Genomic DNA, 69046 nt, shown 5'->3' with positions numbered 1-69046 from the left:
GGAGCGTCCAGGCACAGGACTTCTGCTGCTGCTGACTAAATGGCCTCCTTAATTGGATCATTTGAGTAGCCAGCACACCTGTGCAGGTAGGGCATGACATGATAGGCAGCTGCCTTGATAGCGGGTGGGTGCTGAATGTTCCTAATTGACAAAATAAGATTAATGCTTATGAAGAAATATAAAATCTCATCCCTTCCCCAATATCGCGCCACACCCCTACCCCTTAATTCCCTGGTTGAACGTGATGGACATATGTCTTTTTTCGACCGTACTAACTATGTAACTATGTAACATAACATGGGGGGGGGGGTCTCCTGGCTGTTCACACAGGTGTGTCATTGCTGTACATTGACCATGCATTGCTTCTGTGGTATTGCAAAGGCAAAGACAAATGCTTCCAGCCATCCATTGCACTAATGGATTGGTCATCAGCTGGCTGTCTATGTCCCGCATCAATATAGACCAAAGTACAGAGGGTTAGGCTATGCTATTGTGCACCTACCTGATGCATCAGAAGGTGCGAGGCCCTTGCTAAATTCTGTGCACAGACTTTGAGATCTATGCTTTAGACTGTATCTAAACCTGCTCCAACATGGACTGACATTCTGGCCTACTTTCAGCCGATGCGACTTGTCTGTCGCTGAACAGTCGCTTTTTATGTATTCAGCACCTATGTATAATGTTGTAAAAATGCTCTAGAAGCTAAAGTCGCAGAAATGTCACACATATTTGGCCTGCAACTTTCTGTGCGACAAATTCAGACAGGAAAAATCAGTATAAATCCTTAGAAAATTATCCCCCAGTGTCTCCATCTGCTGGCGGTATTGAATAAGCATTGCTGCACTGATGGGGTATGCATTAGACGAAAAAAAAGAAGAAAAAGAAGAATAATACGCCCAGAAAAGAGGCGAAAAGGAGAAAAACGTAAAAAAACGTGAAAAAAAAGTAAGAGGAAGAGAAGGGAAAAAAAGGTGGAAATGGGTTTAAAAGTGATTTCGGCGGAGAAATATATATATATATATATATATGCGCACACACACACATAGATATAAACGTATTCTCCGTTGAGATATTGCAGCCGCTGCTGTGTCCAGGCCCAGGAGCCTTAGCACTGTGCTGTGATGTCACTCAATACCACTGACATCACTAGGTGTAAACAACATCTCTCCTTTGCTGTGTATGTGACTATGGAGCTGTTTGGTGATGTCGTCTATTACGGCCTTCATAGAAGCAACAGGAGATTGTTGCATCCATCTTGAACCCTCAGAACTACAGTGCTATGATGTCACTCACTTCCACAGGCCTTGCAGAGTGTAAACAACAACAACCCAGCTTTGTTGTGTATGTAACCAAAGGGATTTGTGATGTCACCTAGAACCTTCACAGCAGCGACAGCTTTATGAGGAGCATCAGCACTGCTCTGCCTGAGCAGAACCATCACCGCCATAGGTTGTCAAATAACCCGGATTTAACCCACACAGGTAAGTCCAATGGGGTGCAGGCATGTCCTCTATGCTTACAGCTTCCCGTGGGTGTTGGTTTGATACCGTTTGGGGACAGCCAAGGAGGCATCTGCAGGCAACAAAGGTAGGTGTGTGCTTGTGTGTGTGTTTCCTATGCAGATCCTAAGCCCAGTGTCACATGCAAGTAGGAGGAGTAAGAAGGGTTCCTGGCAAATCCGGGTTATGGATTGCATTTAAAAAGGCCCCGTGGGAGTGCAATGGGCCCCTGTCTTGCTGCTTAGCAATAATGGTATGGGTTTAGGTTCTGCTGTGTGTACTGGTGGTTGACTGCCCCCCAGCCCAGAGTGTGCATGGAAAATTGTCTGGCAGCCTCCCTGACAGCAAGCAGTGATAGTGCCCATGAAGGGGACCTTGTTGGGCCCGCCCCTTTCACGGTTATCGCTTCTCGGCCTTTTGGCTAAGATCAAGTGTAGTATCTGTTCTTATCAGTTTAATATCTGATACGTCCCCTATCTGGGGACCATATATTAAATGGATTTTTGAGAACGGGGGCCGATTTCGAAGCTTGCTTCTGTCGCCCTATGCATTGACCCGATATGGCAGTATCTTCGGGTACAGTGCACCACCCCCTTACAGGGTTAAAAAGAAAGATTCCTACTTTCATTGCTACCTGCTTGCTGGCTAGCCAGCTAGCCAGCCCTGTGGGCCTTGCTGCTGCTGCAGCCAAAAAACAAAAGGTGGTGCTGCTGCTGCTTCTGCTGCTTCTGCTTCTGCTTGTGTCTGGCCCCTGTTGGAGCGTCCAGGCACAGGACTTCTGCTGCTGCTGACTAAATGGCCTCCTTAATTGGATCATTTGAGTAGCCAGCACACCTGTGCAGGTAGGGCATGACATGATAGGCAGCTGCCTTGATAGCGGGTGGGTGCTGAATGTTCCTAATTGACAAAATAAGATTAATGCTTATGAAGAAATATAAAATCTCATCCCTTCCCCAATATCGCGCCACACCCCTACCCCTTAATTCCCTGGTTGAACGTGATGGACATATGTCTTTTTTCGACCGTACTAACTATGTAACTATGTAACATAACATGGGGGGGGGGGGTCTCCTGGCTGTTCACACAGGTGTGTCATTGCTGTACATTGACCATGCATTGCTTCTGTGGTATTGCAAAGGCAAAGACAAATGCTTCCAGCCATCCATTGCACTAATGGATTGGTCATCAGCTGGCTGTCTATGTCCCGCATCAATATAGACCAAAGTACAGAGGGTTAGGCTATGCTATTGTGCACCTACCTGATGCATCAGAAGGTGCGAGGCCCTTGCTAAATTCTGTGCACAGACTTTGAGATCTATGCTTTAGACTGTATCTAAACCTGCTCCAACATGGACTGACATTCTGGCCTACTTTCAGCCGATGCGACTTGTCTGTCGCTGAACAGTCGCTTTTTATGTATTCAGCACCTATGTATAATGTTGTAAAAATGCTCTAGAAGCTAAAGTCGCAGAAATGTCACACATATTTGGCCTGCAACTTTCTGTGCGACAAATTCAGACAGGAAAAATCAGTATAAATCCTTAGAAAATTATCCCCCAGTGTCTCCATCTGCTGGCGGTATTGAATAAGCATTGCTGCACTGATGGGGTATGCATTAGACGAAAAAAAAGAAGAAAAAGAAGAATAATACGCCCAGAAAAGAGGCGAAAAGGAGAAAAACGTAAAAAAACGTGAAAAAAAAGTAAGAGGAAGAGAAGGGAAAAAAAGGTGGAAATGGGTTTAAAAGTGATTTCGGCGGAGAAATATATATATATATATATATATATATATATATATATATATATACATGCGCACACACACACATAGATATAAACGTATTCTCCGTTGAGATATTGCAGCCGCTGCTGTGTCCAGGCCCAGGAGCCTTAGCACTGTGCTGTGATGTCACTCAATACCACTGACATCACTAGGTGTAAACAACATCTCTCCTTTGCTGTGTATGTGACTATGGAGCTGTTTGGTGATGTCGTCTATTACGGCCTTCATAGAAGCAACAGGAGATTGTTGCATCCATCTTGAACCCTCAGAACTACAGTGCTATGATGTCACTCACTTCCACAGGCCTTGCAGAGTGTAAACAACAACAACCCAGCTTTGTTGTGTATGTAACCAAAGGGATTTGTGATGTCACCTAGAACCTTCACAGCAGCGACAGCTTTATGAGGAGCATCAGCACTGCTCTGCCTGAGCAGAACCATCACCGCCATAGGTTGTCAAATAACCCGGATTTAACCCACACAGGTAAGTCCAATGGGGTGCAGGCATGTCCTCTATGCTTACAGCTTCCCGTGGGTGTTGGTTTGATACCGTTTGGGGACAGCCAAGGAGGCATCTGCAGGCAACAAAGGTAGGTGTGTGCTTGTGTGTGTGTTTCCTATGCAGATCCTAAGCCCAGTGTCACATGCAAGTAGGAGGAGTAAGAAGGGTTCCTGGCAAATCCGGGTTATGGATTGCATTTAAAAAGGCCCCGTGGGAGTGCAATGGGCCCCTGTCTTGCTGCTTAGCAATAATGGTATGGGTTTAGGTTCTGCTGTGTGTACTGGTGGTTGACTGCCCCCCAGCCCAGAGTGTGCATGGAAAATTGTCTGGCAGCCTCCCTGACAGCAAGCAGTGATAGTGCCCATGAAGGGGACCTTGTTGGGCCCGCCCCTTTCACGGTTATCGCTTCTCGGCCTTTTGGCTAAGATCAAGTGTAGTATCTGTTCTTATCAGTTTAATATCTGATACGTCCCCTATCTGGGGACCATATATTAAATGGATTTTTGAGAACGGGGGCCGATTTCGAAGCTTGCTTCCGTCGCCCTATGCATTGACCCGATATGGCAGTATCTTCGGGTACAGTGCACCACCCCCTTACAGGGTTAAAAAGAAAGATTCCTACTTTCATTGCTACCTGCTTGCTGGCTAGCCAGCTAGCCAGCCCTGTGGGCCTTGCTGCTGCTGCAGCCAAAAAACAAAAGGTGGTGCTGCTGCTGCTTCTGCTGCTTCTGCTTCTGCTTGTGTCTGGCCCCTGTTGGAGCGTCCAGGCACAGGACTTCTGCTGCTGCTGACTAAATGGCCTCCTTAATTGGATCATTTGAGTAGCCAGCACACCTGTGCAGGTAGGGCATGACATGATAGGCAGCTGCCTTGATAGCGGGTGGGTGCTGAATGTTCCTAATTGACAAAATAAGATTAATGCTTATGAAGAAATATAAAATCTCATCCCTTCCCCAATATCGCGCCACACCCCTACCCCTTAATTCCCTGGTTGAACGTGATGGACATATGTCTTTTTTCGACCGTACTAACTATGTAACTATGTAACATAACATGGGGGGGGGGGTCTCCTGGCTGTTCACACAGGTGTGTCATTGCTGTACATTGACCATGCATTGCTTCTGTGGTATTGCAAAGGCAAAGACAAATGCTTCCAGCCATCCATTGCACTAATGGATTGGTCATCAGCTGGCTGTCTATGTCCCGCATCAATATAGACCAAAGTACAGAGGGTTAGGCTATGCTATTGTGCACCTACCTGATGCATCAGAAGGTGCGAGGCCCTTGCTAAATTCTGTGCACAGACTTTGAGATCTATGCTTTAGACTGTATCTAAACCTGCTCCAACATGGACTGACATTCTGGCCTACTTTCAGCCGATGCGACTTGTCTGTCGCTGAACAGTCGCTTTTTATGTATTCAGCACCTATGTATAATGTTGTAAAAATGCTCTAGAAGCTAAAGTCGCAGAAATGTCACACATATTTGGCCTGCAACTTTCTGTGCGACAAATTCAGACAGGAAAAATCAGTATAAATCCTTAGAAAATTATCCCCCAGTGTCTCCATCTGCTGGCGGTATTGAATAAGCATTGCTGCACTGATGGGGTATGCATTAGACGAAAAAAAAGAAGAAAAAGAAGAATAATACGCCCAGAAAAGAGGCGAAAAGGAGAAAAACGTAAAAAAACGTGAAAAAAAAGTAAGAGGAAGAGAAGGGAAAAAAAGGTGGAAATGGGTTTAAAAGTGATTTCGGCGGAGAAATATATATATATATATATATATATATATATATATATATATATATGCGCACACACACACATAGATATAAACGTATTCTCCGTTGAGATATTGCAGCCGCTGCTGTGTCCAGGCCCAGGAGCCTTAGCACTGTGCTGTGATGTCACTCAATACCACTGACATCACTAGGTGTAAACAACATCTCTCCTTTGCTGTGTATGTGACTATGGAGCTGTTTGGTGATGTCGTCTATTACGGCCTTCATAGAAGCAACAGGAGATTGTTGCATCCATCTTGAACCCTCAGAACTACAGTGCTATGATGTCACTCACTTCCACAGGCCTTGCAGAGTGTAAACAACAACAACCCAGCTTTGTTGTGTATGTAACCAAAGGGATTTGTGATGTCACCTAGAACCTTCACAGCAGCGACAGCTTTATGAGGAGCATCAGCACTGCTCTGCCTGAGCAGAACCATCACCGCCATAGGTTGTCAAATAACCCGGATTTAACCCACACAGGTAAGTCCAATGGGGTGCAGGCATGTCCTCTATGCTTACAGCTTCCCGTGGGTGTTGGTTTGATACCGTTTGGGGACAGCCAAGGAGGCATCTGCAGGCAACAAAGGTAGGTGTGTGCTTGTGTGTGTGTTTCCTATGCAGATCCTAAGCCCAGTGTCACATGCAAGTAGGAGGAGTAAGAAGGGTTCCTGGCAAATCCGGGTTATGGATTGCATTTAAAAAGGCCCCGTGGGAGTGCAATGGGCCCCTGTCTTGCTGCTTAGCAATAATGGTATGGGTTTAGGTTCTGCTGTGTGTACTGGTGGTTGACTGCCCCCCAGCCCAGAGTGTGCATGGAAAATTGTCTGGCAGCCTCCCTGACAGCAAGCAGTGATAGTGCCCATGAAGGGGACCTTGTTGGGCCCGCCCCTTTCACGGTTATCGCTTCTCGGCCTTTTGGCTAAGATCAAGTGTAGTATCTGTTCTTATCAGTTTAATATCTGATACGTCCCCTATCTGGGGACCATATATTAAATGGATTTTTGAGAACGGGGGCCGATTTCGAAGCTTGCTTCCGTCGCCCTATGCATTGACCCGATATGGCAGTATCTTCGGGTACAGTGCACCACCCCCTTACAGGGTTAAAAAGAAAGATTCCTACTTTCATTGCTACCTGCTTGCTGGCTAGCCAGCTAGCCAGCCCTGTGGGCCTTGCTGCTGCTGCAGCCAAAAAACAAAAGGTGGTGCTGCTGCTGCTGCTTCTGCTTCTGCTTGTGTCTGGCCCCTGTTGGAGCGTCCAGGCACAGGACTTCTGCTGCTGCTGACTAAATGGCCTCCTTAATTGGATCATTTGAGTAGCCAGCACACCTGTGCAGGTAGGGCATGACATGATAGGCAGCTGCCTTGATAGCGGGTGGGTGCTGAATGTTCCTAATTGACAAAATAAGATTAATGCTTATGAAGAAATATAAAATCTCATCCCTTCCCCAATATCGCGCCACACCCCTACCCCTTAATTCCCTGGTTGAACGTGATGGACATATGTCTTTTTTCGACCGTACTAACTATGTAACTATGTAACATAACATGGGGGGGGGGGTCTCCTGGCTGTTCACACAGGTGTGTCATTGCTGTACATTGACCATGCATTGCTTCTGTGGTATTGCAAAGGCAAAGACAAATGCTTCCAGCCATCCATTGCACTAATGGATTGGTCATCAGCTGGCTGTCTATGTCCCGCATCAATATAGACCAAAGTACAGAGGGTTAGGCTATGCTATTGTGCACCTACCTGATGCATCAGAAGGTGCGAGGCCCTTGCTAAATTCTGTGCACAGACTTTGAGATCTATGCTTTAGACTGTATCTAAACCTGCTCCAACATGGACTGACATTCTGGCCTACTTTCAGCCGATGCGACTTGTCTGTCGCTGAACAGTCGCTTTTTATGTATTCAGCACCTATGTATAATGTTGTAAAAATGCTCTAGAAGCTAAAGTCGCAGAAATGTCACACATATTTGGCCTGCAACTTTCTGTGCGACAAATTCAGACAGGAAAAATCAGTATAAATCCTTAGAAAATTATCCCCCAGTGTCTCCATCTGCTGGCGGTATTGAATAAGCATTGCTGCACTGATGGGGTATTGTTACGCCTAGCGCTCCGGGTCCCCGCTCCTCCCCGGAGCGCTCACGGCGTCTCTTTCCCTGCAGCTCCCCGGTCAGTCCCGCTGACCGGGAGCGCTGCTCTGTCATGGCCGTTGGGGATGCGATTCGCACAGCGGGACGCGCCCGCTCGCGAATCGCATCCCAGGTCACTTACCCGTTCCCGTCCCCTGCTGTCATGTGCTGGCGCGCGCGGCTCCGCTCTCTAGGGCGCGCGCGCGCCAGCTCCCTGAGACTTAAAGGGCCAGTGCACCAATGATTGGTGCCTGGCCCAATTAGCTTAATTGGTTCCCACCTGTTTCCTGGCTATATCTAGTCTCCTCCCTTGCACTCCCTTGCCGGATCTTGTTGCCCTTGTGCCTTGTGAAAGCGTATTGTGTGTTTTATAGCCTGTGTACCAGTACCTTTGCTATCTCCCCTGACTACGAACCTTGCCGCCTGCCCCCGACCTTCTGCTACGTCCGACCTTGCTACTGCCTACTCCCTTGTACCTCGCCTTTCTTCAGTATCTTCAGCAGCCAGAGAGGTGAGCCGTTGCTAGTGGATACGACCTGGTCACTACCGCCGCAGCAAGACCATCCCGCTTTGCGGCGGGCTCTGGTGAAAACCTGTAGTGGCTTAGAACCGGTCCACTAGCGCGGTCCTCGCCAATCCCTCTCTGGCACAGAGGATCCACCTCCTGCCAGCCGGCATCGTGACAGTAGATCCGGCCATGGATCCCGCTGAGGTTCCCCTGCCAGTTGCCTCTGATATCACCACGGTGGTCGCCCAGCAAGTCCGACAGATCGCCCATCTAACCCACCAGATGTCAGAAATGTCCACCATTGTGCACCAACTTCAGTCGCAACTTCATCAGCAATCATCTCCTCCGCCAGCTCCTGCACCCCTTCCGCAGCGAGTGGCCACTCCTAGCCTCCGCCTGTCTTTGCCGGACAAATTTAATGGGGACTCTAAGTTTTGCCGTGGCTTCCTTTCGCAATGTTCTCTGCACTTGGAGATGATGTCGGACCTGTTTCCTACTGAAAGGTCTAAGGTGGCTTTCGTAGTCAGCCTTCTGTCTGGAAAAGCCCTGTCATGGGCCACACCGCTCTGGGACCGCAATGACCCCGTCACTGCCTCTGTTCACTCCTTCTTCTCGGAAATTCGAAGTGTCTTTGAGGAACCTGCCCGAGCCTCTTCTGCTGAGACTGCCCTGCTGAACCTGGTCCAGGGTAATTCCTCCGTTGGCGAGTACGCCATACAATTCCGTACTCTTGCTTCTGAACTATCCTGGAATAATGAGGCTCTCTGCGCGACCTTTAAAAAAGGCCTATCCAGCAACATTAAAGATGTTCTGGCCGCACGAGAGACTCCTGCTAGCCTGCATGAACTCATTCATCTTGCCACTCGCATTGACATGCGTTTTTCTGAGAGGCATCAAGAGCTCCGCCAGGAAAAAGACTTAGATCTCTGGCCACCTCTCCCACAGTCTCCACTGCAATCTGCGCCTAGGCCTCCCGCCGAGGAGGCCATGCAAGTGGATCGGTCTCGCCTGACCCTGGAAGAGAGGAATCGCCGTAAGGAAGAGAATCTTTGTCTGTACTGTGCCAGTACTGAACATTTTCTGGTGGATTGCCCAATCCGTCCTCCACGTCTGGGAAACGCACGCTCGCACTCAGCTCTCGTGGGTGTGGCGTCTCTTGATGCCAAGTCGGCTTCTCCACGTCTCACGGTACCTGTTCGGATTTCCACTTCAGCCAGCTCTCCCCTCTCAGCCGTGGCCTGCCTGGACTCTGGAGCTTCTGGGAATTTTATTCGGGACTCCTTTGTGAATAAATTCCGTATTCCGGTGACCCGTCTTGTCAAGCCACTCCACATTTCCGCGGTCAACGGAGCCAGGTTGGACTGTACCATACGTTTCCGCACGGAGCCCCTTCTTATGAGCATCGGATCTCACCACGAGAAGATTGAACTTTTGGTCCTCCCCAATTGCACCTCGGAAATTCTCCTTGGACTTCCCTGGCTTCAACTTCATTCCCCAACCCTGGATTGGTCCACTGGGGAGATCAAGAGTTGGGGGTCCTCTTGTTCCAAGAACTGTCTAAAACCGGTTCCCAGTAACCCTTGCCGTAACTCTGTGGTTCCTCCTGTATCTGGTCCCCCTAAGGTCATTAAGGACTCTGCCTGCCACAGGAAATGCCCCTCCCCCCCTCCCAGTTCCATCAGGCAAGCTTCTGTGTCCCCTCATGGCCCTCGTCCTGGTGTCACACTGCCCCGTGCCAGGTCCCGCCCTCTGCCCTCTCTCCCCATTCCTACTCCTGCGGTTCTGCCTTCCGTTGAGGAATCCCTCCATCCTTTCCCGGTGTCCTCATCCCAGGGGAGGCAGTTACCCGATAAAGAGAAGGGGAGACCTAAGGGGGGGGGTACTGTTACGCCTAGCGCTCCGGGTCCCCGCTCCTCCCCGGAGCGCTCACGGCGTCTCTTTCCCTGCAGCTCCCCGGTCAGTCCCGCTGACCGGGAGCGCTGCTCTGTCATGGCCGTTGGGGATGCGATTCGCACAGCGGGACGCGCCCGCTCGCGAATCGCATCCCAGGTCACTTACCCGTTCCCGTCCCCTGCTGTCATGTGCTGGCGCGCGCGGCTCCGCTCTCTAGGGCGCGCGCGCGCCAGCTCCCTGAGACTTAAAGGGCCAGTGCACCAATGATTGGTGCCTGGCCCAATTAGCTTAATTGGTTCCCACCTGTTTCCTGGCTATATCTAGTCTCCTCCCTTGCACTCCCTTGCCGGATCTTGTTGCCCTTGTGCCTTGTGAAAGCGTATTGTGTGTTTTATAGCCTGTGTACCAGTACCTTTGCTATCTCCCCTGACTACGAACCTTGCCGCCTGCCCCCGACCTTCTGCTACGTCCGACCTTGCTACTGCCTACTCCCTTGTACCTCGCCTTTCTTCAGTATCTTCAGCAGCCAGAGAGGTGAGCCGTTGCTAGTGGATACGACCTGGTCACTACCGCCGCAGCAAGACCATCCCGCTTTGCGGCGGGCTCTGGTGAAAACCTGTAGTGGCTTAGAACCGGTCCACTAGCGCGGTCCTCGCCAATCCCTCTCTGGCACAGAGGATCCACCTCCTGCCAGCCGGCATCGTGACAGGTATGCATTAGACGAAAAAAAAGAAGAAAAAGAAGAATAATACGCCCAGAAAAGAGGCGAAAAGGAGAAAAACGTAAAAAAACGTGAAAAAAAAGTAAGAGGAAGAGAAGGGAAAAAAAGGTGGAAATGGGTTTAAAAGTGATTTCGGCGGAGAAATATATATATATATATATATATATATATATATATATATATATATATATGCGCACACACACACATAGATATAAACGTATTCTCCGTTGAGATATTGCAGCCGCTGCTGTGTCCAGGCCCAGGAGCCTTAGCACTGTGCTGTGATGTCACTCAATACCACTGACATCACTAGGTGTAAACAACATCTCTCCTTTGCTGTGTATGTGACTATGGAGCTGTTTGGTGATGTCGTCTATTACGGCCTTCATAGAAGCAACAGGAGATTGTTGCATCCATCTTGAACCCTCAGAACTACAGTGCTATGATGTCACTCACTTCCACAGGCCTTGCAGAGTGTAAACAACAACAACCCAGCTTTGTTGTGTATGTAACCAAAGGGATTTGTGATGTCACCTAGAACCTTCACAGCAGCGACAGCTTTATGAGGAGCATCAGCACTGCTCTGCCTGAGCAGAACCATCACCGCCATAGGTTGTCAAATAACCCGGATTTAACCCACACAGGTAAGTCCAATGGGGTGCAGGCATGTCCTCTATGCTTACAGCTTCCCGTGGGTGTTGGTTTGATACCGTTTGGGGACAGCCAAGGAGGCATCTGCAGGCAACAAAGGTAGGTGTGTGCTTGTGTGTGTGTTTCCTATGCAGATCCTAAGCCCAGTGTCACATGCAAGTAGGAGGAGTAAGAAGGGTTCCTGGCAAATCCGGGTTATGGATTGCATTTAAAAAGGCCCCGTGGGAGTGCAATGGGCCCCTGTCTTGCTGCTTAGCAATAATGGTATGGGTTTAGGTTCTGCTGTGTGTACTGGTGGTTGACTGCCCCCCAGCCCAGAGTGTGCATGGAAAATTGTCTGGCAGCCTCCCTGACAGCAAGCAGTGATAGTGCCCATGAAGGGGACCTTGTTGGGCCCGCCCCTTTCACGGTTATCGCTTCTCGGCCTTTTGGCTAAGATCAAGTGTAGTATCTGTTCTTATCAGTTTAATATCTGATACGTCCCCTATCTGGGGACCATATATTAAATGGATTTTTGAGAACGGGGGCCGATTTCGAAGCTTGCTTCCGTCGCCCTATGCATTGACCCGATATGGCAGTATCTTCGGGTACAGTGCACCACCCCCTTACAGGGTTAAAAAGAAAGATTCCTACTTTCATTGCTACCTGCTTGCTGGCTAGCCAGCTAGCCAGCCCTGTGGGCCTTGCTGCTGCTGCAGCCAAAAAACAAAAGGTGGTGCTGCTGCTGCTGCTTCTGCTGCTTCTGCTTCTGCTTGTGTCTGGCCCCTGTTGGAGCGTCCAGGCACAGGACTTCTGCTGCTGCTGACTAAATGGCCTCCTTAATTGGATCATTTGAGTAGCCAGCACACCTGTGCAGGTAGGGCATGACATGATAGGCAGCTGCCTTGATAGCGGGTGGGTGCTGAATGTTCCTAATTGACAAAATAAGATTAATGCTTATGAAGAAATATAAAATCTCATCCCTTCCCCAATATCGCGCCACACCCCTACCCCTTAATTCCCTGGTTGAACGTGATGGACATATGTCTTTTTTCGACCGTACTAACTATGTAACTATGTAACATAACATGGGGGGGGGGGGGTCTCCTGGCTGTTCACACAGGTGTGTCATTGCTGTACATTGACCATGCATTGCTTCTGTGGTATTGCAAAGGCAAAGACAAATGCTTCCAGCCATCCATTGCACTAATGGATTGGTCATCAGCTGGCTGTCTATGTCCCGCATCAATATAGACCAAAGTACAGAGGGTTAGGCTATGCTATTGTGCACCTACCTGATGCATCAGAAGGTGCGAGGCCCTTGCTAAATTCTGTGCACAGACTTTGAGATCTATGCTTTAGACTGTATCTAAACCTGCTCCAACATGGACTGACATTCTGGCCTACTTTCAGCCGATGCGACTTGTCTGTCGCTGAACAGTCGCTTTTTATGTATTCAGCACCTATGTATAATGTTGTAAAAATGCTCTAGAAGCTAAAGTCGCAGAAATGTCACACATATTTGGCCTGCAACTTTCTGTGCGACAAATTCAGACAGGAAAAATCAGTATAAATCCTTAGAAAATTATCCCCCAGTGTCTCCATCTGCTGGCGGTATTGAATAAGCATTGCTGCACTGATGGGGTATGCATTAGACGAAAAAAAAGAAGAAAAAGAAGAATAATACGCCCAGAAAAGAGGCGAAAAGGAGAAAAACGTAAAAAAACGTGAAAAAAAAGTAAGAGGAAGAGAAGGGAAAAAAAGGTGGAAATGGGTTTAAAAGTGATTTCGGCGGAGAAATATATATATATATATATATATATATATATATATATATATATATATATGCGCACACACACACATAGATATAAACGTATTCTCCGTTGAGATATTGCAGCCGCTGCTGTGTCCAGGCCCAGGAGCCTTAGCACTGTGCTGTGATGTCACTCAATACCACTGACATCACTAGGTGTAAACAACATCTCTCCTTTGCTGTGTATGTGACTATGGAGCTGTTTGGTGATGTCGTCTATTACGGCCTTCATAGAAGCAACAGGAGATTGTTGCATCCATCTTGAACCCTCAGAACTACAGTGCTATGATGTCACTCACTTCCACAGGCCTTGCAGAGTGTAAACAACAACAACCCAGCTTTGTTGTGTATGTAACCAAAGGGATTTGTGATGTCACCTAGAACCTTCACAGCAGCGACAGCTTTATGAGGAGCATCAGCACTGCTCTGCCTGAGCAGAACCATCACCGCCATAGGTTGTCAAATAACCCGGATTTAACCCACACAGGTAAGTCCAATGGGGTGCAGGCATGTCCTCTATGCTTACAGCTTCCCGTGGGTGTTGGTTTGATACCGTTTGGGGACAGCCAAGGAGGCATCTGCAGGCAACAAAGGTAGGTGTGTGCTTGTGTGTGTGTTTCCTATGCAGATCCTAAGCCCAGTGTCACATGCAAGTAGGAGGAGTAAGAAGGGTTCCTGGCAAATCCGGGTTATGGATTGCATTTAAAAAGGCCCCGTGGGAGTGCAATGGGCCCCTGTCTTGCTGCTTAGCAATAATGGTATGGGTTTAGGTTCTGCTGTGTGTACTGGTGGTTGACTGCCCCCCAGCCCAGAGTGTGCATGGAAAATTGTCTGGCAGCCTCCCTGACAGCAAGCAGTGATAGTGCCCATGAAGGGGACCTTGTTGGGCCCGCCCCTTTCACGGTTATCGCTTCTCGGCCTTTTGGCTAAGATCAAGTGTAGTATCTGTTCTTATCAGTTTAATATCTGATACGTCCCCTATCTGGGGACCATATATTAAATGGATTTTTGAGAACGGGGGCCGATTTCGAAGCTTGCTTCCGTCGCCCTATGCATTGACCCGATATGGCAGTATCTTCGGGTACAGTGCACCACCCCCTTACAGGGTTAAAAAGAAAGATTCCTACTTTCATTGCTACCTGCTTGCTGGCTAGCCAGCTAGCCAGCCCTGTGGGCCTTGCTGCTGCTGCAGCCAAAAAACAAAAGGTGGTGCTGCTGCTGCTTCTGCTGCTTCTGCTTCTGCTTGTGTCTGGCCCCTGTTGGAGCGTCCAGGCACAGGACTTCTGCTGCTGCTGACTAAATGGCCTCCTTAATTGGATCATTTGAGTAGCCAGCACACCTGTGCAGGTAGGGCATGACATGATAGGCAGCTGCCTTGATAGCGGGTGGGTGCTGAATGTTCCTAATTGACAAAATAAGATTAATGCTTATGAAGAAATATAAAATCTCATCCCTTCCCCAATATCGCGCCACACCCCTACCCCTTAATTCCCTGGTTGAACGTGATGGACATATGTCTTTTTTCGACCGTACTAACTATGTAACTATGTAACATAACATGGGGGGGGGGGGGGTCTCCTGGCTGTTCACACAGGTGTGTCATTGCTGTACATTGACCATGCATTGCTTCTGTGGTATTGCAAAGGCAAAGACAAATGCTTCCAGCCATCCATTGCACTAATGGATTGGTCATCAGCTGGCTGTCTATGTCCCGCATCAATATAGACCAAAGTACAGAGGGTTAGGCTATGCTATTGTGCACCTACCTGATGCATCAGAAGGTGCGAGGCCCTTGCTAAATTCTGTGCACAGACTTTGAGATCTATGCTTTAGACTGTATCTAAACCTGCTCCAACATGGACTGACATTCTGGCCTACTTTCAGCCGATGCGACTTGTCTGTCGCTGAACAGTCGCTTTTTATGTATTCAGCACCTATGTATAATGTTGTAAAAATGCTCTAGAAGCTAAAGTCGCAGAAATGTCACACATATTTGGCCTGCAACTTTCTGTGCGACAAATTCAGACAGGAAAAATCAGTATAAATCCTTAGAAAATTATCCCCCAGTGTCTCCATCTGCTGGCGGTATTGAATAAGCATTGCTGCACTGATGGGGTATGCATTAGACGAAAAAAAAGAAGAAAAAGAAGAATAATACGCCCAGAAAAGAGGCGAAAAGGAGAAAAACGTAAAAAAACGTGAAAAAAAAGTAAGAGGAAGAGAAGGGAAAAAAAGGTGGAAATGGGTTTAAAAGTGATTTCGGCGGAGAATATATATATATATATATATATATATATATATATATATATATATATATGCGCACACACACACATAGATATAAACGTATTCTCCGTTGAGATATTGCAGCCGCTGCTGTGTCCAGGCCCAGGAGCCTTAGCACTGTGCTGTGATGTCACTCAATACCACTGACATCACTAGGTGTAAACAACATCTCTCCTTTGCTGTGTATGTGACTATGGAGCTGTTTGGTGATGTCGTCTATTACGGCCTTCATAGAAGCAACAGGAGATTGTTGCATCCATCTTGAACCCTCAGAACTACAGTGCTATGATGTCACTCACTTCCACAGGCCTTGCAGAGTGTAAACAACAACAACCCAGCTTTGTTGTGTATGTAACCAAAGGGATTTGTGATGTCACCTAGAACCTTCACAGCAGCGACAGCTTTATGAGGAGCATCAGCACTGCTCTGCCTGAGCAGAACCATCACCGCCATAGGTTGTCAAATAACCCGGATTTAACCCACACAGGTAAGTCCAATGGGGTGCAGGCATGTCCTCTATGCTTACAGCTTCCCGTGGGTGTTGGTTTGATACCGTTTGGGGACAGCCAAGGAGGCATCTGCAGGCAACAAAGGTAGGTGTGTGCTTGTGTGTGTGTTTCCTATGCAGATCCTAAGCCCAGTGTCACATGCAAGTAGGAGGAGTAAGAAGGGTTCCTGGCAAATCCGGGTTATGGATTGCATTTAAAAAGGCCCCGTGGGAGTGCAATGGGCCCCTGTCTTGCTGCTTAGCAATAATGGTATGGGTTTAGGTTCTGCTGTGTGTACTGGTGGTTGACTGCCCCCCAGCCCAGAGTGTGCATGGAAAATTGTCTGGCAGCCTCCCTGACAGCAAGCAGTGATAGTGCCCATGAAGGGGACCTTGTTGGGCCCGCCCCTTTCACGGTTATCGCTTCTCGGCCTTTTGGCTAAGATCAAGTGTAGTATCTGTTCTTATCAGTTTAATATCTGATACGTCCCCTATCTGGGGACCATATATTAAATGGATTTTTGAGAACGGGGGCCGATTTCGAAGCTTGCTTCCGTCGCCCTATGCATTGACCCGATATGGCAGTATCTTCGGGTACAGTGCACCACCCCCTTACAGGGTTAAAAAGAAAGATTCCTACTTTCATTGCTACCTGCTTGCTGGCTAGCCAGCTAGCCAGCCCTGTGGGCCTTGCTGCTGCTGCAGCCAAAAAACAAAAGGTGGTGCTGCTGCTGCTTCTGCTGCTTCTGCTTCTGCTTGTGTCTGGCCCCTGTTGGAGCGTCCAGGCACAGGACTTCTGCTGCTGCTGACTAAATGGCCTCCTTAATTGGATCATTTGAGTAGCCAGCACACCTGTGCAGGTAGGGCATGACATGATAGGCAGCTGCCTTGATAGCGGGTGGGTGCTGAATGTTCCTAATTGACAAAATAAGATTAATGCTTATGAAGAAATATAAAATCTCATCCCTTCCCCAATATCGCGCCACACCCCTACCCCTTAATTCCCTGGTTGAACGTGATGGACATATGTCTTTTTTCGACCGTACTAACTATGTAACTATGTAACATAACATGGGGGGGGGGGGGGGTCTCCTGGCTGTTCACACAGGTGTGTCATTGCTGTACATTGACCATGCATTGCTTCTGTGGTATTGCAAAGGCAAAGACAAATGCTTCCAGCCATCCATTGCACTAATGGATTGGTCATCAGCTGGCTGTCTATGTCCCGCATCAATATAGACCAAAGTACAGAGGGTTAGGCTATGCTATTGTGCACCTACCTGATGCATCAGAAGGTGCGAGGCCCTTGCTAAATTCTGTGCACAGACTTTGAGATCTATGCTTTAGACTGTATCTAAACCTGCTCCAACATGGACTGACATTCTGGCCTACTTTCAGCCGATGCGACTTGTCTGTCGCTGAACAGTCGCTTTTTATGTATTCAGCACCTATGTATAATGTTGTAAAAATGCTCTAGAAGCTAAAGTCGCAGAAATGTCACACATATTTGGCCTGCAACTTTCTGTGCGACAAATTCAGACAGGAAAAATCAGTATAAATCCTTAGAAAATTATCCCCCAGTGTCTCCATCTGCTGGCGGTATTGAATAAGCATTGCTGCACTGATGGGGTATGCATTAGACGAAAAAAAAGAAGAAAAAGAAGAATAATACGCCCAGAAAAGAGGCGAAAAGGAGAAAAACGTAAAAAAACGTGACGTGAAAAAAAAGTAAGAGGAAGAGAAGGGAAAAAAAGGTGGAAATGGGTTTAAAAGTGATTTCGGCGGAGATATATATATATATATATATATATATATATATATATATATATGCGCACACACACACATAGATATAAACGTATTCTCCGTTGAGATATTGCAGCCGCTGCTGTGTCCAGGCCCAGGAGCCTTAGCACTGTGCTGTGATGTCACTCAATACCACTGACATCACTAGGTGTAAACAACATCTCTCCTTTGCTGTGTATGTGACTATGGAGCTGTTTGGTGATGTCGTCTATTACGGCCTTCATAGAAGCAACAGGAGATTGTTGCATCCATCTTGAACCCTCAGAACTACAGTGCTATGATGTCACTCACTTCCACAGGCCTTGCAGAGTGTAAACAACAACAACCCAGCTTTGTTGTGTATGTAACCAAAGGGATTTGTGATGTCACCTAGAACCTTCACAGCAGCGACAGCTTTATGAGGAGCATCAGCACTGCTCTGCCTGAGCAGAACCATCACCGCCATAGGTTGTCAAATAACCCGGATTTAACCCACACAGGTAAGTCCAATGGGGTGCAGGCATGTCCTCTATGCTTACAGCTTCCCGTGGGTGTTGGTTTGATACCGTTTGGGGACAGCCAAGGAGGCATCTGCAGGCAACAAAGGTAGGTGTGTGCTTGTGTGTGTGTTTCCTATGCAGATCCTAAGCCCAGTGTCACATGCAAGTAGGAGGAGTAAGAAGGGTTCCTGGCAAATCCGGGTTATGGATTGCATTTAAAAAGGCCCCGTGGGAGTGCAATGGGCCCCTGTCTTGCTGCTTAGCAATAATGGTATGGGTTTAGGTTCTGCTGTGTGTACTGGTGGTTGACTGCCCCCCAGCCCAGAGTGTGCATGGAAAATTGTCTGGCAGCCTCCCTGACAGCAAGCAGTGATAGTGCCCATGAAGGGGACCTTGTTGGGCCCGCCCCTTTCACGGTTATCGCTTCTCGGCCTTTTGGCTAAGATCAAGTGTAGTATCTGTTCTTATCAGTTTAATATCTGATACGTCCCCTATCTGGGGACCATATATTAAATGGATTTTTGAGAACGGGGGCCGATTTCGAAGCTTGCTTCCGTCGCCCTATGCATTGACCCGATATGGCAGTATCTTCGGGTACAGTGCACCACCCCCTTACAGGGTTAAAAAGAAAGATTCCTACTTTCATTGCTACCTGCTTGCTGGCTAGCCAGCTAGCCAGCCCTGTGGGCCTTGCTGCTGCTGCAGCCAAAAAACAAAAGGTGGTGCTGCTGCTGCTTCTGCTGCTTCTGCTGCTTCTGCTTCTGCTTGTGTCTGGCCCCTGTTGGAGCGTCCAGGCACAGGACTTCTGCTGCTGCTGACTAAATGGCCTCCTTAATTGGATCATTTGAGTAGCCAGCACACCTGTGCAGGTAGGGCATGACATGATAGGCAGCTGCCTTGATAGCGGGTGGGTGCTGAATGTTCCTAATTGACAAAATAAGATTAATGCTTATGAAGAAATATAAAATCTCATCCCTTCCCCAATATCGCGCCACACCCCTACCCCTTAATTCCCTGGTTGAACGTGATGGACATATGTCTTTTTTCGACCGTACTAACTATGTAACTATGTAACATAACATGGGGGGGGGGGGGGGTCTCCTGGCTGTTCACACAGGTGTGTCATTGCTGTACATTGACCATGCATTGCTTCTGTGGTATTGCAAAGGCAAAGACAAATGCTTCCAGCCATCCATTGCACTAATGGATTGGTCATCAGCTGGCTGTCTATGTCCCGCATCAATATAGACCAAAGTACAGAGGGTTAGGCTATGCTATTGTGCACCTACCTGATGCATCAGAAGGTGCGAGGCCCTTGCTAAATTCTGTGCACAGACTTTGAGATCTATGCTTTAGACTGTATCTAAACCTGCTCCAACATGGACTGACATTCTGGCCTACTTTCAGCCGATGCGACTTGTCTGTCGCTGAACAGTCGCTTTTTATGTATTCAGCACCTATGTATAATGTTGTAAAAATGCTCTAGAAGCTAAAGTCGCAGAAATGTCACACATATTTGGCCTGCAACTTTCTGTGCGACAAATTCAGACAGGAAAAATCAGTATAAATCCTTAGAAAATTATCCCCCAGTGTCTCCATCTGCTGGCGGTATTGAATAAGCATTGCTGCACTGATGGGGTATGCATTAGACGAAAAAAAAGAAGAAAAAGAAGAATAATACGCCCAGAAAAGAGGCGAAAAGGAGAAAAACGTAAAAAAACGTGAAAAAAAAGTAAGAGGAAGAGAAGGGAAAAAAAGGTGGAAATGGGTTTAAAAGTGATTTCGGCGGAGAAATATATATATATATATATATATATATATATATATATATATATATATGCGCACACACACACATAGATATAAACGTATTCTCCGTTGAGATATTGCAGCCGCTGCTGTGTCCAGGCCCAGGAGCCTTAGCACTGTGCTGTGATGTCACTCAATACCACTGACATCACTAGGTGTAAACAACATCTCTCCTTTGCTGTGTATGTGACTATGGAGCTGTTTGGTGATGTCGTCTATTACGGCCTTCATAGAAGCAACAGGAGATTGTTGCATCCATCTTGAACCCTCAGAACTACAGTGCTATGATGTCACTCACTTCCACAGGCCTTGCAGAGTGTAAACAACAACAACCCAGCTTTGTTGTGTATGTAACCAAAGGGATTTGTGATGTCACCTAGAACCTTCACAGCAGCGACAGCTTTATGAGGAGCATCAGCACTGCTCTGCCTGAGCAGAACCATCACCGCCATAGGTTGTCAAATAACCCGGATTTAACCCACACAGGTAAGTCCAATGGGGTGCAGGCATGTCCTCTATGCTTACAGCTTCCCGTGGGTGTTGGTTTGATACCGTTTGGGGACAGCCAAGGAGGCATCTGCAGGCAACAAAGGTAGGTGTGTGCTTGTGTGTGTGTTTCCTATGCAGATCCTAAGCCCAGTGTCACATGCAAGTAGGAGGAGTAAGAAGGGTTCCTGGCAAATCCGGGTTATGGATTGCATTTAAAAAGGCCCCGTGGGAGTGCAATGGGCCCCTGTCTTGCTGCTTAGCAATAATGGTATGGGTTTAGGTTCTGCTGTGTGTACTGGTGGTTGACTGCCCCCCAGCCCAGAGTGTGCATGGAAAATTGTCTGGCAGCCTCCCTGACAGCAAGCAGTGATAGTGCCCATGAAGGGGACCTTGTTGGGCCCGCCCCTTTCACGGTTATCGCTTCTCGGCCTTTTGGCTAAGATCAAGTGTAGTATCTGTTCTTATCAGTTTAATATCTGATACGTCCCCTATCTGGGGACCATATATTAAATGGATTTTTGAGAACGGGGGCCGATTTCGAAGCTTGCTTCCGTCGCCCTATGCATTGACCCGATATGGCAGTATCTTCGGGTACAGTGCACCACCCCCTTACAGGGTTAAAAAGAAAGATTCCTACTTTCATTGCTACCTGCTTGCTGGCTAGCCAGCTAGCCAGCCCTGTGGGCCTTGCTGCTGCTGCAGCCAAAAAACAAAAGGTGGTGCTGCTGCTGCTTCTGCTGCTTCTGCTTCTGCTTGTGTCTGGCCCCTGTTGGAGCGTCCAGGCACAGGACTTCTGCTGCTGCTGACTAAATGGCCTCCTTAATTGGATCATTTGAGTAGCCAGCACACCTGTGCAGGTAGGGCATGACATGATAGGCAGCTGCCTTGATAGCGGGTGGGTGCTGAATGTTCCTAATTGACAAAATAAGATTAATGCTTATGAAGAAATATAAAATCTCATCCCTTCCCCAATATCGCGCCACACCCCTACCCCTTAATTCCCTGGTTGAACGTGATGGACATATGTCTTTTTTCGACCGTACTAACTATGTAACTATGTAACATAACATGGGGGGGGGGGGGTCTCCTGGCTGTTCACACAGGTGTGTCATTGCTGTACATTGACCATGCATTGCTTCTGTGGTATTGCAAAGGCAAAGACAAATGCTTCCAGCCATCCATTGCACTAATGGATTGGTCATCAGCTGGCTGTCTATGTCCCGCATCAATATAGACCAAAGTACAGAGGGTTAGGCTATGCTATTGTGCACCTACCTGATGCATCAGAAGGTGCGAGGCCCTTGCTAAATTCTGTGCACAGACTTTGAGATCTATGCTTTAGACTGTATCTAAACCTGCTCCAACATGGACTGACATTCTGGCCTACTTTCAGCCGATGCGACTTGTCTGTCGCTGAACAGTCGCTTTTTATGTATTCAGCACCTATGTATAATGTTGTAAAAATGCTCTAGAAGCTAAAGTCGCAGAAATGTCACACATATTTGGCCTGCAACTTTCTGTGCGACAAATTCAGACAGGAAAAATCAGTATAAATCCTTAGAAAATTATCCCCCAGTGTCTCCATCTGCTGGCGGTATTGAATAAGCATTGCTGCACTGATGGGGTATGCATTAGACGAAAAAAAAGAAGAAAAAGAAGAATAATACGCCCAGAAAAGAGGCGAAAAGGAGAAAAACGTAAAAAAACGTGAAAAAAAAGTAAGAGGAAGAGAAGGGAAAAAAAGGTGGAAATGGGTTTAAAAGTGATTTCGGCGGAGAAATATATATATATATACATATATATATATATATGCGCACACACACACATAGATATAAACGTATTCTCCGTTGAGATATTGCAGCCGCTGCTGTGTCCAGGCCCAGGAGCCTTAGCACTGTGCTGTGATGTCACTCAATACCACTGACATCACTAGGTGTAAACAACATCTCTCCTTTGCTGTGTATGTGACTATGGAGCTGTTTGGTGATGTCGTCTATTACGGCCTTCATAGAAGCAACAGGAGATTGTTGCATCCATCTTGAACCCTCAGAACTACAGTGCTATGATGTCACTCACTTCCACAGGCCTTGCAGAGTGTAAACAACAACAACCCAGCTTTGTTGTGTATGTAACCAAAGGGATTTGTGATGTCACCTAGAACCTTCACAGCAGCGACAGCTTTATGAGGAGCATCAGCACTGCTCTGCCTGAGCAGAACCATCACCGCCATAGGTTGTCAAATAACCCGGATTTAACCCACACAGGTAAGTCCAATGGGGTGCAGGCATGTCCTCTATGCTTACAGCTTCCCGTGGGTGTTGGTTTGATACCGTTTGGGGACAGCCAAGGAGGCATCTGCAGGCAACAAAGGTAGGTGTGTGCTTGTGTGTGTGTTTCCTATGCAGATCCTAAGCCCAGTGTCACATGCAAGTAGGAGGAGTAAGAAGGGTTCCTGGCAAATCCGGGTTATGGATTGCATTTAAAAAGGCCCCGTGGGAGTGCAATGGGCCCCTGTCTTGCTGCTTAGCAATAATGGTATGGGTTTAGGTTCTGCTGTGTGTACTGGTGGTTGACTGCCCCCCAGCCCAGAGTGTGCATGGAAAATTGTCTGGCAGCCTCCCTGACAGCAAGCAGTGATAGTGCCCATGAAGGGGACCTTGTTGGGCCCGCCCCTTTCACGGTTATCGCTTCTCGGCCTTTTGGCTAAGATCAAGTGTAGTATCTGTTCTTATCAGTTTAATATCTGATACGTCCCCTATCTGGGGACCATATATTAAATGGATTTTTGAGAACGGGGGCCGATTTCGAAGCTTGCTTCCGTCGCCCTATGCATTGACCCGATATGGCAGTATCTTCGGGTACAGTGCACCACCCCCTTACAGGGTTAAAAAGAAAGATTCCTACTTTCATTGCTACCTGCTTGCTGGCTAGCCAGCTAGCCAGCCCTGTGGGCCTTGCTGCTGCTGCAGCCAAAAAACAAAAGGTGGTGCTGCTGCTGCTTCTGCTGCTTCTGCTTCTGCTTGTGTCTGGCCCCTGTTGGAGCGTCCAGGCACAGGACTTCTGCTGCTGCTGACTAAATGGCCTCCTTAATTGGATCATTTGAGTAGCCAGCACACCTGTGCAGGTAGGGCATGACATGATAGGCAGCTGCCTTGATAGCGGGTGGGTGCTGAATGTTCCTAATTGACAAAATAAGATTAATGCTTATGAAGAAATATAAAATCTCATCCCTTCCCCAATATCGCGCCACACCCCTACCCCTTAATTCCCTGGTTGAACGTGATGGACATATGTCTTTTTTCGACCGTACTAACTATGTAACTATGTAACATAACATGGGGGGGGGTCTCCTGGCTGTTCACACAGGTGTGTCATTGCTGTACATTGACCATGCATTGCTTCTGTGGTATTGCAAAGGCAAAGACAAATGCTTCCAGCCATCCATTGCACTAATGGATTGGTCATCAGCTGGCTGTCTATGTCCCGCATCAATATAGACCAAAGTACAGAGGGTTAGGCTATGCTATTGTGCACCTACCTGATGCATCAGAAGGTGCGAGGCCCTTGCTAAATTCTGTGCACAGACTTTGAGATCTATGCTTTAGACTGTATCTAAACCTGCTCCAACATGGACTGACATTCTGGCCTACTTTCAGCCGATGCGACTTGTCTGTCGCTGAACAGTCGCTTTTTATGTATTCAGCACCTATGTATAATGTTGTAAAAATGCTCTAGAAGCTAAAGTCGCAGAAATGTCACACATATTTGGCCTGCAACTTTCTGTGCGACAAATTCAGACAGGAAAAATCAGTATAAATCCTTAGAAAATTATCCCCCAGTGTCTCCATCTGCTGGCGGTATTGAATAAGCATTGCTGCACTGATGGGGTATGCATTAGACGAAAAAAAAGAAGAAAAAGAAGAATAATACGCCCAGAAAAGAGGCGAAAAGGAGAAAAACGTAAAAAAACGTGAAAAAAAAGTAAGAGGAAGAGAAGGGAAAAAAAGGTGGAAATGGGTTTAAAAGTGATTTCGGCGGAGAATATATATATATATATATATATATATATATATATATATATATATATATGCGCACACACACACATAGATATAAACGTATTCTCCGTTGAGATATTGCAGCCGCTGCTGTGTCCAGGCCCAGGAGCCTTAGCACTGTGCTGTGATGTCACTCAATACCACTGACATCACTAGGTGTAAACAACATCTCTCCTTTGCTGTGTATGTGACTATGGAGCTGTTTGGTGATGTCGTCTATTACGGCCTTCATAGAAGCAACAGGAGATTGTTGCATCCATCTTGAACCCTCAGAACTACAGTGCTATGATGTCACTCACTTCCACAGGCCTTGCAGAGTGTAAACAACAACAACCCAGCTTTGTTGTGTATGTAACCAAAGGGATTTGTGATGTCACCTAGAACCTTCACAGCAGCGACAGCTTTATGAGGAGCATCAGCACTGCTCTGCCTGAGCAGAACCATCACCGCCATAGGTTGTCAAATAACCCGGATTTAACCCACACAGGTAAGTCCAATGGGGTGCAGGCATGTCCTCTATGCTTACAGCTTCCCGTGGGTGTTGGTTTGATACCGTTTGGGGACAGCCAAGGAGGCATCTGCAGGCAACAAAGGTAGGTGTGTGCTTGTGTGTGTGTTTCCTATGCAGATCCTAAGCCCAGTGTCACATGCAAGTAGGAGGAGTAAGAAGGGTTCCTGGCAAATCCGGGTTATGGATTGCATTTAAAAAGGCCCCGTGGGAGTGCAATGGGCCCCTGTCTTGCTGCTTAGCAATAATGGTATGGGTTTAGGTTCTGCTGTGTGTACTGGTGGTTGACTGCCCCCCAGCCCAGAGTGTGCATGGAAAATTGTCTGGCAGCCTCCCTGACAGCAAGCAGTGATAGTGCCCATGAAGGGGACCTTGTTGGGCCCGCCCCTTTCACGGTTATCGCTTCTCGGCCTTTTGGCTAAGATCAAGTGTAGTATCTGTTCTTATCAGTTTAATATCTGATACGTCCCCTATCTGGGGACCATATATTAAATGGATTTTTGAGAACGGGGGCCGATTTCGAAGCTTGCTTCCGTCGCCCTATGCATTGACCCGATATGGCAGTATCTTCGGGTACAGTGCACCACCCCCTTACAGGGTTAAAAAGAAAGATTCCTACTTTCATTGCTACCTGCTTGCTGGCTAGCCAGCTAGCCAGCCCTGTGGGCCTTGCTGCTGCTGCAGCCAAAAAACAAAAGGTGGTGCTGCTGCTGCTTCTGCTGCTTCTGCTTCTGCTTGTGTCTGGCCCCTGTTGGAGCGTCCAGGCACAGGACTTCTGCTGCTGCTGACTAAATGGCCTCCTTAATTGGATCATTTGAGTAGCCAGCACACCTGTGCAGGTAGGGCATGACATGATAGGCAGCTGCCTTGATAGCGGGTGGGTGCTGAATGTTCCTAATTGACAAAATAAGATTAATGCTTATGAAGAAATATAAAATCTCATCCCTTCCCCAATATCGCGCCACACCCCTACCCCTTAATTCCCTGGTTGAACGTGATGGACATATGTCTTTTTTCGACCGTACTAACTATGTAACTATGTAACATAACATGGGGGGGGGGGTCTCCTGGCTGTTCACACAGGTGTGTCATTGCTGTACATTGACCATGCATTGCTTCTGTGGTATTGCAAAGGCAAAGACAAATGCTTCCAGCCATCCATTGCACTAATGGATTGGTCATCAGCTGGCTGTCTATGTCCCGCATCAATATAGACCAAAGTACAGAGGGTTAGGCTATGCTATTGTGCACCTACCTGATGCATCAGAAGGTGCGAGGCCCTTGCTAAATTCTGTGCACAGACTTTGAGATCTATGCTTTAGACTGTATCTAAACCTGCTCCAACATGGACTGACATTCTGGCCTACTTTCAGCCGATGCGACTTGTCTGTCGCTGAACAGTCGCTTTTTATGTATTCAGCACCTATGTATAATGTTGTAAAAATGCTCTAGAAGCTAAAGTCGCAGAAATGTCACACATATTTGGCCTGCAACTTTCTGTGCGACAAATTCAGACAGGAAAAATCAGTATAAATCCTTAGAAAATTATCCCCCAGTGTCTCCATCTGCTGGCGGTATTGAATAAGCATTGCTGCACTGATGGGGTATGCATTAGACGAAAAAAAAGAAGAAAAAGAAGAATAATACGCCCAGAAAAGAGGCGAAAAGGAGAAAAACGTAAAAAAACGTGAAAAAAAAGTAAGAGGAAGAGAAGGGAAAAAAAGGTGGAAATGGGTTTAAAAGTGATTTCGGCGGAGAATATATATATATATATATATATATATATATATATATATATATATGCGCACACACACACATAGATATAAACGTATTCTCCGTTGAGATATTGCAGCCGCTGCTGTGTCCAGGCCCAGGAGCCTTAGCACTGTGCTGTGATGTCACTCAATACCACTGACATCACTAGGTGTAAACAACATCTCTCCTTTGCTGTGTATGTGACTATGGAGCTGTTTGGTGATGTCGTCTATTACGGCCTTCATAGAAGCAACAGGAGATTGTTGCATCCATCTTGAACCCTCAGAACTACAGTGCTATGATGTCACTCACTTCCACAGGCCTTGCAGAGTGTAAACAACAACAACCCAGCTTTGTTGTGTATGTAACCAAAGGGATTTGTGATGTCACCTAGAACCTTCACAGCAGCGACAGCTTTATGAGGAGCATCAGCACTGCTCTGCCTGAGCAGAACCATCACCGCCATAGGTTGTCAAATAACCCGGATTTAACCCACACAGGTAAGTCCAATGGGGTGCAGGCATGTCCTCTATGCTTACAGCTTCCCGTGGGTGTTGGTTTGATACCGTTTGGGGACAGCCAAGGAGGCATCTGCAGGCAACAAAGGTAGGTGTGTGCTTGTGTGTGTGTTTCCTATGCAGATCCTAAGCCCAGTGTCACATGCAAGTAGGAGGAGTAAGAAGGGTTCCTGGCAAATCCGGGTTATGGATTGCATTTAAAAAGGCCCCGTGGGAGTGCAATGGGCCCCTGTCTTGCTGCTTAGCAATAATGGTATGGGTTTAGGTTCTGCTGTGTGTACTGGTGGTTGACTGCCCCCCAGCCCAGAGTGTGCATGGAAAATTGTCTGGCAGCCTCCCTGACAGCAAGCAGTGATAGTGCCCATGAAGGGGACCTTGTTGGGCCCGCCCCTTTCACGGTTATCGCTTCTCGGCCTTTTGGCTAAGATCAAGTGTAGTATCTGTTCTTATCAGTTTAATATCTGATACGTCCCCTATCTGGGGACCATATATTAAATGGATTTTTGAGAACGGGGGCCGATTTCGAAGCTTGCTTCCGTCGCCCTATGCATTGACCCGATATGGCAGTATCTTCGGGTACAGTGCACCACCCCCTTACAGGGTTAAAAAGAAAGATTCCTACTTTCATTGCTACCTGCTTGCTGGCTAGCCAGCTAGCCAGCCCTGTGGGCCTTGCTGCTGCTGCAGCCAAAAAACAAAAGGTGGTGCTGCTGCTGCTTCTGCTGCTTCTGCTTCTGCTTGTGTCTGGCCCCTGTTGGAGCGTCCAGGCACAGGACTTCTGCTGCTGCTGACTAAATGGCCTCCTTAATTGGATCATTTGAGTAGCCAGCACACCTGTGCAGGTAGGGCATGACATGATAGGCAGCTGCCTTGATAGCGGGTGGGTGCTGAATGTTCCTAATTGACAAAATAAGATTAATGCTTATGAAGAAATATAAAATCTCATCCCTTCCCCAATATCGCGCCACACCCCTACCCCTTAATTCCCTGGTTGAACGTGATGGACATATGTCTTTTTTCGACCGTACTAACTATGTAACTATGTAACATAACATGGGGGGGGGGGGGGGGGGGTCTCCTGGCTGTTCACACAGGTGTGTCATTGCTGTACATTGACCATGCATTGCTTCTGTGGTATTGCAAAGGCAAAGACAAATGCTTCCAGCCATCCATTGCACTAATGGATTGGTCATCAGCTGGCTGTCTATGTCCCGCATCAATATAGACCAAAGTACAGAGGGTTAGGCTATGCTATTGTGCACCTACCTGATGCATCAGAAGGTGCGAGGCCCTTGCTAAATTCTGTGCACAGACTTTGAGATCTATGCTTTAGACTGTATCTAAACCTGCTCCAACATGGACTGACATTCTGGCCTACTTTCAGCCGATGCGACTTGTCTGTCGCTGAACAGTCGCTTTTTATGTATTCAGCACCTATGTATAATGTTGTAAAAATGCTCTAGAAGCTAAAGTCGCAGAAATGTCACACATATTTGGCCTGCAACTTTCTGTGCGACAAATTCAGACAGGAAAAATCAGTATAAATCCTTAGAAAATTATCCCCCAGTGTCTCCATCTGCTGGCGGTATTGAATAAGCATTGCTGCACTGATGGGGTATGCATTAGACGAAAAAAAAGAAGAAAAAGAAGAATAATACGCCCAGAAAAGAGGCGAAAAGGAGAAAAACGTAAAAAAACGTGAAAAAAAAGTAAGAGGAAGAGAAGGGAAAAAAAGGTGGAAATGGGTTTAAAAGTGATTTCGGCGGAGAAATATATATATATATATATATATATATATATATATATATATATATATGCGCACACACACACATAGATATAAACGTATTCTCCGTTGAGATATTGCAGCCGCTGCTGTGTCCAGGCCCAGGAGCCTTAGCACTGTGCTGTGATGTCACTCAATACCACTGACATCACTAGGTGTAAACAACATCTCTCCTTTGCTGTGTATGTGACTATGGAGCTGTTTGGTGATGTCGTCTATTACGGCCTTCATAGAAGCAACAGGAGATTGTTGCATCCATCTTGAACCCTCAGAACTACAGTGCTATGATGTCACTCACTTCCACAGGCCTTGCAGAGTGTAAACAACAACAACCCAGCTTTGTTGTGTATGTAACCAAAGGGATTTGTGATGTCACCTAGAACCTTCACAGCAGCGACAGCTTTATGAGGAGCATCAGCACTGCTCTGCCTGAGCAGAACCATCACCGCCATAGGTTGTCAAATAACCCGGATTTAACCCACACAGGTAAGTCCAATGGGGTGCAGGCATGTCCTCTATGCTTACAGCTTCCCGTGGGTGTTGGTTTGATACCGTTTGGGGACAGCCAAGGAGGCATCTGCAGGCAACAAAGGTAGGTGTGTGCTTGTGTGTGTGTTTCCTATGCAGATCCTAAGCCCAGTGTCACATGCAAGTAGGAGGAGTAAGAAGGGTTCCTGGCAAATCCGGGTTATGGATTGCATTTAAAAAGGCCCCGTGGGAGTGCAATGGGCCCCTGTCTTGCTGCTTAGCAATAATGGTATGGGTTTAGGTTCTGCTGTGTGTACTGGTGGTTGACTGCCCCCCAGCCCAGAGTGTGCATGGAAAATTGTCTGGCAGCCTCCCTGACAGCAAGCAGTGATAGTGCCCATGAAGGGGACCTTGTTGGGCCCGCCCCTTTCACGGTTATCGCTTCTCGGCCTTTTGGCTAAGATCAAGTGTAGTATCTGTTCTTATCAGTTTAATATCTGATACGTCCCCTATCTGGGGACCATATATTAAATGGATTTTTGAGAACGGGGGCCGATTTCGAAGCTTGCTTCCGTCGCCCTATGCATTGACCCGATATGGCAGTATCTTCGGGTACAGTGCACCACCCCCTTACAGGGTTAAAAAGAAAGATTCCTACTTTCATTGCTACCTGCTTGCTGGCTAGCCAGCTAGCCAGCCCTGTGGGCCTTGCTGCTGCTGCAGCCAAAAAACAAAAGGTGGTGCTGCTGCTGCTTCTGCTGCTTCTGCTTCTGCTTGTGTCTGGCCCCTGTTGGAGCGTCCAGGCACAGGACTTCTGCTGCTGCTGACTAAATGGCCTCCTTAATTGGATCATTTGAGTAGCCAGCACACCTGTGCAGGTAGGGCATGACATGATAGGCAGCTGCCTTGATAGCGGGTGGGTGCTGAATGTTCCTAATTGACAAAATAAGATTAATGCTTATGAAGAAATATAAAATCTCATCCCTTCCCCAATATCGCGCCACACCCCTACCCCTTAATTCCCTGGTTGAACGTGATGGACATATGTCTTTTTTCGGCCGTACTAACTATGTAACTATGTGTAACATAACATGGGGGGGGGGGGGGGGGGGTCTCCTGGCTGTTCACACAGGTGTGTCATTGCTGTACATTGACCATGCATTGCTTCTGTGGTATTGCAAAGGCAAAGACAAATGCTTCCAGCCATCCATTGCACTAATGGATTGGTCATCAGCTGGCTGTCTATGTCCCGCATCAATATAGACCAAAGTACAGAGGGTTAGGCTATGCTATTGTGCACCTACCTGATGCATCAGAAGGTGCGAGGCCCTTGCTAAATTCTGTGCACAGACTTTGAGATCTATGCTTTAGACTGTATCTAAACCTGCTCCAACATGGACTGACATTCTGGCCTACTTTCAGCCGATGCGACTTGTCTGTCGCTGAACAGTCGCTTTTTATGTATTCAGCACCTATGTATAATGTTGTAAAAATGCTCTAGAAGCTAAAGTCGCAGAAATGTCACACATATTTGGCCTGCAACTTTCTGTGCGACAAATTCAGACAGGAAAAATCAGTATAAATCCTTAGAAAATTATCCCCCAGTGTCTCCATCTGCTGGCGGTATTGAATAAGCATTGCTGCACTGATGGGGTATGCATTAGACGAAAAAAAAGAAGAAAAAGAAGAATAATACGCCCAGAAAAGAGGCGAAAAGGAGAAAAACGTAAAAAAACGTGAAAAAAAAGTAAGAGGAAGAGAAGGGAAAAAAAGGTGGAAATGGGTTTAAAAGTGATTTCGGCGGAGAAATATATATATATATATATATATATATATATATATATATATATATGCGCACACACACACATAGATATAAACGTATTCTCCGTTGAGATATTGCAGCCGCTGCTGTGTCCAGGCCCAGGAGCCTTAGCACTGTGCTGTGATGTCACTCAATACCACTGACATCACTAGGTGTAAACAACATCTCTCCTTTGCTGTGTATGTGACTATGGAGCTGTTTGGTGATGTCGTCTATTACGGCCTTCATAGAAGCAACAGGAGATTGTTGCATCCATCTTGAACCCTCAGAACTACAGTGCTATGATGTCACTCACTTCCACAGGCCTTGCAGAGTGTAAACAACAACAACCCAGCTTTGTTGTGTATGTAACCAAAGGGATTTGTGATGTCACCTAGAACCTTCACAGCAGCGACAGCTTTATGAGGAGCATCAGCACTGCTCTGCCTGAGCAGAACCATCACCGCCATAGGTTGTCAAATAACCCGGATTTAACCCACACAGGTAAGTCCAATGGGGTGCAGGCATGTCCTCTATGCTTACAGCTTCCCGTGGGTGTTGGTTTGATACCGTTTGGGGACAGCCAAGGAGGCATCTGCAGGCAACAAAGGTAGGTGTGTGCTTGTGTGTGTGTTTCCTATGCAGATCCTAAGCCCAGTGTCACATGCAAGTAGGAGGAGTAAGAAGGGTTCCTGGCAAATCCGGGTTATGGATTGCATTTAAAAAGGCCCCGTGGGAGTGCAATGGGCCCCTGTCTTGCTGCTTAGCAATAATGGTATGGGTTTAGGTTCTGCTGTGTGTACTGGTGGTTGACTGCCCCCCAGCCCAGAGTGTGCATGGAAAATTGTCTGGCAGCCTCCCTGACAGCAAGCAGTGATAGTGCCCATGAAGGGGACCTTGTTGGGCCCGCCCCTTTCACGGTTATCGCTTCTCGGCCTTTTGGCTAAGATCAAGTGTAGTATCTGTTCTTATCAGTTTAATATCTGATACGTCCCCTATCTGGGGACCATATATTAAATGGATTTTTGAGAACGGGGGCCGATTTCGAAGCTTGCTTCCGTCGCCCTATGCATTGACCCGATATGGCAGTATCTTCGGGTACAGTGCACCACCCCCTTACAGGGTTAAAAAGAAAGATTCCTACTTTCATTGCTACCTGCTTGCTGGCTAGCCAGCTAGCCAGCCCTGTGGGCCTTGCTGCTGCTGCAGCCAAAAAACAAAAGGTGGTGCTGCTGCTGCTTCTGCTGCTTCTGCTTCTGCTTGTGTCTGGCCCCTGTTGGAGCGTCCAGGCACAGGACTTCTGCTGCTGCTGACTAAATGGCCTCCTTAATTGGATCATTTGAGTAGCCAGCACACCTGTGCAGGTAGGGCATGACATGATAGGCAGCTGCCTTGATAGCGGGTGGGTGCTGAATGTTCCTAATTGACAAAATAAGATTAATGCTTATGAAGAAATATAAAATCTCATCCCTTCCCCAATATCGCGCCACACCCCTACCCCTTAATTCCCTGGTTGAACGTGATGGACATATGTCTTTTTTCGACCGTACTAACTATGTAACTATGTAACATAACATGGGGGGGGGGGGGGGGGGGGTCTCCTGGCTGTTCACACAGGTGTGTCATTGCTGTACATTGACCATGCATTGCTTCTGTGGTATTGCAAAGGCAAAGACAAATGCTTCCAGCCATCCATTGCACTAATGGATTGGTCATCAGCTGGCTGTCTATGTCCCGCATCAATATAGACCAAAGTACAGAGGGTTAGGCTATGCTATTGTGCACCTACCTGATGCATCAGAAGGTGCGAGGCCCTTGCTAAATTCTGTGCACAGACTTTGAGATCTATGCTTTAGACTGTATCTAAACCTGCTCCAACATGGACTGACATTCTGGCCTACTTTCAGCCGATGCGACTTGTCTGTCGCTGAACAGTCGCTTTTTATGTATTCAGCACCTATGTATAATGTTGTAAAAATGCTCTAGAAGCTAAAGTCGCAGAAATGTCACACATATTTGGCCTGCAACTTTCTGTGCGACAAATTCAGACAGGAAAAATCAGTATAAATCCTTAGAAAATTATCCCCCAGTGTCTCCATCTGCTGGCGGTATTGAATAAGCATTGCTGCACTGATGGGGTATGCATTAGACGAAAAAAAAGAAGAAAAAGAAGAATAATACGCCCAGAAAAGAGGCGAAAAGGAGAAAAACGTAAAAAAACGTGAAAAAAAAGTAAGAGGAAGAGAAGGGAAAAAAAGGTGGAAATGGGTTTAAAAGTGATTTCGGCGGAGAAATATATATATATATATATATATATATATATATATATATATATGCGCACACACACACATAGATATAAACGTATTCTCCGTTGAGATATTGCAGCCGCTGCTGTGTCCAGGCCCAGGAGCCTTAGCACTGTGCTGTGATGTCACTCAATACCACTGACATCACTAGGTGTAAACAACATCTCTCCTTTGCTGTGTATGTGACTATGGAGCTGTTTGGTGATGTCGTCTATTACGGCCTTCATAGAAGCAACAGGAGATTGTTGCATCCATCTTGAACCCTCAGAACTACAGTGCTATGATGTCACTCACTTCCACAGGCCTTGCAGAGTGTAAACAACAACAACCCAGCTTTGTTGTGTATGTAACCAAAGGGATTTGTGATGTCACCTAGAACCTTCACAGCAGCGACAGCTTTATGAGGAGCATCAGCACTGCTCTGCCTGAGCAGAACCATCACCGCCATAGGTTGTCAAATAACCCGGATTTAACCCACACAGGTAAGTCCAATGGGGTGCAGGCATGTCCTCTATGCTTACAGCTTCCCGTGGGTGTTGGTTTGATACCGTTTGGGGACAGCCAAGGAGGCATCTGCAGGCAACAAAGGTAGGTGTGTGCTTGTGTGTGTGTTTCCTATGCAGATCCTAAGCCCAGTGTCACATGCAAGTAGGAGGAGTAAGAAGGGTTCCTGGCAAATCCGGGTTATGGATTGCATTTAAAAAGGCCCCGTGGGAGTGCAATGGGCCCCTGTCTTGCTGCTTAGCAATAATGGTATGGGTTTAGGTTCTGCTGTGTGTACTGGTGGTTGACTGCCCCCCAGCCCAGAGTGTGCATGGAAAATTGTCTGGCAGCCTCCCTGACAGCAAGCAGTGATAGTGCCCATGAAGGGGACCTTGTTGGGCCCGCCCCTTTCACGGTTATCGCTTCTCGGCCTTTTGGCTAAGATCAAGTGTAGTATCTGTTCTTATCAGTTTAATATCTGATACGTCCCCTATCTGGGGACCATATATTAAATGGATTTTTGAGAACGGGGGCCGATTTCGAAGCTTGCTTCCGTCGCCCTATGCATTGACCCGATATGGCAGTATCTTCGGGTACAGTGCACCACCCCCTTACAGGGTTAAAAAGAAAGATTCCTACTTTCATTGCTACCTGCTTGCTGGCTAGCCAGCTAGCCAGCCCTGTGGGCCTTGCTGCTGCTGCAGCCAAAAAACAAAAGGTGGTGCTGCTGCTGCTTCTGCTGCTTCTGCTTCTGCTTGTGTCTGGCCGCTGTTGGAGCGTCCAGGCACAGGACTTCTGCTGCTGCTGACTAAATGGCCTCCTTAATTGGATCATTTGAGTAGCCAGCACACCTGTGCAGGTAGGGCATGACATGATAGGCAGCTGCCTTGATAGCGGGTGGGTGCTGAATGTTCCTAATTGACAAAATAAGATTAATGCTTATGAAGAAATATAAAATCTCATCCCTTCCCCAATATCGCGCCACACCCCTACCCCTTAATTCCCTGGTTGAACGTGATGGACATATGTCTTTTTTCGACCGTACTAACTATGTAACTATGTAACATAACATGGGGGGGGGGGGTCTCCTGGCTGTTCACACAGGTGTGTCATTGCTGTACATTGACCATGCATTGCTTCTGTGGTATTGCAAAGGCAAAGACAAATGCTTCCAGCCATCCATTGCACTAATGGATTGGTCATCAGCTGGCTGTCTATGTCCCGCATCAATATAGACCAAAGTACAGAGGGTTAGGCTATGCTATTGTGCACCTACCTGATGCATCAGAAGGTGCGAGGCCCTTGCTAAATTCTGTGCACAGACTTTGAGATCTATGCTTTAGACTGTATCTAAACCTGCTCCAACATGGACTGACATTCTGGCCTACTTTCAGCCGATGCGACTTGTCTGTCGCTGAACAGTCGCTTTTTATGTATTCAGCACCTATGTATAATGTTGTAAAAATGCTCTAGAAGCTAAAGTCGCAGAAATGTCACACATATTTGGCCTGCAACTTTCTGTGCGACAAATTCAGACAGGAAAAATCAGTATAAATCCTTAGAAAATTATCCCCCAGTGTCTCCATCTGCTGGCGGTATTGAATAAGCATTGCTGCACTGATGGGGTATGCATTAGACGAAAAAAAAGAAGAAAAAGAAGAATAATACGCCCAGAAAAGAGGCGAAAAGGAGAAAAACGTAAAAAAACGTGAAAAAAAAGTAAGAGGAAGAGAAGGGAAAAAAAGGTGGAAATGGGTTTAAAAGTGATTTCGGCGGAGAAATATATATATATATATATATATATATATATATGCGCACACACACACATAGATATAAACGTATTCTCCGTTGAGATATTGCAGCCGCTGCTGTGTCCAGGCCCAGGAGCCTTAGCACTGTGCTGTGATGTCACTCAATACCACTGACATCACTAGGTGTAAACAACATCTCTCCTTTGCTGTGTATGTGACTATGGAGCTGTTTGGTGATGTCGTCTATTACGGCCTTCATAGAAGCAACAGGAGATTGTTGCATCCATCTTGAACCCTCAGAACTACAGTGCTATGATGTCACTCACTTCCACAGGCCTTGCAGAGTGTAAACAACAACAACCCAGCTTTGTTGTGTATGTAACCAAAGGGATTTGTGATGTCACCTAGAACCTTCACAGCAGCGACAGCTTTATGAGGAGCATCAGCACTGCTCTGCCTGAGCAGAACCATCACCGCCATAGGTTGTCAAATAACCCGGATTTAACCCACACAGGTAAGTCCAATGGGGTGCAGGCATGTCCTCTATGCTTACAGCTTCCCGTGGGTGTTGGTTTGATACCGTTTGGGGACAGCCAAGGAGGCATCTGCAGGCAACAAAGGTAGGTGTGTGCTTGTGTGTGTGTTTCCTATGCAGATCCTAAGCCCAGTGTCACATGCAAGTAGGAGGAGTAAGAAGGGTTCCTGGCAAATCCGGGTTATGGATTGCATTTAAAAAGGCCCCGTGGGAGTGCAATGGGCCCCTGTCTTGCTGCTTAGCAATAATGGTATGGGTTTAGGTTCTGCTGTGTGTACTGGTGGTTGACTGCCCCCCAGCCCAGAGTGTGCATGGAAAATTGTCTGGCAGCCTCCCTGACAGCAAGCAGTGATAGTGCCCATGAAGGGGACCTTGTTGGGCCCGCCCCTTTCACGGTTATCGCTTCTCGGCCTTTTGGCTAAGATCAAGTGTAGTATCTGTTCTTATCAGTTTAATATCTGATACGTCCCCTATCTGGGGACCATATATTAAATGGATTTTTGAGAACGGGGGCCGATTTCGAAGCTTGCTTCCGTCGCCCTATGCATTGACCCGATATGGCAGTATCTTCGGGTACAGTGCACCACCCCCTTACAGGGTTAAAAAGAAAGATTCCTACTTTCATTGCTACCTGCTTGCTGGCTAGCCAGCTAGCCAGCCCTGTGGGCCTTGCTGCTGCTGCAGCCAAAAAACAAAAGGTGGTGCTGCTGCTGCTTCTGCTGCTTCTGCTTCTGCTTGTGTCTGGCCCCTGTTGGAGCGTCCAGGCACAGGACTTCTGCTGCTGCTGACTAAATGGCCTCCTTAATTGGATCATTTGAGTAGCCAGCACACCTGTGCAGGTAGGGCATGACATGATAGGCAGCTGCCTTGATAGCGGGTGGGTGCTGAATGTTCCTAATTGACAAAATAAGATTAATGCTTATGAAGAAATATAAAATCTCATCCCTTCCCCAATATCGCGCCACACCCCTACCCCTTAATTCCCTGGTTGAACGTGATGGACATATGTCTTTTTTCGACCGTACTAACTATGTAACTATGTAACATAACATGGGGGGGGGGGGGGGGTCTCCTGGCTGTTCACACAGGTGTGTCATTGCTGTACATTGACCATGCATTGCTTCTGTGGTATTGCAAAGGCAAAGACAAATGCTTCCAGCCATCCATTGCACTAATGGATTGGTCATCAGCTGGCTGTCTATGTCCCGCATCAATATAGACCAAAGTACAGAGGGTTAGGCTATGCTATTGTGCACCTACCTGATGCATCAGAAGGTGCGAGGCCCTTGCTAAATTCTGTGCACAGACTTTGAGATCTATGCTTTAGACTGTATCTAAACCTGCTCCAACATGGACTGACATTCTGGCCTACTTTCAGCCGATGCGACTTGTCTGTCGCTGAACAGTCGCTTTTTATGTATTCAGCACCTATGTATAATGTTGTAAAAATGCTCTAGAAGCTAAAGTCGCAGAAATGTCACACATATTTGGCCTGCAACTTTCTGTGCGACAAATTCAGACAGGAAAAGTCAGTATAAATCCTTAGAAAATTATCCCCCAGTGTCTCCATCTGCTGGCGGTATTGAATAAGCATTGCTGCACTGATGGGGTATGCATTAGACGAAAAAAAAGAAGAAAAAGAAGAATAATACGCCCAGAAAAGAGGCGAAAAGGAGAAAAACGTAAAAAAACGTGAAAAAAAAGTAAGAGGAAGAGAAGGGAAAAAAAGGTGGAAATGGGTTTAAAAGTGATTTCGGCGGAGAAATATATATATATATATATATATATATATATATATATATGCGCACACACACACATAGATATAAACGTATTCTCCGTTGAGATATTGCAGCCGCTGCTGTGTCCAGGCCCAGGAGCCTTAGCACTGTGCTGTGATGTCACTCAATACCACTGACATCACTAGGTGTAAACAACATCTCTCCTTTGCTGTGTATGTGACTATGGAGCTGTTTGGTGATGTCGTCTATTACGGCCTTCATAGAAGCAACAGGAGATTGTTGCATCCATCTTGAACCCTCAGAACTACAGTGCTATGATGTCACTCACTTCCACAGGCCTTGCAGAGTGTAAACAACAACAACCCAGCTTTGTTGTGTATGTAACCAAAGGGATTTGTGATGTCACCTAGAACCTTCACAGCAGCGACAGCTTTATGAGGAGCATCAGCACTGCTCTGCCTGAGCAGAACCATCACCGCCATAGGTTGTCAAATAACCCGGATTTAACCCACACAGGTAAGTCCAATGGGGTGCAGGCATGTCCTCTATGCTTACAGCTTCCCGTGGGTGTTGGTTTGATACCGTTTGGGGACAGCCAAGGAGGCATCTGCAGGCAACAAAGGTAGGTGTGTGCTTGTGTGTGTGTTTCCTATGCAGATCCTAAGCCCAGTGTCACATGCAAGTAGGAGGAGTAAGAAGGGTTCCTGGCAAATCCGGGTTATGGATTGCATTTAAAAAGGCCCCGTGGGAGTGCAATGGGCCCCTGTCTTGCTGCTTAGCAATAATGGTATGGGTTTAGGTTCTGCTGTGTGTACTGGTGGTTGACTGCCCCCCAGCCCAGAGTGTGCATGGAAAATTGTCTGGCAGCCTCCCTGACAGCAAGCAGTGATAGTGCCCATGAAGGGGACCTTGTTGGGCCCGCCCCTTTCACGGTTATCGCTTCTCGGCCTTTTGGCTAAGATCAAGTGTAGTATCTGTTCTTATCAGTTTAATATCTGATACGTCCCCTATCTGGGGACCATATATTAAATGGATTTTTGAGAACGGGGGCCGATTTCGAAGCTTGCTTCCGTCGCCCTATGCATTGACCCGATATGGCAGTATCTTCGGGTACAGTGCACCACCCCCTTACAGGGTTAAAAAGAAAGATTCCTACTTTCATTGCTACCTGCTTGCTGGCTAGCCAGCTAGCCAGCCCTGTGGGCCTTGCTGCTGCTGCAGCCAAAAAACAAAAGGTGGTGCTGCTGCTGCTTCTTCTGCTTCTGCTTCTGCTTGTGTCTGGCCCCTGTTGGAGCGTCCAGGCACAGGACTTCTGCTGCTGCTGACTAAATGGCCTCCTTAATTGGATCATTTGAGTAGCCAGCACACCTGTGCAGGTAGGGCATGACATGATAGGCAGCTGCCTTGATAGCGGGTGGGTGCTGAATGTTCCTAATTGACAAAATAAGATTAATGCTTATGAAGAAATATAAAATCTCATCCCTTCCCCAATATCGCGCCACACCCCTACCCCTTAATTCCCTGGTTGAACGTGATGGACATATGTCTTTTTTCGACCGTACTAACTATGTAACTATGTAACATAACATGGGGGGGGGGGGGGGGGTCTCCTGGCTGTTCACACAGGTGTGTCATTGCTGTACATTGACCATGCATTGCTTCTGTGGTATTGCAAAGGCAAAGACAAATGCTTCCAGCCATCCATTGCACTAATGGATTGGTCATCAGCTGGCTGTCTATGTCCCGCATCAATATAGACCAAAGTACAGAGGGTTAGGCTATGCTATTGTGCACCTACCTGATGCATCAGAAGGTGCGAGGCCCTTGCTAAATTCTGTGCACAGACTTTGAGATCTATGCTTTAGACTGTATCTAAACCTGCTCCAACATGGACTGACATTCTGGCCTACTTTCAGCCGATGCGACTTGTCTGTCGCTGAACAGTCGCTTTTTATGTATTCAGCACCTATGTATAATGTTGTAAAAATGCTCTAGAAGCTAAAGTCGCAGAAATGTCACACATATTTGGCCTGCAACTTTCTGTGCGACAAATTCAGACAGGAAAAATCAGTATAAATCCTTAGAAAATTATCCCCCAGTGTCTCCATCTGCTGGCGGTATTGAATAAGCATTGCTGCACTGATGGGGTATGCATTAGACGAAAAAAAAGAAGAAAAAGAAGAATAATACGCCCAGAAAAGAGGCGAAAAGGAGAAAAACGTAAAAAAACGTGAAAAAAAAGTAAGAGGAAGAGAAGGGAAAAAAAGGTGGAAATGGGTTTAAAAGTGATTTCGGCGGAGAAATATATATATATATATATATATATATATATATATATATATATATATATGCGCACACACACACATAGATATAAACGTATTCTCCGTTGAGATATTGCAGCCGCTGCTGTGTCCAGGCCCAGGAGCCTTAGCACTGTGCTGTGATGTCACTCAATACCACTGACATCACTAGGTGTAAACAACATCTCTCCTTTGCTGTGTATGTGACTATGGAGCTGTTTGGTGATGTCGTCTATTACGGCCTTCATAGAAGCAACAGGAGATTGTTGCATCCATCTTGAACCCTCAGAACTACAGTGCTATGATGTCACTCACTTCCACAGGCCTTGCAGAGTGTAAACAACAACAACCCAGCTTTGTTGTGTATGTAACCAAAGGGATTTGTGATGTCACCTAGAACCTTCACAGCAGCGACAGCTTTATGAGGAGCATCAGCACTGCTCTGCCTGAGCAGAACCATCACCGCCATAGGTTGTCAAATAACCCGGATTTAACCCACACAGGTAAGTCCAATGGGGTGCAGGCATGTCCTCTATGCTTACAGCTTCCCGTGGGTGTTGGTTTGATACCGTTTGGGGACAGCCAAGGAGGCATCTGCAGGCAACAAAGGTAGGTGTGTGCTTGTGTGTGTGTTTCCTATGCAGATCCTAAGCCCAGTGTCACATGCAAGTAGGAGGAGTAAGAAGGGTTCCTGGCAAATCCGGGTTATGGATTGCATTTAAAAAGGCCCCGTGGGAGTGCAATGGGCCCCTGTCTTGCTGCTTAGCAATAATGGTATGGGTTTAGGTTCTGCTGTGTGTACTGGTGGTTGACTGCCCCCCAGCCCAGAGTGTGCATGGAAAATTGTCTGGCAGCCTCCCTGACAGCAAGCAGTGATAGTGCCCATGAAGGGGACCTTGTTGGGCCCGCCCCTTTCACGGTTATCGCTTCTCGGCCTTTTGGCTAAGATCAAGTGTAGTATCTGTTCTTATCAGTTTAATATCTGATACGTCCCCTATCTGGGGACCATATATTAAATGGATTTTTGAGAACGGGGGCCGATTTCGAAGCTTGCTTCCGTCGCCCTATGCATTGACCCGATATGGCAGTATCTTCGGGTACAGTGCACCACCCCCTTACAGGGTTAAAAAGAAAGATTCCTACTTTCATTGCTACCTGCTTGCTGGCTAGCCAGCTAGCCAGCCCTGTGGGCCTTGCTGCTGCTGCAGCCAAAAAACAAAAGGTGGTGCTGCTGCTGCTTCTGCTGCTTCTGCTTCTGCTTGTGTCTGGCCCCTGTTGGAGCGTCCAGGCACAGGACTTCTGCTGCTGCTGACTAAATGGCCTCCTTAATTGGATCATTTGAGTAGCCAGCACACCTGTGCAGGTAGGGCATGACATGATAGGCAGCTGCCTTGATAGCGGGTGGGTGCTGAATGTTCCTAATTGACAAAATAAGATTAATGCTTATGAAGAAATATAAAATCTCATCCCTTCCCCAATATCGCGCCACACCCCTACCCCTTAATTCCCTGGTTGAACGTGATGGACATATGTCTTTTTTCGACCGTACTAACTATGTAACTATGTAACATAACATGGGGGGGGGGGGGGTCTCCTGGCTGTTCACACAGGTGTGTCATTGCTGTACATTGACCATGCATTGCTTCTGTGGTATTGCAAAGGCAAAGACAAATGCTTCCAGCCATCCATTGCACTAATGGATTGGTCATCAGCTGGCTGTCTATGTCCCGCATCAATATAGACCAAAGTACAGAGGGTTAGGCTATGCTATTGTGCACCTACCTGATGCATCAGAAGGTGCGAGGCCCTTGCTAAATTCTGTGCAAAGACTTTGAGATCTATGCTTTAGACTGTATCTAAACCTGCTCCAACATGGACTGACATTCTGGCCTACTTTCAGCCGATGCGACTTGTCTGTCGCTGAACAGTCGCTTTTTATGTATTCAGCACCTATGTATAATGTTGTAAAAATGCTCTAGAAGCTAAAGTCGCAGAAATGTCACACATATTTGGCCTGCAACTTTCTGTGCGACAAATTCAGACAGGAAAAATCAGTATAAATCCTTAGAAAATTATCCCCCAGTGTCTCCATCTGCTGGCGGTATTGAATAAGCATTGCTGCACTGATGGGGTATGCATTAGACGAAAAAAAAGAAGAAAAAGAAGAATAATACGCCCAGAAAAGAGGCGAAAAGGAGAAAAACGTAAAAAAACGTGAAAAAAAAGTAAGAGGAAGAGAAGGGAAAAAAAGGTGGAAATGGGTTTAAAAGTGATTTCGGCGGAGAAATATATATATATATATATATATATATATATATATATATATATATATATATGCGCACACACACACATAGATATAAACGTATTCTCCGTTGAGATATTGCAGCCGCTGCTGTGTCCAGGCCCAGGAGCCTTAGCACTGTGCTGTGATGTCACTCAATACCACTGACATCACTAGGTGTAAACAACATCTCTCCTTTGCTGTGTATGTGACTATGGAGCTGTTTGGTGATGTCGTCTATTACGGCCTTCATAGAAGCAACAGGAGATTGTTGCATCCATCTTGAACCCTCAGAACTACAGTGCTATGATGTCACTCACTTCCACAGGCCTTGCAGAGTGTAAACAACAACAACCCAGCTTTGTTGTGTATGTAACCAAAGGGATTTGTGATGTCACCTAGAACCTTCACAGCAGCGACAGCTTTATGAGGAGCATCAGCACTGCTCTGCCTGAGCAGAACCATCACCGCCATAGGTTGTCAAATAACCCGGATTTAACCCACACAGGTAAGTCCAATGGGGTGCAGGCATGTCCTCTATGCTTACAGCTTCCCGTGGGTGTTGGTTTGATACCGTTTGGGGACAGCCAAGGAGGCATCTGCAGGCAACAAAGGTAGGTGTGTGCTTGTGTGTGTGTTTCCTATGCAGATCCTAAGCCCAGTGTCACATGCAAGCAGGAGGAGTAAGAAGGGTTCCTGGCAAATCCAGGTTATGGATTGCATTTAAAAAGGCCCCGTGGGAGTAATGGGCCCCTGTCTTGCTGCTTAGCAATAATGGTATGGGTTTAGGTTCTGCTGTGTGTACTGGTGGTTGACTGCCCCCCAGCCCAGAGTGTGCATGGAAAATTGTCTGGCAGCCTCCCTGACAGCAAGCAGTGATAGTGCCCATGAAGGGGACCTTGTTGGGCCCGCCCCTTTCACGGTTATCGCTTCTCGGCCTTTTGGCTAAGATCAAGTGTAGTATCTGTTCTTATCAGTTTAATATCTGATACGTCCCCTATCTGGGGACCATATATTAAATGGATTTTTGAGAACGGGGGCCGATTTCGAAGCTTGCTTCCGTCGCCCTATGCATTGACCCGATATGGCAGTATCTTCGGGTACAGTGCACCACCCCCTTACAGGGTTAAAAAGAAAGATTCCTACTTTCATTGCTACCTGCTTGCTGGCTAGCCAGCTAGCCAGCCCTGTGGGCCTTGCTGCTGCTGCAGCCAAAAAACAAAAGGTGGTGCTGCTGCTGCTTCTGCTGCTTCTGCTTCTGCTTGTGTCTGGCCCCTGTTGGAGCGTCCAGGCACAGGACTTCTGCTGCTGCTGACTAAATGGCCTCCTTAATTGGATCATTTGAGTAGCCAGCACACCTGTGCAGGTAGGGCATGACATGATAGGCAGCTGCCTTGATAGCGGGTGGGTGCTGAATGTTCCTAATTGACAAAATAAGATTAATGCTTATGAAGAAATATAAAATCTCATCCCTTCCCCAATATCGCGCCACACCCCTACCCCTTAATTCCCTGGTTGAACGTGATGGACATATGTCTTTTTTCGACCGTACTAACTATGTAACTATGTAACATAACATGGGGGGGGGGGGGGGGGGTCTCCTGGCTGTTCACACAGGTGTGTCATTGCTGTACATTGACCATGCATTGCTTCTGTGGTATTGCAAAGGCAAAGACAAATGCTTCCAGCCATCCATTGCACTAATGGATTGGTCATCAGCTGGCTGTCTATGTCCCGCATCAATATAGACCAAAGTACAGAGGGTTAGGCTATGCTATTGTGCACCTACCTGATGCATCAGAAGGTGCGAGGCCCTTGCTAAATTCTGTGCACAGACTTTGAGATCTATGCTTTAGACTGTATCTAAACCTGCTCCAACATGGACTGACATTCTGGCCTACTTTCAGCCGATGCGACTTGTCTGTCGCTGAACAGTCGCTTTTTATGTATTCAGCACCTATGTATAATGTTGTAAAAATGCTCTAGAAGCTAAAGTCGCAGAAATGTCACACATATTTGGCCTGCAACTTTCTGTGCGACAAAATCAGACAGGAAAAATCAGTATAAATCCTTAGAAAATTATCCCCCAGTGTCTCCATCTGCTGGCGGTATTGAATAAGCATTGCTGCACTGATGGGGTATGCATTAGACGAAAAAAAAGAAGAAAAAGAAGAATAATACGCCCAGAAAAGAGGCGAAAAGGAGAAAAACGTAAAAAAACGTGAAAAAAAAGTAAGAGGAAGAGAAGGGAAAAAAAGGTGGAAATGGGTTTAAAAGTGATTTCGGCGGAGATATATATATATATATATATATATATATATATATATATATATATATATGCGCACACACACACATAGATATAAACGTATTCTCCGTTGAGATATTGCAGCCGCTGCTGTGTCCAGGCCCAGGAGCCTTAGCACTGTGCTGTGATGTCACTCAATACCACTGACATCACTAGGTGTAAACAACATCTCTCCTTTGCTGTGTATGTGACTATGGAGCTGTTTGGTGATGTCGTCTATTACGGCCTTCATAGAAGCAACAGGAGATTGTTGCATCCATCTTGAACCCTCAGAACTACAGTGCTATGATGTCACTCACTTCCACAGGCCTTGCAGAGTGTAAACAACAACAACCCAGCTTTGTTGTGTATGTAACCAAAGGGATTTGTGATGTCACCTAGAACCTTCACAGCAGCGACAGCTTTATGAGGAGCATCAGCACTGCTCTGCCTGAGCAGAACCATCACCGCCATAGGTTGTCAAATAACCCGGATTTAACCCACACAGGTAAGTCCAATGGGGTGCAGGCATGTCCTCTATGCTTACAGCTTCCCGTGGGTGTTGGTTTGATACCGTTTGGGGACAGCCAAGGAGGCATCTGCAGGCAACAAAGGTAGGTGTGTGCTTGTGTGTGTGTTTCCTATGCAGATCCTAAGCCCAGTGTCACATGCAAGTAGGAGGAGTAAGAAGGGTTCCTGGCAAATCCGGGTTATGGATTGCATTTAAAAAGGCCCCGTGGGAGTGCAATGGGCCCCTGTCTTGCTGCTTAGCAATAATGGTATGGGTTTAGGTTCTGCTGTGTGTACTGGTGGTTGACTGCCCCCCAGCCCAGAGTGTGCATGGAAAATTGTCTGGCAGCCTCCCTGACAGCAAGCAGTGATAGTGCCCATGAAGGGGACCTTGTTGGGCCCGCCCCTTTCACGGTTATCGCTTCTCGGCCTTTTGGCTAAGATCAAGTGTAGTATCTGTTCTTATCAGTTTAATATCTGATACGTCCCCTATCTGGGGACCATATATTAAATGGATTTTTGAGAACGGGGGCCGATTTCGAAGCTTGCTTCCGTCGCCCTATGCATTGACCCGATATGGCAGTATCTTCGGGTACAGTGCACCACCCCCTTACAGGGTTAAAAAGAAAGATTCCTACTTTCATTGCTACCTGCTTGCTGGCTAGCCAGCTAGCCAGCCCTGTGGGCCTTGCTGCTGCTGCAGCCAAAAAACAAAAGGTGGTGCTGCTGCTGCTTCTGCTGCTTCTGCTTCTGCTTGTGTCTGGCCCCTGTTGGAGCGTCCAGGCACAGGACTTCTGCTGCTGCTGACTAAATGGCCTCCTTAATTGGATCATTTGAGTAGCCAGCACACCTGTGCAGGTAGGGCATGACATGATAGGCAGCTGCCTTGATAGCGGGTGGGTGCTGAATGTTCCTAATTGACAAAATAAGATTAATGCTTATGAAGAAATATAAAATCTCATCCCTTCCCCAATATCGCGCCACACCCCTACCCCTTAATTCCCTGGTTGAACGTGATGGACATATGTCTTTTTTCGACCGTACTAACTATGTAACTATGTAACATAACATGGGGAGGGGGGGGGGGGGGGGTCTCCTGGCTGTTCACACAGGTGTGTCATTGCTGTACATTGACCATGCATTGCTTCTGTGGTATTGCAAAGGCAAAGACAAATGCTTCCAGCCATCCATTGCACTAATGGATTGGTCATCAGCTGGCTGTCTATGTCCCGCATCAATATAGACCAAAGTACAGAGGGTTAGGCTATGCTATTGTGCACCTACCTGATGCATCAGAAGGTGCGAGGCCCTTGCTAAATTCTGTGCACAGACTTTGAGATCTATGCTTTAGACTGTATCTAAACCTGCTCCAACATGGACTGACATTCTGGCCTACTTTCAGCCGATGCGACTTGTCTGTCGCTGAACAGTCGCTTTTTATGTATTCAGCACCTATGTATAATGTTGTAAAAATGCTCTAGAAGCTAAAGTCGCAGAAATGTCACACATATTTGGCCTGCAACTTTCTGTGCGACAAATTCAGACAGGAAAAATCAGTATAAATCCTTAGAAAATTATCCCCCAGTGTCTCCATCTGCTGGCGGTATTGAATAAGCATTGCTGCACTGATGGGGTATGCATTAGACGAAAAAAAAGAAGAAAAAGAAGAATAATACGCCCAGAAAAGAGGCGAAAAGGAGAAAAACGTAAAAAAACGTGAAAAAAAAGTAAGAGGAAGAGAAGGGAAAAAAAGGTGGAAATGGGTTTAAAAGTGATTTCGGCGGAGAAATATATATATATATATATATATATATATATATATATATATATATATGCGCACACACACACATAGATATAAACGTATTCTCCGTTGAGATATTGCAGCCGCTGCTGTGTCCAGGCCCAGGAGCCTTAGCACTGTGCTGTGATGTCACTCAATACCACTGACATCACTAGGTGTAAACAACATCTCTCCTTTGCTGTGTATGTGACTATGGAGCTGTTTGGTGATGTCGTCTATTACGGCCTTCATAGAAGCAACAGGAGATTGTTGCATCCATCTTGAACCCTCAGAACTACAGTGCTATGATGTCACTCACTTCCACAGGCCTTGCAGAGTGTAAACAACAACAACCCAGCTTTGTTGTGTATGTAACCAAAGGGATTTGTGATGTCACCTAGAACCTTCACAGCAGCGACAGCTTTATGAGGAGCATCAGCACTGCTCTGCCTGAGCAGAACCATCACCGCCATAGGTTGTCAAATAACCCGGATTTAACCCACACAGGTAAGTCCAATGGGGTGCAGGCATGTCCTCTATGCTTACAGCTTCCCGTGGGTGTTGGTTTGATACCGTTTGGGGACAGCCAAGGAGGCATCTGCAGGCAACAAAGGTAGGTGTGTGCTTGTGTGTGTGTTTCCTATGCAGATCCTAAGCCCAGTGTCACATGCAAGTAGGAGGAGTAAGAAGGGTTCCTGGCAAATCCGGGTTATGGATTGCATTTAAAAAGGCCCCGTGGGAGTGCAATGGGCCCCTGTCTTGCTGCTTAGCAATAATGGTATGGGTTTAGGTTCTGCTGTGTGTACTGGTGGTTGACTGCCCCCCAGCCCAGAGTGTGCATGGAAAATTGTCTGGCAGCCTCCCTGACAGCAAGCAGTGATAGTGCCCATGAAGGGGACCTTGTTGGGCCCGCCCCTTTCACGGTTATCGCTTCTCGGCCTTTTGGCTAAGATCAAGTGTAGTATCTGCATTTGGTCTGGTCGGAAGGTGTCTGTGGTACCCCGCTTCTCGGCCTTGGGGGATTGTCTCTCCTTACGGAGGGACTTCACCCCCTTGCTGCTATTGGGGAGCGGGCTTAGTCCACGGACAACGGGTTGCGATCCCCCTGTCTCTGGGACCTTGTGTCTCAGAAGGCATTTTCGGTACGTTGAGCGTTACCTGTAGCTTCGGAAGCACCTAGGGTACCCCCGACCTCTGCCTTGGGTAAGGGTTCCGCTTTTATAGCGGGATTCCGAGCCCCTGCTGCTATTGGGGAAGGGGCTTAGTCCCTGGGTGTGGAAGATGCCGTTCTCCTGGGCTTTCCCCTCTGGGGAAATGTCGATGCGAAATACCATCCGCATAGAGGTGTCGGAGAGCCATCGTCAGTTGAAGAACCTCCGCTTCATTGCGGAGGTGATTCTTCTTGACTACTTCCGCCTCAACAGGGAGGACATCCTGTGTCTAAATGACCAGGAAAGCCGTGGCCTGTATACCGTCACCTTCACGGCCACGGCGTGTTGCGATAACATCTATGCAACCTTGTCTGGTGCGGACCAGAGGGACGATCGACTCGACGGTCTTTCGTTCCAGTTCCTCTATGGTGAGGAACATATACCGTTGGTGGTGGCTATGCACAGCCCTCATGTGACCACGGAGGATATAGCCACTTTTCTTCGGCGATACTGCGAAGAGGTGCGATTCGCAAACAAAATCTTGAACTCCGTGCGGTTCTGGAACGGCAAGAGGAAGTTCTGGGTCAAGCTCCGTAAGGATCCCGGTGGTATTGGGGGTCTTTGCCATCCGCCCCCAAATTTTGCCATCGGGAGAGTTCGGGGCTTCCTGTTCTATCCTCAAATGCCTATGTATTGCCGAAATTGCTTGAGGTTTGGCCACACCCAGGAGACCTGCGGCGCGGAGCGTGTGATTCGCTGCAATAGGTGTGGCCAAGAAGGTCACATAGCCTCAAGATGTAGCCATACGATAAGGTGCAACCTCTGCGGAGAGGAAAATCACGATTTTAATTCCTGTCCCCATAAAGCAAAAACTACGATGGGTGGGTCAAGGCTGGGCCCACCCAAAGAGGGGACAGGACAAAAGACGTCCTTTTTTAAGATGCCCAAACCCCAGATGGCAGGTACTGATGGGTCCAGGCCCAAGACCTCTGGTGCTCCATCGGGGGGCCCACCGGTGGTAGTGCTAGGGGGAGGCCATGGGGATTCCACGAAGCCCGGGCGGGTGATCGAGTTTACTGCCCGGGAAATTGAAAGACGTCGATCGACTTCCTACCTGGCTCAAGAGCCCGCCGAAACTTCTGAAGGGGGCTCACCTGTGGCGGGTGGCAGCCGACGGGCCTCGGTGGGGGCAAAAGTGGACCCAAAATTGCAGCATAAGCCAGGTACTGGCTTGGCCCAGGGTCGCCCTGCTCCGGACGAAGAGGCCCCGGTGAAAGCCCGCCGGAAGGGGAGCCAGGTGGCCAGGTCTGAGCCCGGTCCTGTTACTCCGCCTATACAGGACAGGGCCAAGAAGACAAGTGGCGCCAAACCAGGGTTTGCTGCCCCGCCAGCAGTGGACCCGGTGGGTAAAACTGGCCATCGTCGATCGATGGGGAAGTTGGAGCAACAGTCCTCAGCAACGCTTGCTGGGGAACAAGCGATGAAAACTTCCCAAGGTAGCGGCAAAGGTTCCGGAAAAGAGGCCTCACAGGCCCCTGTGCAGCAGTTCCAGTCGTCAAATGATGAAAGAAGACGCAGATCCATCAGCCGGGGGCCAGAGATTACATCGAGTGAGAGCAACACAGAGGATATGGACAGCAGTGTGACATTTAAAAGACAAAGAGAAGAAGAAGAGGAAGACATTCAAAGGAAAGCGGCGTGCCGTAGTTCGGACGAGAGCGAGCTCAGGGTCGGGGCATCATCGATCTCAAGCTCCGACCCTCAGAACATCAAGGAGCTGATGACCCCGCAGGCGGGGGATGACGGTACGCAGCTTATTATTGACTTTGATTCTCCAAGCACGGACTCTCCATAAACTATGCCTATCCCTGTAAAAATTGCCTCACTCAATGTGAGGTCCTTAAAGAGCCCTGATCGCAGGGCTGCTTTATTTTCTTATCTAGAGACATGTGACTTTGACCTTTGCCTGCTACAAGAATGTGGAATCCCTAGTAAAATGGACTATAAAGACTTAAAAGAAGACTGGAAGCTGGGCCCATCCATATGGTCCGGTGCAAATGACTGTCGTTCTGTGGGTGTTGGGCTGCTCTGCCGAGGCCAGTCCTTTTCTATTCATACAGTAACTGAGATTGTGCCTGGCAGAGCTCTTTTAATTCATCTATATTTTAATGGACTTTTAATTCGTGTTTTAAATGTGTATGCCCCTCCTGATAAACAGGAGCGGGCAGAACTATTTGAAATTTTACCACTGTTTTGTGTTGGGTCTTCCCCCCTGCTGGTGGGAGGTGATTTTAACTGCATACGTGATGGGGAACACCGGCAGGGTGGGGATATTAATCGTAAAGACCGCACTTCTTACCTGCTTAAAAATTTTATTGATGATTTTAATTTGAAAGATTGCTGGAAGGATCTCTTGCCGGAGGACCCAGGCGCCACATGGTCCAATGGAAGAGTGAGCTCCAGAATCGATTTTATTTTTTCCTCTAGAGCTTTTAAACCCCTGAAATGCACGCTCGAGCAGAATATCTTCTCTGATCATAAGCTCCTCTTGGTGGGCCTGGAGCTAGAGGGGGAGCAAAAAGCAAAAAGGGGCCTCTGGAGATTAAACACCACACTCCTAGAGGACCCTGAGATAAAAGAGGAGTTTGTGCGGACCTACCAATGCTGGCAATCACAAAGAAAACCCCACGAGCCTATGCTGCACTGGTGGGAGGGCACCAAATCTAAAATCAGATTTTTTTTTATCAAAGCAGGTAAGAAGAAGGCAAAAATGGAAAAACAGTGGTTTTATGTTCTTAACATGCGTTTAAATGTACTTTTTAAATTGAAAGAAGCTGGTATGGATGTAGAAAATGATATTTTAAACCTTAAAACTGAAATAAAACATGCCATAGAAAAGAAAGGGAAACAAATCATTTTTAACTCACATGTGCAGCACCTGGAGGAGGGCGAGAAATGTTCCCGTTTCTTTTTTAAAAAAGTGATGAATAGGAGGGATATCATCCAAAACCTTGAGGGTGAATCCACTCCAAAAGGCATGTTAGATGCAGTTTTTAACTTCTACCAGCTTCTTTTTAATAAGAAAGATCTTAATCCATCCTTTTTAGAACATGTTCTTAATTCCCTTGATTTTAAGCTAGATGTTTTAGACCAGGAGGTTTTATCCCGTGATCTTAACTTAGATGAACTTTTATTTGTTTTTAAAAGTTTTTCTAGTGGGAAGGCCCCTGGGGAAGATGGTTTACCCATCGAATTTTATTTAGCTTTTTGGGATATTTTAAAGGATGATATGGTTTTATTGTATAAAGAAACTTTTATTGTTAATGAACTTCCCCCTTCCTGGAGGAGGGGGATTGTATCATTACTTTTTAAAAAGGGTGAAAAGGATATGCTAAAAAATTGGCGCCCCATCACACTTTTAAATGTTGATTATAAAGTTTTAGCCAAGTTATTAGCTGTCCGTTTTAAACCTTTTATTCATAAATTAATTCACCCAAATCAGGTTTGTGGGGTACCTGGAAGGTCTATAGCTGAATCCCTAAATATTTTAAGAGATGTTTTATGGTATTTTAAGGATAGAAATCAAACTGTAGCAATTTTATCCTTAGACTTTGAAAAAGCCTTTGATAGGGTCTCCCATGAATACCTGTTTTTAGTTCTTAAAAAGATGGCAGTGCCTGAAACGATTTTAAGCCGAATCATGCTTTTATACCGATCCTGTTTTAGTCAAGTCTCTGTTAATGGCTTTTTAACCAGCGGTGTTCCTCTTTTATCAGGTGTCAAACAGGGCTGCCCCCTGTCCCCACTCCTTTTTATTTGCGCAATCGAACCACTGATGGCCCTCCTCAGAAAAGACCGGGTAGTAAGAGGCGTACCGATACCTGGTGGAGGAGGGACCCATCTAAAGGTGTTGGGGTACATGGATGATGTCACCATACTGTGCCCGGACTCTCCATCCATGAGGGGGGCATTGAGGAACACCAGCTATTTCTGCGAGGTCTCTGGTTTTAAGCTAAACACAGATAAATGTGACTGTTTTTATATTGGCTCCTGGGATTCATCCATCACCCCAGGAGTCACAATGCAACAGGATCAAATTAAAGTTTTAGGTATTGTTTTTAACCAGGTCAATGATGGGAGCCCTAACTGGGATTCAGCTATAGCTAAGATGGAGAAGAAGATTTTAATGTGGAATCTTAGAAACCTTACCATGGAGGGGAAGATTTTAATAATAAAGATGGTTTTACTCCCTATTATGCTATACATTGCCATGGTATTTCCTCCATCTATTTTATACATTAAAAAAGTAACTAGAATTGTTTTTACTTTTTTATGGGGTTCAAAAATGGAGAAATTAAAGCGTGATTTTATGTACAAAAGTAAAGATAATGGCGGGAAAGATGTTCCTAACCTTTTTACTTTCTTTTACATAAAGTATTTCTGTTTCTGTTTTAAAATTATTAAATCCGATGGCATTTTTAGCTGCTTTTTAAGGTACGCTGCGGGCATGGTTTTTAAAAGATGGTTGCGCATCCCTCTGAACGCTCCGGTGCTTCTGTGTCCCCCAAAACATTATGTGGTGTTGGAAAAGACAGTCAGGCTCCTAGGTCTCCAAGATTTGGAGCCTGACATACTGGGGGACCAGAGAAAGGTATCAAAGGTCCTCAGGCGGAGTGAGGTTACCCTGGCAGTGTCCAATTTCACACAGGCAAGATCCAAAAAGGTATGGCGGAACGTGTACGGGAAGTTTCTGGCGAATGTACACAGGGATCTTGCCTGGGCAATCGTCCACCAGTGCCTCCCTACTCGTGAGTTTCAGCACAGGCGAGGACTGGTGGCGAGAGCCAAGTGCCCGAGAGATGGCTGCGGAGTGGACGAAACGGTGCTGCACATATTTTGGAACTGCCCTTTTGCACGGGAGCTTTGGAGGAAGGTAGGCCCACTTTTGAAGTGGGCCTGCGGCCTAAAAGATTTTAATCACGAATGTGTCTTTTACGGTCTTTTTAACTGCCCCAATTTTAAACAGCAGATGATCTGCTGGATGATTATTAATTGTTTTAAAAATGCCATCTGGAAAGTTAGGAACATCTTACTTTTTAAACATGATTTTATTGATGTTAAAAACTGTATAAAGCTGGCCCTGAGTGAGATGTACATCTATTACCTAAGAGACAAGAAACAGTTGGGGGCCAGCGAGGCAGCATCCATGTGGTGTCTGCCTCTATGGAACGAAATAACAGTATAATCAGTTTTTATGACATTTGTATAATGTTTTATCCTGCCATTTTTATTTTTTCTCCTTTTATTACTGGTTTTATTATTTGTATTTTAAAACTTTTGTGAACCTTTTATTATTTTGCATTTTAAATTTTGTATGGTTTCTTATTTATTCAATAAAATTTTGTTGAAACCTTATCTGTTCTTATCAGTTTAATATCTGATACGTCCCCTATCTGGGGACCATATATTAAATGGATTTTTGAGAACGGGGGCCGATTTCGAAGCTTGCTTCCGTCGCCCTATGCATTGACCCGATATGGCAGTATCTTCGGGTACAGTGCACCACCCCCTTACAGGGTTAAAAAGAAAGATTCCTACTTTCATTGCTACCTGCTTGCTGGCTAGCCAGCTAGCCAGCCCTGTGGGCCTTGCTGCTGCTGCAGCCAAAAAACAAAAGGTGGTGCTGCTGCTGCTTCTGCTGCTTCTGCTTCTGCTTGTGTCTGGCCCCTGTTGGAGCGTCCAGGCACAGGACTTCTGCTGCTGCTGACTAAATGGCCTCCTTAATTGGATCATTTGAGTAGCCAGCACACCTGTGCAGGTAGGGCATGACATGATAGGCAGCTGCCTTGATAGCGGGTGGGTGCTGAATGTTCCTAATTGACAAAATAAGATTAATGCTTATGAAGAAATATAAAATCTCATCCCTTCCCCAATATCGCGCCACACCCCTACCCCTTAATTCCCTGGTTGAACGTGATGGACATATGTCTTTTTTCGACCGTACTAACTATGTAACTATGTAACATAACATGGGGGGGGGGGGGGGGGGGGTCTCCTGGCTGTTCACACAGGTGTGTCATTGCTGTACATTGACCATGCATTGCTTCTGTGGTATTGCAAAGGCAAAGACAAATGCTTCCAGCCATCCATTGCACTAATGGATTGGTCATCAGCTGGCTGTCTATGTCCCGCATCAATATAGACCAAAGTACAGAGGGTTAGGCTATGCTATTGTGCACCTACCTGATGCATCAGAAGGTGCGAGGCCCTTGCTAAATTCTGTGCACAGACTTTGAGATCTATGCTTTAGACTGTATCTAAACCTGCTCCAACATGGACTGACATTCTGGCCTACTTTCAGCCGATGCGACTTGTCTGTCGCTGAACAGTCGCTTTTTATGTATTCAGCACCTATGTATAATGTTGTAAAAATGCTCTAGAAGCTAAAGTCGCAGAAATGTCACACATATTTGGCCTGCAACTTTCTGTGCGACAAATTCAGACAGGAAAAATCAGTATAAATCCTTAGAAAATTATCCCCCAGTGTCTCCATCTGCTGGCGGTATTGAATAAGCATTGCTGCACTGATGGGGTATGCATTAGACGAATAAAAAGAGGAAAAAGAAGAATAATACGCCCAGAAAAGAGGCGAAAAGGAGAAAAACGTAAAAAAACGTGAAAAAAAAGTAAGAGGAAGAGAAGGGATAAAAAGGTGGAAATGGGTTTAAAAGTGATTTCGGCGGAGAAATATATATATATATATATATATATATATATATATATATATATATATATGCGCACACACACACATAGATATAAACGTATTCTCCGTTGAGATATTGCAGCCGCTGCTGTGTCCAGGCCCAGGAGCCTTAGCACTGTGCTGTGATGTCACTCAATACCACTGACATCACTAGGTGTAAACAACATCTCTCCTTTGCTGTGTATGTGACTATGGAGCTGTTTGGTGATGTCGTCTATTACGGCCTTCATAGAAGCAACAGGAGATTGTTGCATCCATCTTGAACCCTCAGAACTACAGTGCTATGATGTCACTCACTTCCACAGGCCTTGCAGAGTGTAAACAACAACAACCCAGCTTTGTTGTGTATGTAACCAAAGGGATTTGTGATGTCACCTAGAACCTTCACAGCAGCGACAGCTTTATGAGGAGCATCAGCACTGCTCTGCCTGAGCAGAACCATCACCGCCATAGGTTGTCAAATAACCCGGATTTAACCCACACAGGTAAGTCCAATGGGGTGCAGGCATGTCCTCTATGCTTACAGCTTCCCGTGGGTGTTGGTTTGATACCGTTTGGGGACAGCCAAGGAGGCATCTGCAGGCAACAAAGGTAGGTGTGTGCTTGTGTGTGTGTTTCCTATGCAGATCCTAAGCCCAGTGTCACATGCAAGTAGGAGGAGTAAGAAGGGTTCCTGGCAAATCCGGGTTATGGATTGCATTTAAAAAGGCCCCGTGGGAGTGCAATGGGCCCCTGTCTTGCTGCTTAGCAATAATGGTATGGGTTTAGGTTCTGCTGTGTGTACTGGTGGTTGACTGCCCCCCAGCCCAGAGTGTGCATGGAAAATTGTCTGGCAGCCTCCCTGACAGCAAGCAGTGATAGTGCCCATGAAGGGGACCTTGTTGGGCCCGCCCCTTTCACGGTTATCGCTTCTCGGCCTTTTGGCTAAGATCAAGTGTAGTATCTGTTCTTATCAGTTTAATATCTGATACGTCCCCTATCTGGGGACCATATATTAAATGGATTTTTGAGAACGGGGGCCGATTTCGAAGCTTGCTTCCGTCGCCCTATGCATTGACCCGATATGGCAGTATCTTCGGGTACAGTGCACCACCCCCTTACAGGGTTAAAAAGAAAGATTCCTACTTTCATTGCTACCTGCTTGCTGGCTAGCCAGCTAGCCAGCCCTGTGGGCCTTGCTGCTGCTGCTGCAGCCAAAAAACAAAAGGTGGTGCTGCTGCTGCTTCTGCTGCTTCTGCTTCTGCTTGTGTCTGGCCCCTGTTGGAGCGTCCAGGCACAGGACTTCTGCTGCTGCTGACTAAATGGCCTCCTTAATTGGATCATTTGAGTAGCCAGCACACCTGTGCAGGTAGGGCATGACATGATAGGCAGCTGCCTTGATAGCGGGTGGGTGCTGAATGTTCCTAATTGACAAAATAAGATTAATGCTTATGAAGAAATATAAAATCTCATCCCTTCCCCAATATCGCGCCACACCCCTACCCCTTAATTCCCTGGTTGAACGTGATGGACATATGTCTTTTTTCGACCGTACTAACTATGTAACTATGTAACATAACATGGGGGGGGGGGGGGGGGTCTCCTGGCTGTTCACACAGGTGTGTCATTGCTGTACATTGACCATGCATTGCTTCTGTGGTATTGCAAAGGCAAAGACAAATGCTTCCAGCCATCCATTGCACTAATGGATTGGTCATCAGCTGGCTGTCTATGTCCCGCATCAATATAGACCAAAGTACAGAGGGTTAGGCTATGCTATTGTGCACCTACCTGATGCATCAGAAGGTGCGAGGCCCTTGCTAAATTCTGTGCACAGACTTTGAGATCTATGCTTTAGACTGTATCTAAACCTGCTCCAACATGGACTGACATTCTGGCCTACTTTCAGCCGATGTGACTTGTCTGTCGCTGAACAGTCGCTTTTTATGTATTCAGCACCTATGTATAATGTTGTAAAAATGCTCTAGAAGCTAAAGTCGCAGAAATGTCACACATATTTGGCCTGCAACTTTCTGTGCGACAAATTCAGACAGGAAAAATCAGTATAAATCCTTAGAAAATTATCCCCCAGTGTCTCCATCTGCTGGCGGTATTGAATAAGCATTGCTGCACTGATGGGGTATGCATTAGACGAAAAAAAAGAAGAAAAAGAAGAATAATACGCCCAGAAAAGAGGCGAAAAGGAGAAAAACGTAAAAAAACTTGAAAAAAAAGTAAGAGGAAGAGAAGGGAAAAAAAGGTGGAAATGGGTTTAAAAGTGATTTCGGCGGAGAAATATATATATATATATATATATATATATATATATATATATATATGCGCACACACACACATAGATATAAACGTATTCTCCGTTGAGATATTGCAGCCGCTGCTGTGTCCAGGCCCAGGAGCCTTAGCACTGTGCTGTGATGTCACTCAATACCACTGACATCACTAGGTGTAAACAACATCTCTCCTTTGCTGTGTATGTGACTATGGAGCTGTTTGGTGATGTCGTCTATTACGGCCTTCATAGAAGCAACAGGAGATTGTTGCATCCATCTTGAACCCTCAGAACTACAGTGCTATGATGTCACTCACTTCCACAGGCCTTGCAGAGTGTAAACAACAACAACCCAGCTTTGTTGTGTATGTAACCAAAGGGATTTGTGATGTCACCTAGAACCTTCACAGCAGCGACAGCTTTATGAGGAGCATCAGCACTGCTCTGCCTGAGCAGAACCATCACCGCCATAGGTTGTCAAATAACCCGGATTTAACCCACACAGGTAAGTCCAATGGGGTGCAGGCATGTCCTCTATGCTTACAGCTTCCCGTGGGTGTTGGTTTGATACCGTTTGGGGACAGCCAAGGAGGCATCTGCAGGCAACAAAGGTAGGTGTGTGCTTGTGTGTGTGTTTCCTATGCAGATCCTAAGCCCAGTGTCACATGCAAGTAGGAGGAGTAAGAAGGGTTCCTGGCAAATCCGGGTTATGGATTGCATTTAAAAAGGCCCCGTGGGAGTGCAATGGGCCTCTGTCTTGCTGCTTAGCAATAATGGTATGGGTTTAGGTTCTGCTGTGTGTACTGGTGGTTGACTGCCCCCCAGCCCAGAGTGTGCATGGAAAATTGTCTGGCAGCCTCCCTGACAGCAAGCAGTGATAGTGCCCATGAAGGGGACCTTGTTGGGCCCGCCCCTTTCACGGTTATCGCTTCTCGGCCTTTTGGCTAAGATCAAGTGTAGTATCTGTTCTTATCAGTTTAATATCTGATACGTCCCCTATCTGGGGACCATATATTAAATGGATTTTTGAGAACGGGGGCCGATTTCGAAGCTTGCTTCCGTCGCCCTATGCATTGACCCGATATGGCAGTATCTTCGGGTACAGTGCACCACCCCCTTACAGGGTTAAAAAGAAAGATTCCTACTTTCATTGCTACCTGCTTGCTGGCTAGCCAGCTAGCCAGCCCTGTGGGCCTTGCTGCTGCTGCAGCCAAAAAACAAAAGGTGGTGCTGCTGCTGCTTCTGCTGCTTCTGCTTCTGCTTGTGTCTGGCCCCTGTTGGAGCGTCCAGGCACAGGACTTCTGCTGCTGCTGACTAAATGGCCTCCTTAATTGGATCATTTGAGTAGCCAGCACACCTGTGCAGGTAGGGCATGACATGATAGGCAGCTGCCTTGATAGCGGGTGGGTGCTGAATGTTCCTAATTGACAAAATAAGATTAATGCTTATGAAGAAATATAAAATCTCATCCCTTCCCCAATATCGCGCCACACCCCTACCCCTTAATTCCCTGGTTGAACGTGATGGACATATGTCTTTTTTCGACCGTACTAACTATGTAACTATGTAACATAACATGGGGGGGGGGGGGGGGGGGTCTCCTGGCTGTTCACACAGGTGTGTCATTGCTGTACATTGACCATGCATTGCTTCTGTGGTATTGCAAAGGCAAAGACAAATGCTTCCAGCCATCCATTGCACTAATGGATTGGTCATCAGCTGGCTGTCTATGTCCCGCATCAATATAGACCAAAGTACAGAGGGTTAGGCTATGCTATTGTGCACCTACCTGATGCATCAGAAGGTGCGAGGCCCTTGCTAAATTCTGTGCACAGACTTTGAGATCTATGCTTTAGACTGTATCTAAACCTGCTCCAACATGGACTGACATTCTGGCCTACTTTCAGCCGATGCGACTTGTCTGTCGCTGAACAGTCGCTTTTTATGTATTCAGCACCTATGTATAATGTTGTAAAAATGCTCTAGAAGCTAAAGTCGCAGAAATGTCACACATATTTGGCCTGCAACTTTCTGTGCGACAAATTCAGACAGGAAAAATCAGTATAAATCCTTAGAAAATTATCCCCCAGTGTCTCCATCTGCTGGCGGTATTGAATAAGCATTGCTGCACTGATGGGGTATGCATTAGACGAAAAAAAAGAAGAAAAAGAAGAATAATACGCCCAGAAAAGAGGCGAAAAGGAGAAAAACGTAAAAAAACTTGAAAAAAAAGTAAGAGGAAGAGAAGGGAAAAAAAGGTGGAAATGGGTTTAAAAGTGATTTCGGCGGAGAAATATATATATATATATATATATATATATATATATATATATATATATGCGCACACACACACATAGATATAAACGTATTCTCCGTTGAGATATTGCAGCCGCTGCTGTGTCCAGGCCCAGGAGCCTTAGCACTGTGCTGTGATGTCACTCAATACCACTGACATCACTAGGTGTAAACAACATCTCTCCTTTGCTGTGTATGTGACTATGGAGCTGTTTGGTGATGTCGTCTATTACGGCCTTCATAGAAGCAACAGGAGATTGTTGCATCCATCTTGAACCCTCAGAACTACAGTGCTATGATGTCACTCACTTCCACAGGCCTTGCAGAGTGTAAACAACAACAACCCAGCTTTGTTGTGTATGTAACCAAAGGGATTTGTGATGTCACCTAGAACCTTCACAGCAGCGACAGCTTTATGAGGAGCATCAGCACTGCTCTGCCTGAGCAGAACCATCACCGCCATAGGTTGTCAAATAACCCGGATTTAACCCACACAGGTAAGTCCAATGGGGTGCAGGCATGTCCTCTATGCTTACAGCTTCCCGTGGGTGTTGGTTTGATACCGTTTGGGGACAGCCAAGGAGGCATCTGCAGGCAACAAAGGTAGGTGTGTGCTTGTGTGTGTGTTTCCTATGCAGATCCTAAGCCCAGTGTCACATGCAAGTAGGAGGAGTAAGAAGGGTTCCTGGCAAATCCGGGTTATGGATTGCATTTAAAAAGGCCCCGTGGGAGTGCAATGGGCCCCTGTCTTGCTGCTTAGCAATAATGGTATGGGTTTAGGTTCTGCTGTGTGTACTGGTGGTTGACTGCCCCCCAGCCCAGAGTGTGCATGGAAAATTGTCTGGCAGCCTCCCTGACAGCAAGCAGTGATAGTGCCCATGAAGGGGACCTTGTTGGGCCCGCCCCTTTCACGGTTATCGCTTCTCGGCCTTTTGGCTAAGATCAAGTGTAGTATCTGTTCTTATCAGTTTAATATCTGATACGTCCCCTATCTGGGGACCATATATTAAATGGATTTTTGAGAACGGGGGCCGATTTCGAAGCTTGCTTCCGTCGCCCTATGCATTGACCCGATATGGCAGTATCTTCGGGTACAGTGCACCACCCCCTTACAGGGTTAAAAAGAAAGATTCCTACTTTCATTGCTACCTGCTTGCTGGCTAGCCAGCTAGCCAGCCCTGTGGGCCTTGCTGCTGCTGCAGCCAAAAAACAAAAGGTGGTGCTGCTGCTGCTTCTGCTGCTTCTGCTTCTGCTTGTGTCTGGCCCCTGTTGGAGCGTCCAGGCACAGGACTTCTGCTGCTGCTGACTAAATGGCCTCCTTAATTGGATCATTTGAGTAGCCAGCACACCTGTGCAGGTAGGGCATGACATGATAGGCAGCTGCCTTGATAGCGGGTGGGTGCTGAATGTTCCTAATTGACAAAATAAGATTAATGCTTATGAAGAAATATAAAATCTCATCCCTTCCCCAATATCGCGCCACACCCCTACCCCTTAATTCCCTGGTTGAACGTGATGGACATATGTCTTTTTTCGACCGTACTAACTATGTAACTATGTAACATAACATGGGGGGGGGGGGGGGGGGGGGGTCTCCTGGCTGTTCACACAGGTGTGTCATTGCTGTACATTGACCATGCATTGCTTCTGTGGTATTGCAAAGGCAAAGACAAATGCTTCCAGCCATCCATTGCACTAATGGATTGGTCATCAGCTGGCTGTCTATGTCCCGCATCAATATAGACCAAAGTACAGAGGGTTAGGCTATGCTATTGTGCACCTACCTGATGCATCAGAAGGTGCGAGGCCCTTGCTAAATTCTGTGCACAGACTTTGAGATCTATGCTTTAGACTGTATCTAAACCTGCTCCAACATGGACTGACATTCTGGCCTACTTTCAGCCGATGCGACTTGTCTGTCGCTGAACAGTCGCTTTTTATGTATTCAGCACCTATGTATAATGTTGTAAAAATGCTCTAGAAGCTAAAGTCGCAGAAATGTCACACATATTTGGCCTGCAACTTTCTGTGCGACAAATTCAGACAGGAAAAATCAGTATAAATCCTTAGAAAATTATCCCCCAGTGTCTCCATCTGCTGGCGGTATTGAATAAGCATTGCTGCACTGATGGGGTATGCATTAGACGAAAAAAAAGAAGAAAAAGAAGAATAATACGCCCAGAAAAGAGGCGAAAAGGAGAAAAACGTAAAAAAACGTGAAAAAAAAGTAAGAGGAAGAGAAGGGAAAAAAAGGTGGAAATGGGTTTAAAAGTGATTTCGGCGGAGAAATATATATATATATATATATATATATATATATATATATATATATACGCGCACACACGCACATATATATAAACGTATTCTCCGTTGAGATATTGCAGCCGCTGCTGTGTCCAGGCCCAGGAGCCTTAGCACTGTGCTGTGATGTCACTCAATACCACTGACATCACTAGGTGTAAACAACATCTCTCCTTTGCTGTGTATGTGACTATGGAGCTGTTTGGTGATGTCGTCTATTACGGCCTTCATAGAAGCAACAGGAGATTGTTGCATCCATCTTGAACCCTCAGAACTACAGTGCTATGATGTCACTCACTTCCACAGGCCTTGCAGAGTGTAAACAACAACAACCCAGCTTTGTTGTGTATGTAACCAAAGGGATTTGTGATGTCACCTAGAACCTTCACAGCAGCGACAGCTTTATGAGGAGCATCAGCACTGCTCTGCCTGAGCAGAACCATCACCGCCATAGGTTGTCAAATAACCCGGATTTAACCCACACAGGTAAGTCCAATGGGGTGCAGGCATGTCCTCTATGCTTACAGCTTCCCGTGGGTGTTGGTTTGATACCGTTTGGGGACAGCCAAGGAGGCATCTGCAGGCAACAAAGGTAGGTGTGTGCTTGTGTGTGTGTTTCCTATGCAGATCCTAAGCCCAGTGTCACATGCAAGTAGGAGGAGTAAGAAGGGTTCCTGGCAAATCCGGGTTATGGATTGCATTTAAAAAGGCCCCGTGGGAGTGCAATGGGCCCCTGTCTTGCTGCTTAGCAATAATGGTATGGGTTTAGGTTCTGCTGTGTGTACTGGTGGTTGACTGCCCCCCAGCCCAGAGTGTGCATGGAAAATTGTCTGGCAGCCTCCCTGACAGCAAGCAGTGATAGTGCCCATGAAGGGGACCTTGTTGGGCCCGCCCCTTTCACGGTTATCGCTTCTCGGCCTTTTGGCTAAGATCAAGTGTAGTATCTGTTCTTATCAGTTTAATATCTGATACGTCCCCTATCTGGGGACCATATATTAAATGGATTTTTGAGAACGGGGGCCGATTTCGAAGCTTGCTTCCGTCGCCCTATGCATTGACCCGATATGGCAGTATCTTCGGGTACAGTGCACCACCCCCTTACAGGGTTAAAAAGAAAGATTCCTACTTTCATTGCTACCTGCTTGCTGGCTAGCCAGCTAGCCAGCCCTGTGGGCCTTGCTGCTGCTGCAGCCAAAAAACAAAAGGTGGTGCTGCTGCTGCTTCTGCTGCTTCTGCTTCTGCTTGTGTCTGGCCCCTGTTGGAGCGTCCAGGCACAGGACTTCTGCTGCTGCTGACTAAATGGCCTCCTTAATTGGATCATTTGAGTAGCCAGCACACCTGTGCAGGTAGGGCATGACATGATAGGCAGCTGCCTTGATAGCGGGTGGGTGCTGAATGTTCCTAATTGACAAAATAAGATTAATGCTTATGAAGAAATATAAAATCTCATCCCTTCCCCAATATCGCGCCACACCCCTACCCCTTAATTCCCTGGTTGAACGTGATGGACATATGTCTTTTTTCGACCGTACTAACTATGTAACTATGTAACATAACATGGGGGGGGGGGGGGGGTCTCCTGGCTGTTCACACAGGTGTGTCATTGCTGTACATTGACCATGCATTGCTTCTGTGGTATTGCAAAGGCAAAGACAAATGCTTCCAGCCATCCATTGCACTAATGGATTGGTCATCAGCTGGCTGTCTATGTCCCGCATCAATATAGACCAAAGTACAGAGGGTTAGGCTATGCTATTGTGCACCTACCTGATGCATCAGAAGGTGCGAGGCCCTTGCTAAATTCTGTGCACAGACTTTGAGATCTATGCTTTAGACTGTATCTAAACCTGCTCCAACATGGACTGACATTCTGGCCTACTTTCAGCCGATGCGACTTGTCTGTCGCTGAACAGTCGCTTTTTATGTATTCAGCACCTATGTATAATGTTGTAAAAATGCTCTAGAAGCTAAAGTCGCAGAAATGTCACACATATTTGGCCTGCAACTTTCTGTGCGACAAATTCAGACAGGAAAAATCAGTATAAATCCTTAGAAAATTATCCCCCAGTGTCTCCATCTGCTGGCGGTATTGAATAAGCATTGCTGCACTGATGGGGTATGCATTAGACGAAAAAAAAGAAGAAAAAGAAGAATAATACACCCAGAAAAGAGGCGAAAAGGAGAAAAACGTAAAAAAACTTGAAAAAAAAGTAAGAGGAAGAGAAGGGAAAAAAAGGTGGAAATGGGTTTAAAAGTGATTTCGGCGGAGAAATATATATATATATATATATATATATATATATATATATATATATATATGCGCACACACACACATAGATATAAACGTATTCTCCGTTGAGATATTGCAGCCGCTGCTGTGTCCAGGCCCAGGAGCCTTAGCACTGTGCTGTGATGTCACTCAATACCACTGACATCACTAGGTGTAAACAACATCTCTCCTTTGCTGTGTATGTGACTATGGAGCTGTTTGGTGATGTCGTCTATTACGGCCTTCATAGAAGCAACAGGAGATTGTTGCATCCATCTTGAACCCTCAGAACTACAGTGCTATGATGTCACTCACTTCCACAGGCCTTGCAGAGTGTAAACAACAACAACCCAGCTTTGTTGTGTATGTAACCAAAGGGATTTGTGATGTCACCTAGAACCTTCACAGCAGCGACAGCTTTATGAGGAGCATCAGCACTGCTCTGCCTGAGCAGAACCATCACCGCCATAGGTTGTCAAATAACCCGGATTTAACCCACACAGGTAAGTCCAATGGGGTGCAGGCATGTCCTCTATGCTTACAGCTTCCCGTGGGTGTTGGTTTGATACCGTTTGGGGACAGCCAAGGAGGCATCTGCAGGCAACAAAGGTAGGTGTGTGCTTGTGTGTGTGTTTCCTATGCAGATCCTAAGCCCAGTGTCACATGCAAGTAGGAGGAGTAAGAAGGGTTCCTGGCAAATCCGGGTTATGGATTGCATTTAAAAAGGCCCCGTGGGAGTGCAATGGGCCCCTGTCTTGCTGCTTAGCAATAATGGTATGGGTTTAGGTTCTGCTGTGTGTACTGGTGGTTGACTGCCCCCCAGCCCAGAGTGTGCATGGAAAATTGTCTGGCAGCCTCCCTGACAGCAAGCAGTGATAGTGCCCATGAAGGGGACCTTGTTGGGCCCGCCCCTTTCACGATTATCGCTTCTCGGCCTTTTGGCTAAGATCAAGTGTAGTATCTGTTCTTATCAGTTTAATATCTGATACGTCCCCTATCTGGGGACCATATATTAAATGGATTTTTGAGAACGGGGGCCGATTTCGAAGCTTGCTTCCGTCGCCCTATGCATTGACCCGATATGGCAGTATCTTCGGGTACAGTGCACCACCCCCTTACAGGGTTAAAAAGAAAGATTCCTACTTTCATTGCTACCTGCTTGCTGGCTAGCCAGCTAGCCAGCCCTGTGGGCCTTGCTGCTGCTGCAGCCAAAAAACAAAAGGTGGTGCTGCTGCTGCTTCTGCTGCTTCTGCTTCTGCTTGTGTCTGGCCCCTGTTGGAGCGTCCAGGCACAGGACTTCTGCTGCTGCTGACTAAATGGCCTCCTTAATTGGATCATTTGAGTAGCCAGCACACCTGTGCAGGTAGGGCATGACATGATAGGCAGCTGCCTTGATAGCGGGTGGGTGCTGAATGTTCCTAATTGACAAAATAAGATTAATGCTTATGAAGAAATATAAAATCTCATCCCTTCCCCAATATCGCGCCACACCCCTACCCCTTAATTCCCTGGTTGAACGTGATGGACATATGTCTTTTTTCGACCGTACTAACTATGTAACTATGTAACATAACATGGGGGGGGGGGGGGGGGGTCTCCTGGCTGTTCACACAGGTGTGTCATTGCTGTACATTGACCATGCATTGCTTCTGTGGTATTGCAAAGGCAAAGACAAATGCTTCCAGCCATCCATTGCACTAATGGATTGGTCATCAGCTGGCTGTCTATGTCCCGCATCAATATAGACCAAAGTACAGAGGGTTAGGCTATGCTATTGTGCACCTACCTGATGCATCAGAAGGTGCGAGGCCCTTGCTAAATTCTGTGCACAGACTTTGAGATCTATGCTTTAGACTGTATCTAAACCTGCTCCAACATGGACTGACATTCTGGCCTACTTTCAGCCGATGCGACTTGTCTGTCGCTGAACAGTCGCTTTTTATGTATTCAGCACCTATGTATAATGTTGTAAAAATGCTCTAGAAGCTAAAGTCGCAGAAATGTCACACATATTTGGCCTGCAACTTTCTGTGCGACAAATTCAGACAGGAAAAATCAGTATAAATCCTTAGAAAATTATCCCCCAGTGTCTCCATCTGCTGGCGGTATTGAATAAGCATTGCTGCACTGATGGGGTATGCATTAGACGAAAAAAAAGAAGAAAAAGAAGAATAATACGCCCAGAAAAGAGGCGAAAAGGAGAAAAACGTAAAAAAACGTGAAAAAAAAGTAAGAGGAAGAGAAGGGAAAAAAAGGTGGAAATGGGTTTAAAAGTGATTTCGGCGGAGAAATATATATATATATATATATATATATATATATATATATATATATATGCGCACACACACACATAGATATAAACGTATTCTCCGTTGAGATATTGCAGCCGCTGCTGTGTCCAGGCCCAGGAGCCTTAGCACTGTGCTGTGATGTCACTCAATACCACTGACATCACTAGGTGTAAACAACATCTCTCCTTTGCTGTGTATGTGACTATGGAGCTGTTTGGTGATGTCGTCTATTACGGCCTTCATAGAAGCAACAGGAGATTGTTGCATCCATCTTGAACCCTCAGAACTACAGTGCTATGATGTCACTCACTTCCACAGGCCTTGCAGAGTGTAAACAACAACAACCCAGCTTTGTTGTGTATGTAACCAAAGGGATTTGTGATGTCACCTAGAACCTTCACAGCAGCGACAGCTTTATGAGGAGCATCAGCACTGCTCTGCCTGAGCAGAACCATCACCGCCATAGGTTGTCAAATAACCCGGATTTAACCCACACAGGTAAGTCCAATGGGGTGCAGGCATGTCCTCTATGCTTACAGCTTCCCGTGGGTGTTGGTTTGATACCGTTTGGGGACAGCCAAGGAGGCATCTGCAGGCAACAAAGGTAGGTGTGTGCTTGTGTGTGTGTTTCCTATGCAGATCCTAAGCCCAGTGTCACATGCAAGTAGGAGGAGTAAGAAGGGTTCCTGGCAAATCCGGGTTATGGATTGCATTTAAAAAGGCCCCGTGGGAGTGTAATGGGCCCCTGTCTTGCTGCTTAGCAATAATGGTATGGGTTTAGGTTCTGCTGTGTGTACTGGTGGTTGACTGCCCCCCAGCCCAGAGTGTGCATGGAAAATTGTCTGGCAGCCTCCCTGACAGCAAGCAGTGATAGTGCCCATGAAGGGGACCTTGTTGGGCCCGCCCCTTTCACGGTTATCGCTTCTCGGCCTTTTGGCTAAGATCAAGTGTAGTATCTGTTCTTATCAGTTTAATATCTGATACGTCCCCTATCTGGGGACCATATATTAAATGGATTTTTGAGAACGGGGGCCGATTTCGAAGCTTGCTTCCGTCGCCCTATGCATTGACCCGATATGGCAGTATCTTCGGGTACAGTGCACCACCCCCTTACAGGGTTAAAAAGAAAGATTCCTACTTTCATTGCTACCTGCTTGCTGGCTAGCCAGCTAGCCAGCCCTGTGGGCCTTGCTGCTGCTGCAGCCAAAAAACAAAAGGTGGTGCTGCTGCTGCTTCTGCTGCTTCTGCTTCTGCTTGTGTCTGGCCCCTGTTGGAGCGTCCAGGCACAGGACTTCTGCTGCTGCTGACTAAATGGCCTCCTTAATTGGATCATTTGAGTAGCCAGCACACCTGTGCAGGTAGGGCATGACATGATAGGCAGCTGCCTTGATAGCGGGTGGGTGCTGAATGTTCCTAATTGACAAAATAAGATTAATGCTTATGAAGAAATATAAAATCTCATCCCTTCCCCAATATCGCGCCACACCCCTACCCCTTAATTCCCTGGTTGAACGTGATGGACATATGTCTTTTTTCGACCGTACTAACTATGTAACATAACATGGGGGGGGGGGGGTCTCCTGGCTGTTCACACAGGTGTGTCATTGCTGTACATTGACCATGCATTGCTTCTGTGGTATTGCAAAGGCAAAGACAAATGCTTCCAGCCATCCATTGCACTAATGGATTGGTCATCAGCTGGCTGTCTATGTCCCGCATCAATATAGACCAAAGTACAGAGGGTTAGGCTATGCTATTGTGCACCTACCTGATGCATCAGAAGGTGCGAGGCCCTTGCTAAATTCTGTGCACAGACTTTGAGATCTATGCTTTAGACTGTATCTAAACCTGCTCCAACATGGACTGACATTCTGGCCTACTTTCAGCCGATGCGACTTGTCTGTCGCTGAACAGTCGCTTTTTATGTATTCAGCACCTATGTATAATGTTGTAAAAATGCTCTAGAAGCTAAAGTCGCAGAAATGTCACACATATTTGGCCTGCAACTTTCTGTGCGACAAATTCAGACAGGAAAAATCAGTATAAATCCTTAGAAAATTATCCCCCAGTGTCTCCATCTGCTGGCGGTATTGAATAAGCATTGCTGCACTGATGGGGTATGCATTAGACGAAAAAAAAGAAGAAAAAGAAGAATAATACGCCCAGAAAAGAGGCGAAAAGGAGAAAAACGTAAAAAAACGTGAAAAAAAAGTAAGAGGAAGAGAAGGGAAAAAAAGGTGGAAATGG

At 46.7% G+C, this 69046-nt stretch overlaps 26 non-coding genes and 1 pseudogene across 26 annotated transcripts; all 27 read left to right on the top strand.

The window, feature by feature from the left end:
- Window positions 1-1900: 1900 nt before the first annotated feature.
- Window positions 1901-2091, top strand: LOC130305991 (U2 spliceosomal RNA). The gene has a single exon (XR_008855393.1). It is a non-coding gene; the product is annotated as a U2 spliceosomal RNA (small nuclear RNA).
- Window positions 2092-4180: 2089 nt separating this feature from the next.
- LOC130306012 (U2 spliceosomal RNA) lies at window positions 4181-4371 on the top strand. The gene has a single exon (XR_008855414.1). It is a non-coding gene; the product is annotated as a U2 spliceosomal RNA (small nuclear RNA).
- A 2086-nt stretch (window positions 4372-6457) lies between these two features.
- Window positions 6458-6648, top strand: LOC130306011 (U2 spliceosomal RNA). The gene has a single exon (XR_008855413.1). It is a non-coding gene; the product is annotated as a U2 spliceosomal RNA (small nuclear RNA).
- A 5231-nt stretch (window positions 6649-11879) lies between these two features.
- LOC130306010 (U2 spliceosomal RNA) lies at window positions 11880-12070 on the top strand. Its single transcript, XR_008855412.1, has one exon. It is a non-coding gene; the product is annotated as a U2 spliceosomal RNA (small nuclear RNA).
- Window positions 12071-14165: 2095 nt separating this feature from the next.
- On the top strand, window positions 14166-14356 carry LOC130306009 (U2 spliceosomal RNA). Its single transcript, XR_008855411.1, has one exon. It is a non-coding gene; the product is annotated as a U2 spliceosomal RNA (small nuclear RNA).
- Window positions 14357-16448: 2092 nt separating this feature from the next.
- LOC130306008 (U2 spliceosomal RNA) lies at window positions 16449-16639 on the top strand. Its single transcript, XR_008855410.1, has one exon. It is a non-coding gene; the product is annotated as a U2 spliceosomal RNA (small nuclear RNA).
- A 2091-nt stretch (window positions 16640-18730) lies between these two features.
- Window positions 18731-18921, top strand: LOC130306007 (U2 spliceosomal RNA). Its single transcript, XR_008855409.1, has one exon. It is a non-coding gene; the product is annotated as a U2 spliceosomal RNA (small nuclear RNA).
- Window positions 18922-21022: 2101 nt separating this feature from the next.
- LOC130306006 (U2 spliceosomal RNA) lies at window positions 21023-21213 on the top strand. Its single transcript, XR_008855408.1, has one exon. It is a non-coding gene; the product is annotated as a U2 spliceosomal RNA (small nuclear RNA).
- A 2076-nt stretch (window positions 21214-23289) lies between these two features.
- On the top strand, window positions 23290-23480 carry LOC130306005 (U2 spliceosomal RNA). Its single transcript, XR_008855407.1, has one exon. It is a non-coding gene; the product is annotated as a U2 spliceosomal RNA (small nuclear RNA).
- Window positions 23481-25567: 2087 nt separating this feature from the next.
- On the top strand, window positions 25568-25758 carry LOC130306004 (U2 spliceosomal RNA). Its single transcript, XR_008855406.1, has one exon. It is a non-coding gene; the product is annotated as a U2 spliceosomal RNA (small nuclear RNA).
- A 2085-nt stretch (window positions 25759-27843) lies between these two features.
- On the top strand, window positions 27844-28034 carry LOC130306003 (U2 spliceosomal RNA). Its single transcript, XR_008855405.1, has one exon. It is a non-coding gene; the product is annotated as a U2 spliceosomal RNA (small nuclear RNA).
- A 2096-nt stretch (window positions 28035-30130) lies between these two features.
- On the top strand, window positions 30131-30321 carry LOC130306001 (U2 spliceosomal RNA). The gene has a single exon (XR_008855403.1). It is a non-coding gene; the product is annotated as a U2 spliceosomal RNA (small nuclear RNA).
- A 2096-nt stretch (window positions 30322-32417) lies between these two features.
- Window positions 32418-32608, top strand: LOC130306000 (U2 spliceosomal RNA). Its single transcript, XR_008855402.1, has one exon. It is a non-coding gene; the product is annotated as a U2 spliceosomal RNA (small nuclear RNA).
- Window positions 32609-34701: 2093 nt separating this feature from the next.
- LOC130305999 (U2 spliceosomal RNA) lies at window positions 34702-34892 on the top strand. Its single transcript, XR_008855401.1, has one exon. It is a non-coding gene; the product is annotated as a U2 spliceosomal RNA (small nuclear RNA).
- A 2075-nt stretch (window positions 34893-36967) lies between these two features.
- Window positions 36968-37158, top strand: LOC130305998 (U2 spliceosomal RNA). The gene has a single exon (XR_008855400.1). It is a non-coding gene; the product is annotated as a U2 spliceosomal RNA (small nuclear RNA).
- A 2085-nt stretch (window positions 37159-39243) lies between these two features.
- On the top strand, window positions 39244-39434 carry LOC130305997 (U2 spliceosomal RNA). The gene has a single exon (XR_008855399.1). It is a non-coding gene; the product is annotated as a U2 spliceosomal RNA (small nuclear RNA).
- A 2096-nt stretch (window positions 39435-41530) lies between these two features.
- Window positions 41531-41721, top strand: LOC130305996 (U2 spliceosomal RNA). Its single transcript, XR_008855398.1, has one exon. It is a non-coding gene; the product is annotated as a U2 spliceosomal RNA (small nuclear RNA).
- Window positions 41722-43814: 2093 nt separating this feature from the next.
- On the top strand, window positions 43815-44005 carry LOC130305995 (U2 spliceosomal RNA). The gene has a single exon (XR_008855397.1). It is a non-coding gene; the product is annotated as a U2 spliceosomal RNA (small nuclear RNA).
- A 2095-nt stretch (window positions 44006-46100) lies between these two features.
- LOC130305994 (U2 spliceosomal RNA) lies at window positions 46101-46291 on the top strand. The gene has a single exon (XR_008855396.1). It is a non-coding gene; the product is annotated as a U2 spliceosomal RNA (small nuclear RNA).
- A 2098-nt stretch (window positions 46292-48389) lies between these two features.
- On the top strand, window positions 48390-48607 carry LOC130306030 (U2 spliceosomal RNA; annotated as a pseudogene).
- A 5389-nt stretch (window positions 48608-53996) lies between these two features.
- On the top strand, window positions 53997-54182 carry LOC130306027 (U2 spliceosomal RNA). The gene has a single exon (XR_008855429.1). It is a non-coding gene; the product is annotated as a U2 spliceosomal RNA (small nuclear RNA).
- Window positions 54183-56281: 2099 nt separating this feature from the next.
- LOC130305993 (U2 spliceosomal RNA) lies at window positions 56282-56472 on the top strand. Its single transcript, XR_008855395.1, has one exon. It is a non-coding gene; the product is annotated as a U2 spliceosomal RNA (small nuclear RNA).
- Window positions 56473-58567: 2095 nt separating this feature from the next.
- LOC130305992 (U2 spliceosomal RNA) lies at window positions 58568-58758 on the top strand. The gene has a single exon (XR_008855394.1). It is a non-coding gene; the product is annotated as a U2 spliceosomal RNA (small nuclear RNA).
- Window positions 58759-60854: 2096 nt separating this feature from the next.
- Window positions 60855-61045, top strand: LOC130306031 (U2 spliceosomal RNA). The gene has a single exon (XR_008855431.1). It is a non-coding gene; the product is annotated as a U2 spliceosomal RNA (small nuclear RNA).
- A 2099-nt stretch (window positions 61046-63144) lies between these two features.
- Window positions 63145-63335, top strand: LOC130306024 (U2 spliceosomal RNA). The gene has a single exon (XR_008855426.1). It is a non-coding gene; the product is annotated as a U2 spliceosomal RNA (small nuclear RNA).
- Window positions 63336-65430: 2095 nt separating this feature from the next.
- On the top strand, window positions 65431-65621 carry LOC130306013 (U2 spliceosomal RNA). The gene has a single exon (XR_008855415.1). It is a non-coding gene; the product is annotated as a U2 spliceosomal RNA (small nuclear RNA).
- Window positions 65622-67716: 2095 nt separating this feature from the next.
- LOC130306002 (U2 spliceosomal RNA) lies at window positions 67717-67907 on the top strand. Its single transcript, XR_008855404.1, has one exon. It is a non-coding gene; the product is annotated as a U2 spliceosomal RNA (small nuclear RNA).
- Window positions 67908-69046: the final 1139 nt, after the last annotated feature.

Source organism: Hyla sarda, unplaced genomic scaffold (genome assembly GCF_029499605.1).
Source record: "Hyla sarda isolate aHylSar1 unplaced genomic scaffold, aHylSar1.hap1 scaffold_1351, whole genome shotgun sequence".
In the NCBI taxonomy this organism is placed as follows: Eukaryota; Metazoa; Chordata; class Amphibia; order Anura; family Hylidae; genus Hyla; species Hyla sarda.
Note: the sequence above shows the minus strand (reverse complement) of the source record. Positions and strands in the feature narration are given on the sequence as shown.